At 44.6% G+C, this 72089-nt stretch overlaps 2 protein-coding genes across 2 annotated transcripts; one reads left to right on the plus strand and one right to left on the minus strand.

The window, feature by feature from the left end:
- Positions 1-1304: 1304 nt before the first annotated feature.
- On the minus strand, positions 1305-31905 carry LSG1 (large 60S subunit nuclear export GTPase 1). The gene is made up of 14 exons (XM_008534721.2): positions 31745-31905; positions 30027-30153; positions 25139-25259; positions 24871-24957; positions 24263-24349; positions 19846-19906; positions 17926-18102; positions 13522-13938; positions 10962-11063; positions 10673-10816; positions 8673-8796; positions 6058-6137; positions 4526-4699; positions 1305-1786 (listed from the first exon to the last, which is right to left on the minus strand). The coding sequence occupies exons 1-14, from the start codon at positions 31841-31843 to the stop codon at positions 1607-1609; spliced, it is 1980 nt and encodes a 659-aa protein (XP_008532943.2). The 5' UTR covers positions 31844-31905; the 3' UTR covers positions 1305-1606.
- Positions 31906-45174: 13269 nt separating this feature from the next.
- Positions 45175-48357, plus strand: FAM43A (family with sequence similarity 43 member A). The gene has a single exon (XM_070582579.1). The coding sequence runs from the start codon at positions 46147-46149 to the stop codon at positions 47416-47418; it is 1272 nt and encodes a 423-aa protein (XP_070438680.1). The 5' UTR covers positions 45175-46146; the 3' UTR covers positions 47419-48357.
- Positions 48358-72089: the final 23732 nt, after the last annotated feature.

The raw sequence follows: 72089 nt of genomic DNA on the forward strand, positions 1-72089 counted from the left end.
CTATTTTGGAAAATAGTCTGACAGCTCCTTAAAAGGTTAAATACATCACAATTCCAATGACCCAGCAATTCTACTCCTAGATATTTACCAAGAGAAATGAAAATCTATGTCTACCCAAAAACTTGTACATCAGTGTTTATAGCATTATGCATAATAGCCAAAAAAAGCAGAAACCCCAAATGTCTATTAATTGATAAAAGGATAAACAAAATGTGGTAGGTGCACTCAATGGAATATTATTTGGCAATAAAAAGGAATGAAGTACTGATAAATGCTCTAACATGGGTGAACCTTGAAGACATTGATTCCATTTATATGAAATGAATAGAATAGGCAAATCTATATATAAAATAGATTAGTGGTTGCTTACGCCTGGGGGGTGAGGGGTGAGTGGATTGGGGGCTGATGGCCAAAGGGTACTGGGTTTCTTTTTGGGGTGATAAAAATGTAAAATTGATTGTGGTGATGGTCGTACAACCCTTTGAATATACTAAAACCCACTGAATTGTATGCTTTATATTGGGGTATGGTATGAAACTATTTTAATAAAACAGTTACAAAAGTAAAAGCATGAAAGCATTATATATTAGACTCTTTTTCTAAAAAGTCTCATATTTTGGCTATTACACTATCATTAAAGCAAAACTTAGTCTAAATACACACTTTATTCTTTTGATATGAAAGTTCCTGCCATATGCCTGTGTCTGTTCTTCCGTAAAGGGAACCAAGCACGCTTTCACACGCCAGTGCTTGGTCCTCTTCTGTCAAGAGCTTTTTAGGCTGTCTCACTTCTCTCACATAAAAGGGAATGACTGGAAGCAGGATGTTACAGAGGGAGGAGCACAATTTTACATCTTCAGCTTTGCCCCCTCTAAGTCTACCTGTCTTGATCTGGAATAACCTTTCACCCGACATTTAAGTGAAGAATTAGAACACATTTCATTCCTCCCCTGTATAAATCCTTCCCTGGCTCACCCACTTCTTACTCCCTGTGGGTTAGCTCTAGAAAAACACACGCTTCCCTCTGTGGTAGTGGCTATGTTGATGGTGATTTTTCAATAGGTCATGCTCTCCTGGGGCTTTTAACAATCACGTGTACCAGACCCCCATTCCAAGATCTGATACTGCCTTCTGCCCTATCAGGGGGTGCTGGGTACGTGTGTGAGGTTGAGAATCGCTAATCTAAATAATGTACTCAAAAGAACCCATCTAAAATGCCAGTCATGTTTTAGCAAATTAAAATCATTTAAAGAACATGAAATGCCCAAATGGCAGTGTATCTACATAAACCAATAAAACATCTGTTAGTGGCAATTTAATTTTAATATCTTTTCAAAAAATCCCCAACTTACAAATTAGTACACATTTGTGTATATGTTTACACCAACAAATATCTATCATTCATTCCCTCCTCTTTTCTGGGGCTCCAAGGTGACCATGTCAGTCAGAGCTGGTGCTCCGAGGAGCCCCTCGGTTTTGATACTGACTGCTGGGAGTGGCTGGGTGCCTCAAGGGCAGGGTCCACTCTACAGCACCACAGGCAACGAGCAGCTTCTGTTCTTGTCTGGATGCACAAGGCAGATGCCATTTCTGCTGCAGCCCAAGTTCACATATCCAGGTGCTTGTAGAGTCTACGACTTTTCTCTTTTTTATTTCTGTTACCATGTTTTTTCCAGGGCTTCCCAGCCCCGCTCTCAGAGCTCACGGTAGTTGCAGTGACCAGGCCACTGCCAGGCTTGTAGCCCATCACAGCCTGGACTCCTTTGGTCAAAGCTCTCACGTTTTCCTATGAAACAAGAAGAAAACATTGTTTGAGATGTCAGCAGTCTCCTTTGGAGGAGACTGCACAGTGTTATTTATGGAGGACTCCAAGATGGCGGATTTCCACCTCCTTCACTGGTCCTCTTTCCCCATTCTCAGCGTTCTGTCTTCAGTTCAATCTCTTTCTTCTCAACTTTATTTAGTCCCATAGCTTCTAATACCATCTAGAACTAGACTCCTAATACCAGTTATTTTCTGGAAGTTCCTATCTTGATATCAAAATTCAACCTGCCTCAACCCAAATTTAGTTAGAAGCTGACTCTCCATTCTTTATTTCACCTAGTGGTATAAGAATTCACCCAGCCGCCAAGACAGCACACTCTGTCTTCAGTGTCTATCACATACAGCTAGCCACTCAGTTCTGTTGATTCCAGTCTCTACAACGTTACTCATCTATGCCCTCCTCTCCATCCCCACTGCTAACCCAGATGTTCATTAGCTTTCCCTAGACCACGGCAAGACTCCTCCACTGCTTGATGATCCAGTGTCCACATTCCTACAAGAGTTCTCTGATCATGTGTCCCACTACAAATCTCTGCAGGCTCCCTGTAGCCCAAGGAATCAAGTTCATATTTCCTCACATGGCACACAAGGCCACCTACACATGGGCTCTTTACTGACAAAACCCACGCTCCCATATCTTTATGCCCTTGTTCACACTCCTCCTTCTGCCTGGAAATCTGACCCTCACCACTCCTTCCAACTGGCACATTTTTCTTTGTCCCTTAAAGTCCAGCTTCAGTATCGCTTCCTCTCTGTAGCTTTCACTTACCCACTCTCACTCTCACTCACTCCCAAGACAACTGCTCCCCAATCTGGGTTCACAAAGTACTTGACTTCCACCTCCGTCCTAGACCTAACATGTCATGTTCTTTGTTAACTTGCCCGTGTTTCCTTTGCTAGAATGTGATCCCATTATATAATCATTTTATAATAATTGTGTCTTACTTATTTTGGTATCCCAGGTCCTAACATAGTAGTTGGCACACAGAAAGTGCTCAAAAAAGTTCTGATAAATTTGTGATTTAAGTAAAACAAAACAAAAGAAAAAAAACTAAACAAATTTTAAGTTTACTTAGCAAAAAGAATTTAATCCAATATGATCTGCAAGTGTAAAGCAGTATCTCATGATTTCTTATAACAGTGAAGTATTACTCTGGAGGCTAAAGCTTAGATTCATGCATTATTATATTGTAATTAACTCTCAGTTTTCAGCATTCTTGTACATGACCTTTAGAAATGTTTTGTAAACACTTAAAAATTCAACTTGTCCTGTATGACAGTAGCAGGCTCAAGAAAGAACCTGTGATCTTTCTGCATATGGGTAAATTTTCTGTTAAATATTGGCAGCCTTGGATATAATTCAAACTAGGAGCCACAACAATCTAAGTTCCATTCCAGCTTTGTCATTTAAAACAAGTGTCCCTGGGTAAGTCACTCAGCCTCCTTGAGTCTCCATGTCCTCGGTGGTAGAATGGGGGTAATAACATCCGCTTGGCCTGCTGCACCACAGGCTCAGTGTGAGGCACACAAATAACGCCCCAGATGAACACAGAGACAGTCATTCTCTGGATACAACTGACCACCCCCCCAGCCCCCTTTTGGCTACTGTAGTCACTTAAAAGCATTTAACAAATACATTAGGTACAATTACATGATTAAACTGTTCTGCATATAAAGTTGTTCTTTAAAATGCTGCATACAAATTGTAGCTGTGAGGTAAACAACTAAAGTCATTAAAATGTGCTGGCTCAGAGAAAAGACAACCTACTAAATGGGAGAAAATATTTGCAAATCAAAAATATGATTTTAAAAGCTTGTATCCAGAATATACTGAGAACTCTCAGAACTCAACAACAAGCATTCCTCCAAAGAAGATATACACGTGCCAGTGAGCACATGAAAAGATGCTCAACATCATTAATCATTAGAGAAACAAGTCAAAACCATGAGACACCACCTCACACACACTACTAGGATGCCTAAAATAAAAAAGACAGAAAATAAAGATTGGCAAGGATGTGGCGAAATTTAAACCCTCATACATTGCTGGTGGGAGTGTAAAATGATACAGCCAGTTTGGAAAGTTTGGCAGTACCTCAAATGTTAAACATGGAGTTCCCATATGACCCAGCAACCCCACCCTAAGTATGTACCCAAGAGAACTGAAAACATACGTCCACACAAAAATTTGCACGTGAATGTTCACAGCAACATTATTCATAATAGAGAAAAAGTGGCAACCACCCAAATGGACATCAATAGATAAATGGATAAACAAAATGTGGTATAGCCATTCAATGGAATATTATTTAGCAATAAAAAGGAATACAGTACTGATATATGGATGAAGCTTGAAGGCATTATACTAAGTTGAAGTCAGTCACAAAAAGACCACATACTGTATGTCTATTTATATGAAATGTCCAGAACAGGCAACTCTATATAAAGAGAAAGATTAGTGGTTGGGAGGGGCTGAGGGGAGAGGGGAATGGGAGGGAATGCTAATGCATACAGGGTTTCCTTTTGAAGTGATAAAAATGCTCTAAAATTAGTGCTGATGGTTGCACAACTCTGTAAATATACTATAACTATTGAACTGTATATTTTAAAAGGGTGAATTTTACAGTATGTGCCTGATATTTCAATAAAACTGTTATGCAAAATGTGGTGGGTCAGAAGTTAAAGAAACTTTAAAACTTACCTGATGGAAAAAAGTTTTGTCAACTACATTTTCAATCTGTTTTGCTTTTCTATTTCCACCTGGCTGCACTTTGACTTCACCACCATTCATTCTGTTCTCTAGGAATCGCTGGTGTTGATGCTGAAAGGTCACTGGATCTCTTCCAGGAGGAGGATGACAGTACAGAAGTTTACCCTACAAAGACAATGCGAATGACAACAGCGCCTTGTAAGTGCCATCTGTGTAAAGTCCTCAGAGGAGACATCTCCACACGGGCACACTGTGCCAGAGCTTTCTGCTTCGTGATTAAGCTGGCTGAGCCGAGTTTTCGTCAACTCTGACCACAGAGTCCTCACTAATATGTGATGGTGATCCTAGTGTTCTAGATGCCTAGCTCTTCCCAGAGCCCCAAACTAGCATGAAACCTGTCTCCTCTGTGCTCCTGCTACCTTGTCTGCATTTCTACTAGAGTATTCTTCAGAACACTTATATGATTATACTGAAGAAGAGTATTTTCCAAAACAAAAACCAGGACACAGTGGACAGTATGACTGTACTCATGGCGATACTGGGCAAGTTGCAGTTGTTCACTGGGTGCAAACTTTCCTCTTTCCAGCATAAACACTGAAAACTGGTTGTTTTTAACTCACCTTCTCATCTAGTTTTATAAATGGCAAATGAATAAATAATTTATCCATACAAATGTTCTATTAACTACTTTCTTCCTGAATTGAAGGCGAGAGAATATGGCTGCTCACTTTTACTTCTCTGTTCCAAGAGCTCTGCTGATGTGGTATTGAGAGGAGGAGGGAATAAAGCCAAACCATCACAACCAGTTATTATTCGGGCCATGTTGTGTGTATTTACGGAAAGAATTAAGCTTAATATATAAAAATTATTGTGGGCTAAGTAAATGCCAGGCACTGAGCAGAGTGGTGTGTTTGTGTGTATGTATATACACACACACACACATCTCCATATGCATACACTGTTCTCACTTATTTCCCATAACGATCTCATGAGAGAGGCACTATTCCTATTTTATTGAGGAGGAAACCCAAAACTTAGCAAGTTTTCATTTGTAATATGAGAATAAAAACCTCAGACTTATTATTTTTAATGAGATAATACTTGTAAAACACTTAGAACTATTCTAGTGGGGTTAGCTTTGCATAAATAGTAGCTATTATTATTGTTACTAGATAAGTATAAGAAAATAGGCACATACACAGCTATAGTTAAGGAAGATTGTGATATGGCTGCAACAGAAACAAGCAAAGGGCTGCAGGAGATGGAAAGACCAGAGGCATAAATTTATCACTTTCACTGATAACAGATGTTCAGAGATCTTCATCTCTCATATTATGTTGTCAGTCACGTCTATGATTTATATGGTGCTAGCTGCCTTGGATCAAGAACACAACTCCAGCTATAACACAATCTCAATGAGAAAATATTCCTTTATAACTTAACAGGTTGCCATTATCTAAGAACACACTACGGAGAAAGAAGATTTACTTATTCAAGAGCAACAAGAAGCAAGGTTCACTCACATTGACATAATCCTTCAGGATGTAGCGCGCAGATCGAGGTTGGTCTGGCTGCCCATGGGCCGTCATGAATCCTCGCATATCTGTGAGGAGAAATGAAATTTGCAACACCTAAGTTAGGAAACAGAACACCACAACAAACACAACTGAGGTGATGGAAATCTAGCTTTTTCCATCACTACATTAACTACGTAAACTATGTAACCAAATAAATCACTACACTAACTATGCATCCTTACTCTATTTCTTTAAAAAATCAATTAATGTAGAAAATATTTTGGTTAGCATTATAAAAACATTTGATAATCTAGGAAAATAGACTAGACTGTTATAGTCTGATATCCTACCGACCACCTAGGCCCATGCTGTGACAGACACATTCAATTTCTCTCTACTCCAGTTATTTCTTTCATTTCTTGACTGTAAACATTTATACAAGGAAGCTACCTGGAGAACGCTGTGTTGTCCTATTATTAGCAAAACTCAAAGCCACAGGGCAAGTTTCCTTATTTAATGATATAGCTACACTTTTTTCAGTTTCCCAAACATACAACAAAGACCCCTTTGATATTAACTCAGAAGAGTCACAGAGCAGCGACGTTAAGGATACGGGGTTTGGCAGACAGGTTGGGTTCAAAACTCAGCTCCCTCACACACTAGCTGTGTGTTGGCTTTAGTTTAGAAGAAAATAGAACCCTAGTTCACACCATACACAAAAATACATTTAGTCAGATTAAAAATCTAAAGGTTTAAAAAAATAAAAGATTACAGGAAAACAGTTCTGTCCTCTTGGGATAGGAAAGGTCTTCCCAAGTAAAACACCAAGTCCAATTGAGCCAAAAAGGAAAAAAATAGTCTATTAAAATTAACTTCTACAGGGCTCGAGAAACCATAAACAAACATTGGGAAAAACATTTATGGCACATGTAACAAAGAACTCCCACAAATCGTTAAAAAGCCAAACACACAGAAAAAGGTGATTCCCAGAAGAAATATAAACGGCCATATAATATAAATATATTATATATTATAATATATAATATTAATAATATATAATAAATATAATATAAATACACATACAGGGACAGATGCTCAATTTCACTAGTGTTTAAAGAAATGCAAATTAAAATGAGTGAGTGACGGCACTTACAATGAACCGCCAATGACGCTTCTTTACAGCCCTGCAGACGGTGATCTTAGAAACCGTACACATGTGGCCATCCATTTTTACAAACTGGCTTTTCCCTTATTCTGATTTTATCAGACAGAATTAGATGACAAAATCTTAAAACACTCTCATTCTTTCAGTTTCATCTGGAAGTCAGACCAAATGGGAAGTCTGGTAGAAGCCCGCCTTTCCCCGTTTCAGGCCAGCACAGTGGAGAGAAGTCTGCATTAGGAAATCTGGGTTCTCACCCAGGCTCTGCCACTGACCAGAACCACCCCGGGGCGGTCATTTCAGGCTCTGCTGTCAGATTAGCTGTCTTAAAAAAAGGGGGACGAGAGCTGGGTGATCTTCAAGTTCTAGGACTTTGTGACTGTACCAGTCTTACCACAAGTGCTTAGCACTTATCCTCTTTAAAGTCTCTCAACTAACTCCTAGGTCTGATTTAAGCGTGGTTCGTATCAAATCACCTTTCTCCGCCAGTAGACAGATTTTTTTCCTTCCCAAGAGCTGGTGGAAATTCCTTTAAAGGCCAGCCACACATGCAGGAAACGCTTCTAAGGCTGCTCTTCTTTACCCAGACCACCTTTAAAGTTTGTATTTAAGGTAAAGAAGTCACAATCAGCTGGAGAAATGATAGGCAAAGGTAACTCCCAGTAGAAGTGGGGTAAAACATAGAGACAGGAGAGCTGTGGACTCATTTTAATGTCAAACGAGGTTGGCAAGGGACCGATGGACGGGCAAAGAGTACGTTCTGTGTCTCCATCCTAATCAGCTCCACTCTGTCGCAATCTCTGAGGCTCTCCCTCCTGAGGCTCCCTCACAACTCTCCTACCCTGCTCTGATAAGTATACTCACTTTCCTCCCAACAACCCTTTTCTTTCCTGATAAGGAGAAGACTCCAGAAAAAGCCAAGACAGCCTCAGATGAGAACCTGTGTCTACACCTGAGTACCATCAAAGTGGTGAATGGCCCTACGGGCTTTTTCTTAGAAGTGGGTGACAGCCGCTGACAGGCCCTGCCAGGGCTCCCTGTGGGGCCTTTACAGTGACGGCATCTAGGCCTCCCTCCTTCAGGGAAGGAGCGCATGGGAAGATGTGTTTCCCAGGGATCGATTTCTGTGCTGCAGGTTAGGAGAGGGCAGACCTGGGGAAGAGGCAGAGGATACAAGCATCTCCTTCTCTAACTCTAAAAGCACTAACACACCGAAGTGAAGTAACACTCAGGGAGCAGTCAGCTCTCCCTCCCTTACGGGTGGACCCTGAAACCATCACCAGATCAACCTCCTGGAGGTCACCTCATAGGCAAGGCAACAGAGACGACAAAAACATCAACCCTCAAAGCTGACGCAACAAATGCTAAGAAAAATTCTGAATTTGTATCTTTGCAGACAAGCATTTCTCTCATTAAGTATATTATTTTTTTTCATGTTTTAAAATAAATCCCAACTCACATCCATAAGCTGTCAACAGTTCTTCTGATGTTGGAGGTCGACAGGGATCCTCATCTTCTCTAGGCTTTATGATATTAATGCCATAGGTAGCTTCTAAAACGTATCTCGGAATATTCTGGCAAACATAAGCTTGTGAAGGAATACAGTCCCCTGAACTGAGCCCGGCCCTCCCACGCTGTCTGACACACGCCTCTAAGAACATGGTACTTCAGCACTTTTGACAAAAAGCTGCTCACCTCTCCAAGAGGAGGGCAGTTACTGAAGATTGTTTTTTTTCTCTTTTAAACAAAACTTTATGCCACACCAATGATCACTTCCAAATGAATCCTTTAAAAATAACTATTAAAATATTATCTCTGAAACAGACCTTAAAGCTAACACATTTTTACCCTGAAAAGCATGATTCTAAATGAATGATAAATTTGTGAGATGATCCTAATTCAGGAATAAAGCACGAAGAGTCTTTGTTTCTAATCCTTACAACTATGCAAGCAGAGATTATTTTTTTCCTCCCTTGTCTAATTACTCAGACTTTCCTTAAGCCACGTACAACCTTCTATCTTGTACCAGTTATTCAGGCACGTGCTCCATATCCCGCCCCAGATCTAACCTTGAAAGGGCAGGATCCACATCTGATTCATGCCTGTGTCCTCCACAGAAACCAACCTAAGCTGGCTTGTAAATGCTCAATGCGTGCCTCATTACTGACTTACAGAGAAACTTAAAATACACAGAAAAGCATAAATAACATAACACCTGTGTTTCCAACTACCAAGAATTAATAACAATATTTCACCTACTAAAAATTACATTAAAAAATTCAAACATTATACCAGTGCCTCCCCCACCCAGGGGAAAGCAGTTTGTGGTGCATCCTTCAGCCCACTTTTCACACTTTCACATTCACAGGTATCTATTAATACGAAGTATCAATTTACGAGAGGAAAATCTTTACAAAAATGGTGTCATACTGTACATATAATGTTTTGAGATTTAATCAAGTTGCTGTAGGCAGATTTAGTGTATTCTTTTTAACAACTTATAGTATTCTATTTTAGCGATAATATATTTTATTTATCCTGGTAAATGAATTCTTACTCATTACTTCTTCTAGAAAGAAAATAAATTGGGGTAAACAAAAAGTTGTGGCCGTAGGGGTAGTCATCAGGGATCTTGTCAAGAACCGTGCAGCACCTGACATTTTTCCTTACTCACAAATCCACAAGGTCGTGTGCCAATTTCATGGAGCCTCCTCTCTTCTGCCAGGATCCACAAAATAGTAACAGACTAACCCGTCAGCCTGTAAGTAGGGTGAAATCTTAGACCCTGCAGGTCTTAACAGATCTATCTTGGACTACTTTTTCCATGCTAGACACTATCCTAGATACTTCACACAAAGTTAACTCATTATGCTGCTAACAGGCAGCAGAGCTCCCAATACTCACTGTGAGAGCTTAGGCCAACTGTTTAACTTCTCTGTGCCTCAGTTTCCTTAAGTTTAAAGAAACGGGAACAATAGCAGTACCCACTTCAAAGGTTGTTTTAAGAATTAAATGAGTTATTACTTGATAAATGTTTTGTAAAGCACATAGCAACCATGCAATAAATGTTAGCTATAATGATTAAATTCTCCCAATCAACTGTGAAGCAGCTATTATTACCCCCATTTTATAGAAAAGGAAAGTCTCTGGAAGGCAAGTTTACCGAAGTCACTCATACAGTCAAATTCAAACACGTTTGCAAGTGGGGGCTGAGATTCCAAGCCTGGGTTGTTCCATTTGTACCAGGCCACACCGCTGCAATCAGGACATGAGGGTCTAATTCTGAAGTCCCAACGTCATCTCATTGTATAAACTTGGGCAGATCACTAAGAAGTATTTTAGATTTTCCATTCTCAAGATATCAGACTTGATACCTTGCATCAAATGCAAGGCAATGTCCAAACGGGAAGCCCTCATATACACATAACAACCAGAGCCTGCGCAAAGCAGAAAGGATATTAGTGACACAGGTGGGACGTGATCTCTCATCTGGTCAATTGGGAGGATTCCACTGCAAGTCATCTCTGCCTTGGTAGAGACAAAGGATGGCATCACCAGGCCTGGGCAGTCACATAAGCAGAGGCCAGGTTCCACATAGAGAGTCTGCAAGACAAGTAAGAGGTTTATGCTGGGCATACAGCAGAGAAGGGAAAGAAGGGCAGCATATGAGCGGCAAAGAACTTCAGAAAATACCCAGACGGAGAAAGTGGCTGAGAAGCAAACACAGAGGTCAAGGCTGCAGAAATACCTGAAAATGCTTGGTGTGCCCAGGAGTAGCAGACACAGACACTTTCTTGTTGCCCATGATGGTGTTGATAGTTGAACTCTTACCAACATTTGGGTAGCCCACCTAGAAGAACAGTCAACAGTGTATTTCTCAAAGACTCAAAGATGTTACATAAATAGTGGCAACACTAGCATCAGTGTCTGGTTGCTTAGAAGATTACTTGAAATAGATGCTGTTTGTTACACAATTTTTCCCCCTGTGGTGTGACTGCATTTATTCTGACTTGTCTCCAGCGATGAACAGTCAAGCAAAGTACGTTTAATTTTTACAGGTTTTGTTATAACAGCAGATGCTATAGGACACCTCACCCCCTTGTTCTCAGCCCCCCCTCCCCAACACTGCTGCACCTACAGGCATTTCGCTGTTTCCACCGCATGTTCCACACTGTGGGTGAAGCCAAGCATCACACAGATGTCTTAATCATCCCAACACACAATTATTTTTAACTTTTAATGACTTATCACCAAGTTTCTGTCTTGCTAGCTAAAAACTGTAACTGGCACAAAGACCTGATGTGGGTTAATAAGCTATAATATCACTTACTCTTGGGTTCAGGGTAAGACAATATCCAGTCCTTGCCCTCTGCCTCTCCCCAACACTATCAATAAATCTGAAACTTCATGTTGCCTCAGCTCAAGCAGGATCATACACAGGAACAAAAGAAGTTCTCAAATAAGATGACAAGCAATCTTTTTGCTTAAATCACACCACCCTTGTTCCATGCTTTCTCTCAGGCATTCCTCCATGCTTCCAAATCCGATTCCCACTCTGAGATGGGGCCAAGGACCCTCCATCAACGTGACTGGAAGATTATAAACACCATCCTGCTGAACATAAAATCCCAACTTTCCACCTATTACAGAACTCACACTGGCCATACTTTCACCATTCCAGCTTTAACTCTCACCACTCTTCACACTTCAGCCACACTCAATTACCTGCCATTCCATGAACACACTTTGCCACTCCTGGAGCTTTGCTTAAACATTTACCTTTATCTGTCAGGAGTGCCTTTCCATTGTCACTTGTCAAAACCTCACATTATACTTGAAGGTGCAACCTCTCATAGAAAGATTTCAGATGACCGCTCATTAATTTCCATGTTCTCCTACTGCTTTGTGTTTATATCCTAATTACATATTATTATTTGTTTGAATGTTATTTGTTGGGGGGAGGGGACTTCTGTTGCTGTCATCTCCCCCACTCCCCAATCACGTTCCCTCATTATATACCCCTATAGCATGTGGAACTTTCCCCTCTTCACACTCGTCGCACTGGGAATTACAGGCCCTACGAGGGAGTGGACTCTGTCCGTCTTGTCTACTAAAACAATGCCAGGGCCCAGAAGCATGCCTGGCATGTGGCAGGGGATGAATAAATGTTTGCAGAGTGAATAAACGATTCTCAGGATTTCTAGAGCAAGAAATTCTGAAAGTGAGAGAGCCTGCTTAGCATTTCCATAAATGTGAGAAAGAAAGAAACCAACTCTTAGGGAAGCTGGGCTTTCTTGCACATGTGGAAAACGAATTTTTAGCAATATGGAGAAATGAAGCCTTAAAACTGAGAGAAGTTAAGTAACTTTCTCCAGGTTGACAGCAGGTAAACCAGTTCCGCTGCAGAAGTGGGATTACACAGAGGTCTGCCTGCCTCCAGGGACAACTCTTTGAACTGTGGACTAAAATCAAACGTGAGCTACTACAGATTTAAGTAGGCTTCTTATTGGGAGGAGGGAACGGAGGCTCAAAGTAATGAGGATTAACTATATCTGGCGTGTAATTTAAGAGCTGGAGGACTTTACATCTGCCATGATCTACTTTCTTCCATTCTGTTTCATTCTCTTGGATGGAAATGTTTAAAATAAACACCTTATCACTGGAAAATTTTAAAAATAAATAAATACCTTCTCTAACATCTTACATTTCTTTAGCTAAAGATGGGGCCATCTGGAGCCATGCTGTATCTCCTGGGGGTTTGGGCAGTTTTCAAAGCTGCCCTTGGAATTAGGGGAAATGGAGTTAGAGATGTGATCTCCTTTCCCCCATTTGTAGTGTTTATGCAACTAAAGCAATTGTCATAGTCTGCCTGTCCCCAAGATGTTGGGATTCTCCCTAACATGCATCTGAACATTGACAGTAATAAGCTGGCAAGGATCACAGGATGCCAAAAGCTTACAGAAAGTAAGAACGTTGGACTGGAAGTCTGAAGACAACATTAAAAGCTCTCTCATTCTAGTATCTCTTGGTAAGTCACATGACAGGCAGGGCTGAACTGGAAGGAGACTAGAGAAGGTAATTGTTATGAACACGGGTGTAACCAATATAAGCCTTGAGAAAGTTCACGCTTTTGAGCTGGCTTTGCCTGCCACACTTCGGACTCCCATGATGCCAGTGGGCAACAAGAAGACAGCAGTTCCCTATGATATCAGAAGCCTGACTGGTCTCTGGAGTTCCAGGGTAGCTACCAAAGGATGGGGAATAACGATCTTCATGTGGTAACAATTTGATGACATATTTCATCTTACCAGTCCAACAGTAAGTTGCCCATCTTTCACCTTCTTCCCAGTGTGTAGATGCTTAAAGATCTCCAATAATTCCTGCTTTGATACCAGGTGGCTAAAATTGTGTATTTGCCTCTTCTCCGGAGTCTTCCTGCCCTGAGCCTCAGAATCCACAGTACAGCTTTCTCTGCAGTCCTGGCCGCCGGCCTCTTCACCAGGGTTGCTGTCCTCTTCCGAACATGTCTGCCAATCTTCGTCCTCCTCCTCCTGACAGTCCTCATACTCACTGTCGTCTTCATCACTAGTGGCAACTTCACTAAGTGAGAGAGAATTCCCACCTAGAAGATGTTCAGTGTCATCATGTGGAGTTTCAGCCTCATCGCAACTGGAGTTTTCCAACTCAGTTGCGTTGGCTTCTTCAGCATCTCCATTTACCTGTTCCTGATGAAATAACAGAAATCACAAGAGTTCTGAAGTGTCTAACAACTGCACTTTTCACTCTAGTGAAAATACTCAAGAGCTGGTTATCTCAGATGCACAGAGGACAAGGAAAGTCATGAAGGGGACAACATAAGCCTTTCAGTGCAGGGACACAACCCAACTCTCAAGAGCAGTGTCGTGCGGGGGCGAGGGCGGTGGGCCTGCACTTTATACATTTCTGTATTACTTAAACTTTGTACAAATAACATCTATTACTTTTCTAACAGATCAATCTTTTACGAAAGCAAGGATTTAGAAAAGCCCATGTCAAGCTGAATTCTTTGGCAGTATATTATTTTGCAATGGGCTGTAGAATAAAACAAAGCATTTCTCATTAATAATAAAACATGTTAACATTCTCCTCTCTGAACAAAGCAAGAGGGGTGTAATCTGAGCTTCACTTTACATTTGCGTTTTTAAAGACAGTGGTTGCAGGTTTAGGGGAACTGCTATTCCTTTATAATCGCCTTTAAAACTCAAAGCACCATGGGTCCTGGTGCCCTGCGTATGAAATGCAGGAGCAACAAAACTCAACTCCGTATGCGGAAATTATTCACCAATTAAAGACTTGCTTTGAATAGAGAAAGGTAAGAAATCATTTACTATTCACAGGTGTGTTAATTCTTCTGCATTCCTACTGATAAAGCAGAAATAAGGCAATTTACAGTGTTACTAATTTATATCAACAAGGGTGAACTGGTTTGCATTTACAGGTGATGCAAACCTTGCTGTTAATATGAGCAGCTGTCACGGAGGAGAACACAATGAACACAGTTAAACAGGTTTCCTAAATTTTAGGAAGGTACAGATATAAACAAAATGTCGGAAAAGAGGTAGGATTTCCTAACCATGCCTGGCAAGTCAAAAAGAAATATGGCTTACAACAGAACCATAGAATTGGAAGCAACTTCTATGACAAATGAGCAATGAATGTAAAGAAGTGAGTGAGTCTTCACCGTGAGCTCTTCTGAATCATTTCAAAACACAAGAGAGACAGAAAACAAGAATGTGAACTCAACGTGGATGTAAGTTAGGAAAAGTAAGGCAGAAGAGGTTTAGGTTCAACAAAAATGATAAAGATAAAAAAAGGACTTTGTAGTAACTATATTAAAAATAAAAAGAAAACAGGGGCTGGCCTGGTGGTGTAGTGGGTAAGTTCGTGTGCTCTGCTTAGGTGGCCCGGGGTTCGCAGGTTTGGGTCCCGGGCACGGACCTACACACCACTCATCAAGTCATGTTGTGGCAGCATCCCACATACAAAGCAGAGGAAGATTGGCACGGATGTTAGCTCAGGAACAATCTTCCTCACACAAAAAAGAAAAAAAAAGAAAAAGGGAAAAGTCAATCCTTTGAGGAACAGAGTGCCATTTAACAGATGGCCAAGAGAAAACCACAGTACTCATTTCAAAAAAGGTCATATTTTTGTAAAATAAGAAGGGGCAGAACAACTATAGCAGAAGACCCAAACTTCAGAATGGCAAGAAAACAGTGAATATCAAGCCATTTTTAGACATTCCTATTTGATCCTCAAATGACAGATGTGATTACAGATATGACATCACAACAGTAGCCGGTTATTTTTTCTTGGGAAATCGCGAAGAACAGTAGAGATTTCAGAAGACTTGGGAGGAGCGAATGGTGCCTGGCTTTTAAAAAGGGAGAAGGAATATCTTCCATAAACCACACACTGTTAACCCACAGTCTGATGTGGAAACAATTCCACAAGTTACCTGGTGAGCCCTAAAAAGCAGACAGACAGCAACAGGAGCCAGCAAGGGTTTCCCGAGAACAGATCACACAAACAAACCCCATTTCCTGGTGGAATTTACTACTTTGCTAACAGTCCAGGGAATACCACAGACGTAGAAACTAACCCTTTTCCCACTTTTGATACGGTTATTGGGTTGGCGCACCAGGGCTAAGAGATATAGTGATTAATATTTATTCGAAAACTTCAGCAAGATAGCAACTTTCAGGAAAGATGTGAAACAAAAGAAATGATGGTTAGGAGGAAAAACCATGAAGCCAGACTGCCTGCGGACAGTAAGTACTTATACCTAGTGTTAAGAAGATTAAATGAATAAAGTATGTAAGGTGCTTAGGACAGTGGTGTGTAGCAGAGAATAAGTTTTCCATGGGTTAGTTTTTATTAACAACAGTAATAAAAGAATAATTACTATAATATTTATAGTAATATAATTTATAATAATATAATATAATAATTATATTATTATTGTTATATCCTTGCAAATACACCTGTATTCCTCACACTAAAATGCATGGTACAGGGTGCTTGATAAGTCCACAGGACGTTACAGAGTCCTACCCTTGGTCCTCATCTGTTCAGAAATCTTATCAGTGACTGGAAAGATACACAGAAGGGGAAACATACAAATCTGCAGATGATTCAAAGCTAGAAGGAAAAAAAAGCAAACTGCACATCCAAAATGAACTCTACCTTGGCCCCAAATCACTAACAATATTTAGTAGGAAAAGTACTATTCTAACTTGAGGTAAAAACAAAATGAAAAACTTTTTCCACATGTAAAGATGAGATAAGATTTGCTTAATAAGGCCGTTCCTTTTTAAAAAATGTTTGAGGGATTTGGTTGTTCATAGGTTCAATGAGCCAAGAGCACAATGTAGCTCCTTTGAAACGGGATGAATTAACAACAACAAAAAATTATTAGGGGTATTTTGATCACACGAAGGAAGAGTCCCTCTGTATAGGCTCTGGGCAAACTACCCCTGGAATAATGTGTTCAATTAGGTGCCACCAATTTTAAGTGTGATCCTGACACAGGCAGACAGGCACTCAGGACCTGAGTGCCCCGGAGATGGTGTCTACGATGAATAGGAGAGCAGAAAATGTATCGCGTGAAGACAGAACTAAGGGGACAAAGGAAGAGCCCTTAGTCAAACGTTAGGGAGGAAGGCTTAGTTTCCCTCAACAGAAAAACTTCCTAAATTTAGAAATAAAGATTGAGCTCCCTGGTCTCTGTCATTTAAAGTGGTCACAGGGAGATTAAAGACTGTGCCAGGGAGGTGGAGGAAGGAAGTCTCCAGAGGCAGAGCTCACTACCTCGGGAGCCCATCAAGGCGGGGGTACTGTGTTCCCAGCACCAAGTTCAGCATACTCCACAGCCAACAGATGGTTGATAGAAAAGGAAAGGAGGAAGACAGGAGAGATTAATTCTCTTCCAGTTCTAAGATCTTATTATTAATTTCTTTTCATAGTTATTATTTGTTATTAGAAAATAAACCCCAAACTGTTGGTGTAAAATTTAAAAAGATATAGACAACAACACGGAGGCTGGTGTGGTGGCGTAGTGGTTAAGTTTACACGCTCCACTTCAGTGGCCCAGGGTTCAAGGGGTTGGATCCTTGGTGTGGACTTACACACTGCTCATCAAGCCACACTGTGGTGGTGTCCCACATACAAAATAGAGGAAGACCAGCACAGATGTTAGCTCAGAGCTAATCTTCCTCACAGAAAAAAAAGAGAGAGAAAAAAGAAAATGACATGGTGTATCTTAATTTAGGATTACCTCATTTCTTTGTTTTCAAAACAATGTCAAAAGAGATTCTAATCAAGTCCTGAGAAGTTACTACATCCTTCAGTTGTACCTGCTTTTCTTAAAAGCAATTATAAAGTCATTATGAAACTTCCTATACAATTTCCTGCCTAAAATTTTTAAAAATGAAAAATTACAGCTCACATCAGTGTGTAACACAGAGCGCTGGGGACGGCAGACTGTTCCACAACCTAAGAGAGTAACCTTCTGACTCATTTTTCTATAGGTCATCCTACTATCATAGCATTTAGGGAAAAAACAAACAGACACCCTGAATTCCCACAAATCTCCAATAAGAAACAACAAACAAAGCACATTAATCAGAAACTGAAATCCTCCGTGGAAGCCAACCTGCCCAACTCCCCCAGGTTACCTTGGAGTCCCCAGTCAGTTGAACGGCTTCCGCCAAAGCTGACCAGAAAATAACCTTCACATCTTGTGTTTCAAAGTGCGTGGCCCAGGCACTCCGCTGCTCAGCAGTCAGCAAGTCTGCCTTATTGATCAGAATGACGTTCTCCTTCTCGCCATCTATTTCTTTCACATAACGTTCCTGGGCAAGACAAAGATATTTAGAAAGGCCTCTTCGAACAAGTAAAAACTAGGCAAATTATATTGAAGACCCCCAGCTCTGACTCAAAGTTTTTACTGCCCCCATTTTTAAATCACTCCTAATTTAAAGATTTTTCATCATGGTACATTCTACTGATCCTTTCAGTAAGCTTTGAAGAGAAGTTAGGTCACATAAACTTAGAAATATTCTTTTTTTTTTTAACATGGGTTTTTTTTCTTTTTTAAAGATTGGCATCTGAGCTAACATCTGTTGCCAATCTTTTTTTTTTTCTTTTTCTCCCCAAAGCCCCCCAGTACATAGTTGTACATCTTTTTAGTTGGGGGTCCTTCTAGTTGTGGCATGTGGGATGCCCCCTCAGCATGGCCTGACAAGCGGTGCCATGTCTGCACCCAGGATCTGAACTGGTGAAACCCTGGGCTGCCGAAGTGGAGCACACGAACTTAACCACTTGGCCATGGGGCCAGCCCTAGAAATACTCTTAACATAAGAAATTGAAATGGTAAATAGAAATGCTTTCCCATCCTGTTGAAGTATAGCAGGTTCTTTCTCTTTAAATAATGTAGCTCCTCTCTTTAATAACACTGAATTGTTTCTTTTAAACAAAGTTAAAGCATTGCATAACTAGTAGATTTGGCAGCTAGCAGGGACTATTTTTCAGTCAAGTGATGACAGTCAATAATCTCATCTTTTAATGTAAAATATATTATTGAAGTCTAAAAGAAAAACAAGACTCAGTAACTGAAACTAATTCCCAAGCACAGCTCTTCATTAGAAAATACAACAGAGGTATAAAAGCTGACTTTATAAGTTTCATCATTAAGATTCTTGTTATTGTCATCAGTGGATTTCAAAATAATCTGTACTGGGGGCTGGCCCTGTGGCTGAGTGATTAAGTTCACGCGCTCCGCTTCTGCAGCCCAGGGTTTTGCTAGTGTGGATCCTGGGCATGGACATGGCACGGCTCATCAAACCATGCTGAGGCGGCGTCCCACATGCCACAACCAGAAGGACCTACAACTAGAATATACAACTATGTACTGGGGGGCTTTGAGGAGAAGACAAAGAAGAAAAAAAAAAACTCAACAAGATTAGCAACAGACATTAGCTCAGGTGCCAATCTTAACAAACAAACAAACAAAAAATCTGTACTATTACGACTACGGTCCTCAAACAGAAACAGGAATACTTCACATGCGTACAGTGTTTGATTAATTCAAATCCTGTGTTATTTCATGTAATCCTCATACCTTAATTATTACTCCCTGTGGTGCTTTACAAACTTAGTTCACTTGTACAATACCACAGGAAGTAATAACTAAGGTGTGAGAAGAGAGAACTTAACGGGATGGATAAGAAATAAAGCGACTAGGAATATACTAAAGAAAGTAAATTCTATTTTGACTGACGTCTCTTAAAAAAGAAACACTGGCAAATGTCTATTAACAAAGTAGTTTCTAAACTAAAATCTAGAAAGTTCATGTAAGTGTTTGTGCCTTCCTGCAGATGGAAACAATTGTTTTAGAAGAGAAAACATCTGTCCAAACAGCGGCATTATGCAAGCTCCTGACCTTGGGAGGAGAGGGAGGCCTCGCAAACAAAGCGAGAGGACAGAAGGAATGCCTGCCTCCAGTTACCACTATGCTGTCCATACGCTACAGTGACGCTGTCCCCCCACTGCTGCTCCAAGGACTTTACGTTTGAATCTCGCCACACTTTACTTACCAAATCCTCACATCTAAACAGGAGTGGGTTTCGAGCATCTACTATCTGGACCACAATGTCACTGAAAAACAAACGTGAGATACTCCAGTCACTGTGAAGTGAAAGGAAACACTGACCATGTAATAACAGGAGCAAACACTTGCCACACATTAAGCACTTGACATATGTAACTTTTTAAGGTACAATTATTCCCAGTTTACATGAAGAAACTGAAGCTTAGAAACAGTTAAGTAACCTGTCCAAGGTCACCAGCTACCAAGTGATGAGGCCAGACTGGGAACTCTGGCAGTCAGAACCAGAGGCCATGCTCCTAATTAAAACATTTGCCTGCTATCATATGCCCTGGAGAGGCTCTGATGATGTTTCACTGCTAAAACTGCAATGGTATCTTCCAGTAAACTCTCCTGGCAAGATAAAAAGAGTATTCCAAATACTTCAATCCAAGGTGAGGTATGTTGCTCATGCAGTACCTAATCTACAGTTGTGTTAAGGCCTCAAAAGTAAACTAATAAATCACTTGCTGACAGCTGCCACTATCAAAGCCTATATCTTACTTAAACCCAGGGCTGACAAGAGAAAGTACACATCTAGCAAATAATCATCTACCAGTTCCAAGAATGCATTCAAATGGCAAAAATACAAAACAGCAAAATACCAACATAAGTTGCCACGCTGAATCAGGAATGAGTCCAACTACAAGAAGACATCACAATGAGAAAACTTTCTGCAGCTGAGAGCAAGCCCCTCAAATCTCTCACAAATGTAGTGGGGACTACAGCAGCCCAGCACTGCAGCAGTAAGTACTTCACGTCTCTGGGAGGATGAGCCCTTCCTTCAGCCTCTGTGGCTGGGAGGACACTCTAAGGGCCGGCTGTGACTGCCACCGAACGGGAATAAGGAGCAGATGCACCAGCACCTCACAGCGGTCTCCCCCATGTCCACACCTGGTTAGCCTGTTCCGAGGTAACTCAGGCAACGCTGAACACCAAGGAAGTAACAACTCTAGGTTACCACTTAGGGCAGGCTTTCACAGTCAAAGTGGATTTTCTTTCAGGATAGTTAAATTTCCAGCACAATCTTGTGATTCAAAGGAACTCATAGACTTGCTAATTTATGAGGAATTGTTTTTAAGTCTCTAATTAAGTGGGTCCCAGTATTTCTTCTTTAAGGTGATATCTACCACTTTCAAACTGTGAGGATTTAACAGTAAATGCAAGAATGATTGCAAAGAAAAGGATAAAGCCTGATAAACTAAAATTACAAGGTCCACAAACATTATGTCTACCTATCAAACATGAAGGAAGAATAATCAGCTTAGAAACCACTAAGAAAAGAAGACAAATTTTAGACAGCTTGCTTTGTGTGCTGAATTAGGATGCAGAGCAAAGTGCCAGCTATGTACCAGGAAGGGCTTACGCAACAATGGAAGTGCCTTATCTTACAGGAATACAGTGTTCTGCCCTGAGTGCCTCAGCAGTTTCCTGCATTTCAATGACATGTTATACATCAAATCTTTCCTGATAACTTGAAATTAAAGAGGCAGATGGCTTAGCCTGTTACCAAACAGGAGACATCTGCTGTACAAAAGACATCAGAAAACATGTCCTGTTAAAAGATGTGGCAGCAGTCACTTTATTGGTAATATTTCCACGTAATTCAGATCCACTTCCACATGATATAAATCAGACTCCTTGAGTTAGAAACATGTTCTCTCCTATAAAAAGAGAAATATCACATAAGAAAGATAACAGAGCTGTATTATAAATCCAGTGAAGCGAGAAGTTTCAACAAGTACAGGCTCACTCTGGGGAAACCAGTGGCTTGCTTAGGAGCACAAAAAGCATGTAAAGGGCCTCCCTGTTAAACGTGGAAGAATGAGCACATACGGTTACCTCTGCTCCTTCTCAAAACCTACAAAAACTGAAGTAAAGGCTGAAACTCATTAGGACAAAGAGGAAGAAAGAACAGCACTAAGAAATGTCAAACTAACCAAGAAGCAAACCTGTTCATGTCCCAGAACCACAAGAACGCTCAGGATCAGGAGCGTCAGATCCACTCTCAAGGCAAGAATGAGGTATGGGACTAAAACCAGTCTGACTAGGGAGCTCTGAGGTCTGCTCCCCTGTTCATTCAGCCAGACAACTACACCCCTTCAATCTCCTCTCTCAATGGCAGAAGGCCAGGGTTTATTACGGAGAAAATGAACCTGAGAGGCTTCAAAACTGGGACGTCAAACACAGGAGAAGGCGGGAAAGAAACGCTACGCTGAGAAAAAGGGGATTAAACACGAGTCTACATATCAAATGGTGAAAATGCCCAACGCCCTGGCATTGTACCACTGCTGTATAGCCTCATTCTCTTTATGAAACTGGCTGGCCCTACGGAGAATGCCGATAGATAGTAACATCTTGGATTATTCCAACAAAATAAAAATTGATCCCTGCTCAGTCACCAGATCGTGAAGTTCACCAGGTGGCAAACTTCACCTAAACAGGTAGTCCTGTCAGTTGGCCTTGTAATGCTTCGTTTTTAAATATGAACAGACAACAAACATCACTGACATCTGAGGAAGGCCTCCTACCTAAGAGTCAGAAACCAGAATAAATAGAAAAAAAGGAACACAAAGGAAAGAGAGCGTGCAGATGGGGGCATTCCCTCAAGGTCGAGGTTTTGATATTTTAGAGCTTGTTACCATTTTTCTTTGGAGTACACACCCTCACCTGCTAATGACGCACCAAAGGAGAGATCAGGTCACTCTGCTCCACAGAAGTTCCCAGAGAATCACAGTGGGTCTTCCCAAGCCCCTTCAAAGGGGTCTGCCCAGAGCAGCAAGCTTCTACTTTTTCAGGCTTAGAGACTTGCCTTGCTATCCTGACCTCCCCACATCCCAGCCCAATAGAGCTCTCTGTCCCCAAGGGAGCAGGATGGGGGAGGCAAGGAAGTGACTTCTCAAAAAACAGATATAATTCACACATCATAAAATTCACCCTTCTTGAAAGTACACAACTCAGTGGTTTTAGTATATTCACAAAGTTGTGCAATCATTACGACTACGTAATTCCAGAACATTTTCACCACGCTAAAAAGAAATGTAAGTGACTTTTACAAGTTTAATCCAAGTCACAATGCTAAATGTGCTAACACAGTCACGTGCCGCACAATAACATCTCAGTCAACAACAGACGGCGCATACAACAGTGGTCCCCTGAGATCAGTACCATACAGCCTAGGCGTGTATTAGGCTACACCATGTAGGTTTGTGTAAGTACACTCTGTGATGTTCACACAATGACGAAATCAACTAACGACTCATTTCTCAAAATGTATCCCCACGGATGACTGTATCCTTTTCTGAGAATCCCAATTAAAGTACCCTATTTCCTAACGTTCTTACTGGGTATATTTCATGGATTAAAAAAAAAAAAGAGCCTGAAGGTTCCAGTTAAAAAGCATCACTTCAAATATAAGATTTATTTATGAAATCCTTGAAAATAATTCACACTCTTTCAGGAAAACAAAAACCTTTTCACTATACCAAAGAGGTGAGACTGGAGAAAGTTGATTTATTAACTTCTAACAATTAGGACAAGGAAAAGACTGAAAATATCCCATTCTCAACTTATTAAAAACAATTCTCAGAGAATTAAAGCCCAATTTAAACAAATCACCCCTTGGGGCCAGCCCCATGGTGTAGCAGCTAAGTTCAGTACACTCTGCTTTGGCGGCCTGGATCCTCGGGTTTGGATCCCAGGCAAGGACCTACACCACTCTTAGTCATGCTGTGGTGGTGACCCACATATAAAGTGGAAGAAGACTGGCATAGGCGTTAGCTCAGGGCTAATCTTCCTCAGCATAACACAAAAGAAAATAAATCACCCCTTGATTTCCCCCAATCTTTATCCACTGCAATGACTCAGCCCACTGCCTTTCTATCTGTAACACAGCAGGAATCACATTATCTTTGTATTTTAGTAGGTACTGAGTCATGTTGAGTGCAAGGACTGCATTTCATTCATCTGTGTGCTCCTGGTGCCTGGCACTTTGGTTGGCCTCCCCCCATGTCTGCTCTTTGCAGGCAGATACCTACCCCTTTTCACACCCATATTTTCCATATTACCAGTCGGAATTCAACATAAATTTGCTGAAATAACTATAGGTGTAGAACTCATCTTACAGAAAGAGTTCATCCTTCTCACATGCTTATCAATCTAATAACAAAAAACACCTATATTTAGAAGAAGTACATTATCATACTTTCAGTTTTTATGATAATTCTCAATAGCCTTTTGCACAGCTTAATCCCTGTGTGCCTCCCCTCTATACCTCGTCCCTGGGCTGAGGAGCATATATTGACACCCAAATCTAATATAACACTAGTACAATGTCTTCATGACACCAAAAGAAAATGGTAACTTACCTTCTCTCAATCACCCTCCAGAGCTGGCGCCAAAAATCCAAATTTCTTTCAAATGGAGTCAATATCAGCTTTTGTTCCTCTTCTAGCCTGGCTTTAGAATGAAAAGTTTATATCTTTGCCAGATTATAATAGAAGGTTTCAAGTAGTATAACTGATTCTCAAATTCATTGCATTAAAAAATAAATACACAACTATTAACTGTCAAATTATTTGTATATACTTTCTGCTGAGTCAATATGAAAATCAAATTTAAATTTTATACTTAAGCTATTAAAGCCATGGAAGTTTATCTATCACACAAAATGACATTTCTCCCATACCTCTCCTTCTGGAAGAATGCTCAAGAGAGCAGCGATCAACTCCAGGGTGACTAATGGCTAGAGAAGAGTACGAAAAGGAGAGACAGCCAGCAATGGAGCAGAGTAACCAACTCACCATCTTTGTGCAAGGATGTATGTGCACCCAGCAATGCTATTTGTGCTCATAAGAAGAAATCTACATATCCTTTTTAAAAGAATCAAGCCTCCAAAATGCAAATAGCAATGCAAGCACACCAAAATGTCTAACTCAGAATTTCAAGGCCAATCTTCACATGGTCTAACACTCACCAGACAAGCTGACGTCTCCATTCTAGGAAGTTATCTTTCTCTGCCTGTTTGAGTTCTTCTGGGCTAGTGTTTTTGTTCCACTTTGGTCTAAAACAATCACAGAAGACAAAAAAAATTCCACATGAGTTACCAAAATAAAAAAGGGGACCTGGATTTAATAATGGCAGCTGAGAAAAGGAAGCAGAAAAAAAGGGAACATTAAATTAAAAATTTTACACTCAGTGGCCTTCTCGTGCCTTGTAATGTCCTACATTCTTGTTCAACTCACCTCCTTGGTATACACAAGAACTGTTTGTTTTTTTCATGGAGTTTCTTAATTCTCTGGCTCTCCTCAAAAGACAGCAGTCCAGTTCTAGCCTCAGGATGCACAAACTTAATATTAAGCTTCTCTGTTTATAGAAAAGAAAAGTGCTGTTACTCAAGTGGCAATATAGATAGTGAATGTGGGCCATTACTTGGAAAACCACAAATTTGAGCACCTAAAACGGAATTTAAGCTATCCTGATTTAGATGTCATTAGCCTTGGACAAATTATAATTTTCAAATTAAGTTTTATGCTAAAAAAAGGGAATGAAAGAAAGAAAAAACCTTTACTAAAGCTTTCAAAAGGCCAACCATTTTTTCAAGTACTGAGTTTATAAAACTCCGTGTGCTGAATGCACTTCATGGAAACAGAAACAGTAAGAGCAGGAAGAGATTGTAAAGATTCAGGATAACCAATCTCCTCATTTACATACAGAGAATAATTCTAAGACAAGAGGAGTTGGGCAGGGGGAAGCAAAGATTCAGCAAAGAGACTCCAGTTAGAATTGGTGAACTATTATATTACTATAATTTATATATTTATGATGAGTGCCCATAATGAATGTTGTATAAGAATTCATTTATTCAAAGGAATTATTATTTAAAGGAATTCAAGGAAATAAAGAAATGCTAAGTCCGTGTACAAACTACAGAGACCTCTAGGCCTCTCTATTTCACCACACACAGCCACCTCATCTCCACGGGGAGGTGACTCCACCGAGATAAGCACCTGAGAAGTCAGCTGAGCTTCTTACCGAAATGCTAAGGGAAGGTCCTATTCAAAGACAACAGGACATCTTCACCAACGTTCCTCCTGATCATTAAGCAAAGATGGAGGTCCGTTATCCTCGTCAGACCACTGATACCATCTACTACCGTGGCCTGCACAGTCCAGTAACCCAGAACAGTGAACCCAACCACCATTCTCATTCATGCCATCCTCAACCAACAGTCAAAACAGACATCTTCTAGCCCCATGTCTGACAACTTTTTCACATTAATTCCTCCTTCCAATGATTTCGCACCCAACAATCCCACTTAGCTTTGTCCAACCTCTGCAAACACCTCTAGCCCCTTGATTCCTTCCTCTTCTCCTAGTCCATCATCCAACTCGTAGCTTCATTTTTTTCCCTATTTGCTACAACAATATGATACATCCAGTCAACCACTCTCTGAATGAACATCATCAAATTCTTCACTCCACTGTACCCACTCCCAAATCTCCAACCTTAGAGAAAACCAACTATCCACTCCCATTCTCATTTCAGTAGCAATGCTATGAGTGCTGCTGCAAGTAATCACACAATAATGCAGCCACCTGGCTCTGAACTGTTGTTACTATCAACACTTGTGACACCAAATGTGTGTCTTCCCACACCAACAACCAGTTCTCCAACTCTCTGGACACCAACTGGGTGTCCTAAAATTCAATTCTATTCTGACACTAACCATCAAGAGTTAATGTCAGATACTACAGGTTTTAGGGCTCAGTCCCAGAAAACTGCCCCACTTTAGATACCAAATCTCTGAATGGGTTTTTATGGAGGCTTTAACTCAATCTCCAGCCTTCTTCCCTCCCCAGAGTTGAGCTAAAAGTTCCAATCCTTTAATTATGCCTGGGTCTGCCTAGACACCAATCCCCATCCTGAAGCTATCTAGGAGTCCTCAAGCACCAATTATCTCATTAGCATACAAAAGACTCACCACTCCAGAGACTCCAAAGGTCTTAGAAATTTTCATGTCAGGAACCCAGAAAGAAAACTAAATATATATTTCTCATTATATCAGAACATCAAACTGTCACTACAAATGTGTGGGCTCAACATTAGTTAAGTTCTTAGGACTTCCCACAGAAGGAAGAAAATCCTGCTATGTTCTTGGTTTTATTTCTCCCATTCCTTAAACTATAACTACTCTCCTTAAGCTCCCAAGGCCTCCTCCACCCACTTCCTTTCAGATGATCTTCTACCTTAATAAGAGAAAAACTGAAGCTATTAGATATGCACCCTCTCAGCTTCTCATCTACACACTTCTCAATGTGTGCGTCCACCTTCAGCTTCCTTCTTTCAGCCTCAGAGGAAGCTGTGTTCCTTCTTTTCTATAAAGCTAATCTCAACTCTGCTTTTGATCCCATTCTATTCCCATCTCCTTCCAGACTCAAACCATGTTCCATTTCCTTATTAATCTCTATTTTCTTTCATGTTTTTAAAAATTAACTTTTAATTACACAATTACACAATACATAGACTCTCCTTGTAAAAAATTCAACAATATAGCCAGCTAAACATTCTCTTTGACCAACCTCCAAACTTCTCCCCACCCCTGCAATCCCAGATCTCTCCCTTGAGGTTACTGATCAAATGCGTGGCCTTCCAAGTTTTTTCCTAATATAAACATACATATATGGATTGGTCATATTTTTTTTTTAATGCAAATGGTACCACACTATATACACTATTCTGCAACGTGATCTTTTCACTTGATAATTGGTCTTGGAGATCCTTCACATTAGTAGCCTGAAATTTACTTCATTCTTTTTAATTGCCACATGGTGTTACCGCACAAAACTGAGGTTCTCTTGCCTGATACGCATAAAGACCCGAGTGTTACAGCATCAGCTTTTAAGGAAAAAAAAAAGCTTTATTGTGAGGCCCATCTGCAAGGAGACAGGAGACATGAGCTCTCAGATCTGTCTTCCCAATCCAGAGCTTGGGGCAAAATTTATGAGATGAAAGACAGGGTGGTCTGAAGTCTAGAGATAGATGATTGGAGGTAGAGAGAAGTAACATAATTGACGAGCTGCGCAAGTGTGGTCAAGCTTAACGGCTCTTCATAGGATGTGTGTTCAAAAAATGGCAGTGTTAATATGATCTCAGGGTGGAGTTTTCAGCCCCTTGATGTCAAAAAGGTCACTTACAAGGCATCTGCACAGGCCCAGTTGATGGGTTGGTGGTCTCAACCGGCCTAAACTGGGTGAGGGGTTGTTTCTCAGTTCCTGAAAAACCACTCTTAGTTACTCTGTTAAGATGGTGTCCGTTGAACTGGTCCTAGAGGACCAGTGGTTACAATAGCATTTCATAGCACGTCTATACCACAGCTCATTCAGCCATTTGCCCACCTAGTGAACATTTAGGTTGTTTTCAAGTGTTCATTGTTAAGATACAGCATCTTCTGGGAACTTGTTAGAAATGTAACTTCTCAGGCTCAACCCACACTTACTGAATCTTCAGAGGGGCCCAGGAGTCTGTGTAACAAGTTTTCCAGGTAATTCTGATACTAAAATTTGAAAACCAGTGCTCTCGGGTAGATACTGGAAAGTGGAAATGCTGGGTTGTAGGACATATACTTTAAATTTCTAATAGATACAACTAAACCAAATGTTGTATTTTCAACTTCTCCTTCTCTACTGGCTCTCACCCCAGAACCTGTGCACATGCTAATAGTAACCTTGATCTTTCACACACACACACACCCCCCTCTCTTTCCCTGCCACAGCAAAATATCTTAAAAGAATACAACATCCCCATTAACTCAACTTCCTTACCTTCCACTCCCTTTTCCCCTTGTCTCCAACTGTGGCTCTACCACTCCTCGCTCTTCACTTACTTCACCCCTCCACAAAGTCGGGTTTATTCTGGCTCCCTCACAATCCCATTCTCATTCTTTTCCCCATTCTTCTACTATTACTATTTCAATTCTGGCCACTTCTCTTGCTGGACTTAAGTCTCCTAACTGGTCTGTCATCCTCAATCCATCAGTGATCGTTCAAAGAATGAAACCTGAAATCACCTTTTATCCTTGCTTAAACCCCTCTAGACTCCTTTAAAGCCCCTATTCTTGCCGGATCTGACCTTTACCCACCTCCCTAGATTTGCTCATCACAACCTGCCCCTGTGTACTTTAAGCACCAGGGAGGACAAACTTCTAACCATTTTCTGAACAATGTAGGCTGCTGCTGATATCTTAGCTTAAGTCCTCTGCCTGCCTGTCATCTTGACTGTCCTTCTAACATCTACTCATCTTTTGAGACTCAGCCCCCGGGTAAAGATTTCTCTGACCAGCCCAAGTCTTCCTTCAGACAAAACAAATACTAACTCCATCTTTTACGATCCCATTGTCTGCTACAGACTTCTTTCATGGCACCTAAAACAAAATTCTGCAGAAACAAAATTTGTCTTCGTCAACACTGCACTCTTAGTAGGCAGTACAATGCCTGAGAGTAGCTGGAGCTCAATAAAAGCATTTTGAACAAATAAGTGAATTTGCTAAACAACAGAATAACGTTTACGATAATAAAAGAGAGAAATAATAGTTTATAATGCTATTTCTGTGCCAGGTACTTTTCTAAGTGCTTAGAAGACACAAAAAAAACAAGGGAGAGCAGTGACTAAAACAAATTACATGCATGGAAAAATTCGGAAGAATTCACCATAATGTGTTGACAAGTCCTTTAAGATCTAATTCAAATAGCCTAAGTAAAAGCAGCAGGCCCAGGATTTTGCTTCTAACAATGGTATCAGAAAACATTTTCTGGAAATGCTGGTATTGTCCACCATAACGTTGATTGGTCTTTTTTCTATGAGAGATTGACTTTCCTGAACGTGATATAATGATGTATAATCTAAAGAGCTTATTAGAGCTGAATTTTAAAACTGTGGCACATTCTGTACCTCACATCTTGCGTTCAACTGGACCTTCCCACACTGCTTCTGGGATATCTGCCTTTGAGTTAAAGAGCTCATTTATGAGTTTAGCAGGGTCCGCAAAACACTTCCATGTAGACTTATTTGCAGCTAGTCTGCAAAGACGGAAATGTGACCAGTGTCACGTGTACTCTGCAACAAACAACTTACCAGCTACAAACTCTGTTCCTGCGAGTTCTGCAGTTGCAAGGAAGTCATCAAGGGAGCTCTGCTCAGTCACCGACTGAAGATTAAGACGACCCCAATCGTAGCCATCATTGAGTTCACTTGTATGCAACTACGCAGAAAACACAGGGTAATAATAATACAGCTGTTCCCTTCTGCTTGACATCCAAACAAACTCTAAACTCCCAAGGAACTAACTATTCTGTGTTCTTGAGGGTGCTGTCAGCCCCATTAGACTCAGTACTAATAACAGTTGACATTTAAATGAGCACTTTCTTACCTCATAATAGGCACTTTCCATTCATTATTTCGTTTAATGTTCAAAATTTTTTGAAGTAAATTTTATTGTCTGTCTACTTTACTGATGAGGAGAAAGGCTTACATAGATAAAATAACTTGCCTATATGTCATTGCAGCTAATAAGTAGTAGATGTAGACTGTGAACCCAGACTCTGTCCTGGCAGCCATTGGTGGTCAAAATATTTTGATGCGAGACTCACGGTGTGAAATCTACTTTATACAGTGACCCAAATGCTGGGATACAAATAGTGAGACAACTGTGTACCATGCAGTATAAACAAAAGAGTCCTGAAACAAAGTTATCTTATTACATGTAACAGACTGACATTTTGAATTTTATTCTGTTAGGTTAAAAAACCGCTAGTTGCAGCATACTTAGCTAAGTTCCAGACACACCCCAGCGTTTGATACACACCACCCTAACTACTTGCTCAGTACAGGTATAAAAAAATGGAAAAACTTAAGGTTAAAAGGTTAGGTGGTCTGCCCAGGGCCATAGAACCAGAAAAAAAGTCAGAGTAAAGATTAGACGCCAGTTCTCTTTAGAATTCACATTCAATCTTCCCACCACTTCCTAAAAGCTATATTAGTAACAAGCTGCTTGAAAAATCAATTAAAATTGTCATCTAATGATTACGTAATTAAAATGATCATCTAACAAAGTCTAATGTCCAGAGTAACTTCGACCTGATGAATAGCGATGAGCCCCGTATGCTGTTTACTCTGCATATTATATGAACGGAAATCAGGTGGTGCGGTAGTGGCACATGCTGAGTTAGCATCAGGGACGCCCCTGACTTCAGCACAGGTTCTTACTGAGAACTTAGTGAGTCTCAAATCCCTGGGGGCCATGAATGTCGAACATCACAAACACAAGTCAAACTACTCCATCCACGTTTCCAGGATCTGAAAACGATGACCGTCTTAGGCCCTAGGGAAACATTACGCTGGCCAGCCACACTTTGGAGATGAAGCGTTCATCTTTGAGTGAAACCATCAGGCAATAACAGGGGCGAAGCAGGGCTTTAAGTTATTTCGTATTTCTGGTAGCAACTCGCTCCTCTGGGAAGGTCAATTCTTTGAACAAATTAATACAAAAGGAGTAGTTTTTGGTCTTTGCTGCTCAGAAATTTCCCAAGCTCCCATGGCTTATATGACAAAGACCAAGACCCTTCAAGATCTCACTCCAGTCTCATCATCGCACTATCCCTCCTTTCAAGCTTCCGCCTCTGTGTCCTCTGCCTACTTATCGTCCTGGCAGAACCTTATACTCATCCTTCAAAACCCTTCTTCTGCGTCGCTTCCTCTGGAAAATTTCCAGGACCTTTGACCCTCGGCTTCCCGACATTCATATTCTCATAACTAGACAGAAAGCCTGAGAAAGATGACACGGTCTGTCTCACCCAGGAGTCAGCGTAACGCTGGTTACGGCACCGCTGAGTCTGATGGCGGATAAGCGCCCGGCCGAGGGACCCAGCCCCCGGCGCTCTCCTCCGGCCCATCAGCACACCACCGCCACACGAACCTTCTCTGCCGAGCTCGCGTTTTCCGGTCCCCAAGAGCTCGACCCCGGAAGTGACGTAGGAGCGAGCCCAAGTAGTGAAGGCCCGAGTTGAAGGGAAAACGAAATAACTTACTCCAAATTGCCCTTTATATATCCCGCACTTGCCAATATTATAGAATATAAATGTAAAAATGGTCTATAAACTTAATTTTCTATAGATATCTCTACGAATATCTCAAACTTGGATAGAGTGCTGGAATCAAACGAATGGTACCTTCCAGATTTGTGCTTCGGTCTTTGGTGTCCGGCGAGGAACTAGGAGACTCGAAAAACATGGCCTTTCACATTGGCGGTACTAACCCCGCCTCCTTGCTGTTTTCGTCACGAGGAGGCGGAGTCTCGGGTGAAGGATGTGGCTGGCGCGAGGTGGCGTTGGTTTTCCTCTCGTGTCTCAAGATGTGGCGTCGCATCTGTCCAAGCCCAGCAACTAAGTACCTTTTGGTTAACTTAGTCTTTCCGAGCTGCGAACTGGGGAGAGAAGTCCCTGCCTGGATGGAAGTTCGGAATGGAAGGATGAATAATGCTTCCATTATTCTTCCAAGGTTGCAAGGAAAGCCAACAGGATCTGAATTAAATGCTTTATTTCAAATAATTTTTTTTTAAGTTTAAAAGTTCCACTTAGAATTGTATTAAAATTTTCTAATAGTTAAAATAAAGTGAAGACAGTGAGCCGGCTCCACTCTTTGTAGCCTGAGCTTTTGTTCCTCATTTTATGTTAATTTCTCTATAATAGGAATATAAAAAGACAAATTAGAGTTGCGTGGGCGCTGGGCCTTTTACCGAAATTGCATTAACTGGGAGAACCACCTTGACCTTATCATGCTCAGAGAGGAAGAAGTTTGCCCAAGTCATAGATGGACTATGTGTGGTGTCAGGAGTCAAACCCAAGCCTTACCAACTATCCTATATGCTCCTGGGGAATGGGGAAAATGAGGGTTGTTAGCCGGTATTTCAGAACCCGGTGCTTCTCAGACTTTAATATGCATATAAATCCTCTGGGAAGCTCACTAACATGCTGATTCTGATTAATAAGGTCTGGAGGGAGGCTCTGGACTCTGTATGTCTAACAAGCTTCCAGGTGATGCTGATGCTGATGGTCTGGTTCGTGGGCCACACTTTGAGTAGCAAGAGAGATCTACTTACTTCTGGTGCAGATGAAGGCACTGAAGTGGACTGGCTAAAAGTCCAGTCACAGCAAGTTAGGGGCGTGCAGAGCTGGCACCATATCACCCACTCATCTCTGGATTCCCTGCCAAGCCCACTGTGTGCCATGCCTCACTGCTGACTCTTACTGAACTGGAGTCAACTTTGGGAAACACCCAAGGGGTTGCTGAGAAGCTGTGTAGTAGTCAGCGAGGCTTTGGGAAGGCAGTGCTCAGAGATCGGTGAAGGAATGGTTTCTCCCATTTCCCAACTTAGAAACCGTATATCTTTAAAAAACTTGAACATAATTTCCAGAAATAAGATATGGAGAAGACTCATGGGAGAGAATAAGCAGACAGTTCCTGGTATCTCTTGGAGCTGAGTGGTTAAAGATAAAACTAACTCATAAAGTAAGATTAAATGGATTTTACATTCTAATGACAAAAACAACCGTAGATGATACATAGAAACCTGCCTTCTCATTCCTGGAGCTCAATCTGGAAATTGGAACTTCACCCTCATTTCCTTTTCCGGATTTTGTCACTTCCAGAGATTTAGAGAAAGCAAACACTTTGAGTTTCTATCGTCATTCTTCTCATGGGCTCCAAAAACTGTTCACCAAATAAAGTGATAATTTAGTCAAGACTGGTGAGGAGTCAAAAAGACACTGACAGGTGGCTCAATGGTTAAGTTCACACGTTCCGCTTCTCGGCAGCCCGGGGTTCACTGGTTCGGATCCCGGGTGCAGACATGGCACCGCTTAGCAAAAGGCATGCTGTGGCAGGCATCCCACGTATAAAGTAGAGGAAGATGGGCATGGATGTTAGCTCAGGGCCAGTCTTCCTCAGCAAAAAGAGGAGGATTGGTAGTAGTTAGCTCAGGGCTAATCTTCCTACAAAAACAAAAACAAAAAAACAAAAAAAGACACTGACTTTGTAAGGTTAAAATGGCAGTAACTATTCTTAGCTGACAAATAAGTAAGGCTTAAATAATTCTAATATTTCCCACAAAATGTTCCTCAAATCTACCATTGAAAAAGAACTAACTGAACCTCAGTTTTCTCATCTGGTTAATGGGGATAATAATTCTTGTCCTGCAGAGGTAGCAAATGAGATAATGCTGCAAGGTCATTGCCTAGTGGTTTGCGGAGTACCAATTTTCACAGATCAACAAATGTTTTCCCCCAGCAACCCAAGGATGCAGATGAGAATCCAGATGTATAATTGATCCATGTTGAGGGATACTGGGCTAGTTCATTGAGAAAGGTGAGGAGGAAGGGAATTGAGGATGCTGATGACACAAGATCACGGGATCCAGATTCAGAGAAACAAAGTGAGATTGAGAGGGGAGGGATGATGGTGGTGTGAAGGGTGGAGCAAGGTGCTGGCCGCTGCCCCAGTGAGGGGGTTGCAAAGATGAATCAGCCCAGGTCCCTGCCTTCAACTGTTTCACCCACACACTTCAGGGAACAACACAATCCAGCCAAACTCCTCTCATCACTCTGTGAAGACAGTGGAAATGCTCATCCCCTAGGCTTGTGTCTGGAAGACTGGTCAGATCCTCCTGATTCCCCACACAGCAGAGCCCTTCTGTTTGAGCCAGGATTCTCTGAACAGCTGACCCCTGGAGGAGGCTGCATTGATTTTGATTCATATCCAGCTTCCAGATAGCAACACAGAGAGTGTTTCTCATTCATGATGTTGTGTAATACTTGATTTACTGTGGCTAAACAAATGTAGTTACAAGCCCTGAAACCCACACCCAGGAACAAACCTTGGAGTAGCTTTCAGCTCTCAAACTCCACCCTCTTGTGCCTCTGGGCACCACATCTTTCTGGGGAGGGAGAGGGGAGAGTGGGTGGGTTTCTGTTTTTTCTTTTCACCACTTGGCCAAAGATGTGTCAGTGGCAGAAAAATTGTTCCCAGGCAAACTTGCAGCCCCGCCCCTGCCGCTCTCCCGTTCTCTGCAATATTTTCTTCCACAAGGACGCTGAAGCAGTTTGCACAAGGCTGAGGGTTGTGGAAATAGAAGCCTGGCAGTCTCTGCAAAGTCAGTGAATCAGTAGGGAAACTCCCTTCGATTATCTGCAATTCTCAATGTATGCCTGTCGAAAACGGGTGGATTCTTACGCATGAGTGAGTTTCAACAATTCAGCCGCCTTTCATTTGTGGTTGTTATAAATGATTAATTTGAGTCACTTCAGTCAAACAGTGATTGCCTGCTTGTGCAAGTCATTGTGAGTGCAATGAAAAGTGTAAAAGATCTCTTGCTTTGGTGATACAGGCTACAGATCCTGTGGACACTATATTTGAACCTATGAATTTTTTCCCAACTCCTGTAGTTATATGTGGAATATCTCGGGGCTTCTATTCCCAACGACTTTGCAATTATCTTTTTCCTCACGACAGTCGAGTGAGAAAGGGCACTGTTATTTTTCTGAACTTTCGGAGGTAGAGATTGAAACCCAATAAAGTTAAGCAAAGTAAAACAAAGGAGGCTAGAAGTAGAATTAAAAATCACCAACTCTAAAATCTGCAGGTGGAAAGCACCAGGTTTCTCTCATTCATTCATTCATTCATTCATTTACTCATTCATCACTAGGCTCTGGGGGGTCGGCATTGGATGAACTCCCTGCCCCCATGAGCTTACATTTTAGTGGTGATCAGCCTGTCAGAGGAACTCATCCAAGTGTAAATCACTCAAGTCAGTGGTGGGGCCTTGAACTACACCACCTCTCAAGTTAGACCTTACTTTTTATCTCTGAATGTGACCCCTTCCCTTAAATCACTCTAATAAATACATTAATAAGTGTTACAGGTCAACCTGGATGGTGAGGGGATGAGGAAAAGGAGAAGGAGATGAGACTGGCCTCAAGAGAGGGGACTCCCGGGGTACGTGGTGCCATTTCTATTTATGGGAATGATTAGTATAGGGAAGGGAGAGACGATTATTCTGAGTGGACACAAAGCAAAAAAACTGGAACAAATGGGTAGAAACCACAGAGTCGAAATTTTAGGCTCAATTTGTTTGAACCTTCCTACAATCAAAGGGGTTCAAAGATGGAATGGACAGCTTTGAAAGGTAGTGAGCTCCCTGCCACCAGGCGTGTTCAAGCAAAGGCTAATAACCAAGAGTCAGGATGTACTAAAGCAGGTTCATGCTTCAAAGAGGGTGCTGGAACAGAGGACCGCTGAGGCGCTTAACAGGCTCTTTACCCTCATAGGTTCCCTTCCACTTCCTGCTGCCCTCTGCTTCACCCTAGTGTCTGAAGTAACAGGGGAACAATGGTGGTCTCAGAAAGGGTGCCTAGGCTGGTAAAGGCAGGGCAGTGCCTCCACCATGTAACTCAGGGAGAGGACGACATCCTGCGCCCTTTGTCATGTGAGGGTTGAGGGCACCATGAACCATCATCTGGCAAATTTAGTCATCATTAGTTACAAATACTGCTATTACAAATGGAAACATTAAGATCCAAGGCTTCAGGGTTAAAGCAAACCATGCAGGAGTAGTGATTTCTCCTCCCTCCACCTTCAGAGGGGATACACCGATCTGGTCCTTGCTTCTGGTGACAGTGAGGAGAAAGATTCACTTGTAAGGCTCACAGGTTCATTTCTTTTGACTCTTTCTCTTGCCTTTGCATTTCTGCATGGGTCTTGTTCAGGTGGTGAACATTCCAAACAAGCAATAAATGAAAGGAGGGGCTTCATGGCAAGCAAGGGTCATGGAGAGAGCATTTCCGGGATTTTGGCCCACAGGGTGACCTCTGGAGTTTGTAGACATCTGCCTTGTCTATTGTTCCTCTCACTACTGCGATTTCCTGTCATGGCCTCTGTTTTGCATTGAATGGTGTCTGTCAAAAAGATAGGTTCCAGTCCTAACCCCAAGTACCTGTGGATGTGACCTTATTTGGAAATAGGGTCTTTACAGATGTAATCAAGTGAAGATGAGGTCATACTAGATTAAAGTGGGCCCTAATGCAATGACATGTGTCCTTATAAGATGATACAAATTTGGGGGCCGACCTGGTGGCTTAGTGGTCGAGTTAACGTGCTCCATTTCGGCAGCCTGGGGTTCGTAGGTTCAGATCCCGGGCACAGACCTCTCACTGCTCATCAAGCCATGCTGTGGTGGCTCCCCACATAAAGTTGAGGAAGATTGGGACAGATGTTAGCTCAGCAACAATCTTCCTCAAGCAAAAAGGGGAAGATTGGCAACAGATGTTAGATCAGGGACACTCTTCCTCACGAAAAAAAAAAAGAAGATAGAAATTTGGACACACACAGGGAAGACACAGGTAAAACACCATGTGAGGACGGAGGCAGAGACTGGAGCCATATAGCTACAAGCCAAGGAATGCCTAGGATTGCCGGCAGCTGCAGAAGCTGGGAAGAGGCAAGAAAGGACATCTCCAGAACTGTGAGAGAAAAATTTCTGTTGTTCCAAGCCACCCTGTTTATGGTAATTTGTTGTGGCAGCCTTGGGAACCAATGGAGCCTCCGATGATCTTAGAACTGGAAGAGAATTTGCTCAGCTCACAAACAGGGAGGTGAGGGCCCAGAGAGGGGCAGCATCTTGCTCTGGGACCCTCAGTGAGTCTGGGCTGGAACGTGGGTGTCTGAGCTCTGGCTCTGATCGTGGCTTGTCCCTGCTCAGACGCCTCCAGTGACTCACCACAGCCTGGCAGGTGCCTCCGCCTGCCATTCAAGGCCCTCTGAAATCAGGCCCCAACCTGACTCAAACACAAACAGCATAGGCTTTGGAGATCTTGGGGAAGTTTCTTAACTCTTCCGGGCCTCAGCCTTCTCTTTCTGCAAAATGAAAAGAATATCAAGGACCCCCGGACACTCTCATGAGGATGAAACATCAGGATGATCTAAAGCGCTTAGAGCGGTGTCTGACACGGAGTAGGTGCTCAGCATCCTTGCATCTCCTCCTGTTGCCTCAGTCATTAGTTTTCAACATTAACCACCATCCGTATGAGCGGTTTCCTCCCTCTGGACTTCTCGCTCCTGTCTCTCTCTGCAGCAAGCTGCCCATCCTTCAGAGAAGCATGAAGCCCATCCCATCCTGATGAGAGCCCTGGTCTCTGTGCTGTTTGGCTAGAGGTTATTTTTCCCTCTGAGCCCCTACAGTGCTTTGTGTTAAGTTCAGCCTTCGCTATCTCAGGTCAAACTCATTTGTACCTGTGTTTCATCCCCCACAGCCTCCCAAAGTACCTCCTCGAGTCCTCTCTGAATCACTGAATACTGGATTATAATCCTCTTAAGGGCAAGACCATGTGCATCTCCCCAGCACCTAGTGGGGAGAGGCCAGCAAAGTTAATATTTGTGATTGAACAGCTGATACTTTGCCAGCTCATTTGTATAGCCCAACTAAAGATGGGCCAGGCCCGCATGCCCAGAGAGAAATTCAAAAATAAGAGACAAACTAAAATACGGGTTGCATAGTATCCTCTTTATGCTCAATTTGAAAATCTCCAAGTGTTTACCTTATGCATTTAATTTCATTGGTATTTCTTTATACATTTCCTGAGAGATAGGGCACTACAACTCACATTGTTTTTGAAGTGGAAATCCCAGAGAGGTCAAGGGTCACTGGGCAGAGCAGAGGAACCCAGTGGACCACCAGTCTCATGGACCTGAGTATGATCTCAACCACTAGGGGGACCAGAGTGTCACCGTGTAGATCCCATGACAGTCATGCTTGGCTCTTACCTCTTTGGTGACAGTGAGATCAAGTACCAAGGGGACTTTTCATTAAGGTGCCCAGTGAGCGGCAGCTCAGTTGGGTCATGAGAAGCATATTTGGTTGACGAGGGCTGCTCCTACCCAACCCACCAAATGAACGCACGAGCCCCCAAAACATAGCCTTTCAGAGAAGAGGAGAGTGTAGAACACGTGTTCTGCACATTTTTGTGTTTAAAAGCCTCTGACTTTATGTATAGCTGAAGGAAAGTGCCCTGAATTGAAACTCAAGTCACATGGGTCTTAATCTTGGCTTGGTCACTAACAAAATGTATGGCCATGTATATGTATTCTCAGGGTCTCGGTTTCCTCATCTGTAACACCAGGGGTGTTGACTACATTGTCTTAAAGGGCCCTTCCAATTCTGACAGTCGGTGCTTAGGACAGTCTGTCTGCTATGAAAATAAACACATGGTTAATGTTCATTTCACAAACGTTTATTGCATACTGACTTGGTGGCAGGCATTGGGCTAGGATCTGGGGACAGAAAGATGAATTAAATATAGTCACTGCCCTCAAGGAGTTCACAGTCTAGTGAGGGAGGCAGAGTTAAAGACAATAACATTACAAGAAGGCAAATGCAGAAGTAGAGATACATACAAGGGAGCGTAGAGAAGGAGTTAAGGAGGCCCAGGACATTTTTCCGGAGAGGATGGTACCCAAGCTGACTCTTTACAAATGAGTACGGATCAGCCAGAGGAAGTGGCAGGAGGAGGTCATTCCAGTTAGACAGAAGCACATACGCAATGGCAGGAAGACAAGAAACAGCCTCATGAGCGTGAGGAGAAGCACAGGATATTCTCCATTCCCGGAGCAGAAGTTGTGAGGCCAGGAGAGGTGATGGATGAGGCTGCAGAGGTGGGCAGGGGCCAGACCTGAAAATTCTCATGTGTTGCAGTGAGGAGCTGAGACTTTAACCTGTGGTTGGTGGGAAGTCACTGAATGGCTATAGAGGGAAGAGGTGCAAGGTCAGATCTGTGCTTGCTAACAGTGTGGAGGATGGATTTGAAGGGCACAGGTAAACAGAGACCCTGGAGCCCGGAGGAAAGAGATGGGAAGGAGCATGGATGTGGCTGAGTGGGTTAGTTGAGGTTGGCACAGTTAATGTTGCCCTAACTGTCTCAGTATTTTTGAGGAAGCACCAGGTCCTCTGCTTGGCTGTGATGGGGACCGGGCAGCTTCGGAAACTGGTGAGGATTCCGGGCACTCATTGAGGGGAGTGGCAGAAGGATTATTAGATGGCTGGCTGGATGGGAGGGGTATTGCTGCGGAAACAAATTACCATAAACTTAAATCAACAAAAATTTACAATTCTGCAGGTTAGAAGTCCAACCCAGGTCTCAAGGGGCTAAAATCAAGGTGTCAGTAGGGCCTCCTTCCTGGAAACTCTAGGGGAGAATTCATCCCTTGCCCTTTCCGGCTTCTACAGGCGGCCTGCATTCTTCGGCCTGTGGCTCCTTTCTCCATCTTCAAAACCAGCAAGAGAGGGTTTTCTCATATCACGTCACTCTGACCCTCTCTTCTGCCTTCTTCTTCCAGTTTCTAAAAAAATCGAGGTGAGATTCATATAACATAAAATTAACCATTTTAAAGTGAATGATTAAGTGGTCTTTAGCACATTCACAATGTTATGCAACTACCACCGAAATCCAAAACATTTTCATCCCCCCAAAAGGAAATTCCATTCCCTTTAAGCAGTTGCTCTCCATTCCTCCATCCCTCTAGCCCCTGGCAACCACCAGTCTGTGTTCTGTCACTATGGATTCACCTATTCTGCACAGTTCATATAATGCACTCATATGCTATGTGACCTTTGGTGTCTGTTTTTTTTCACTTAGCCTAATGTTTCCTGTTTCCATTTTTAAAGACCCTGGTGATTCTATTGAGCCCATCTGGATCATCCAGAATACTCTTCCTATTTTAAGGTCAGATGATTAGCAACCTTAATTTCATCTGCTCTCTTCCTTCCCCTTTGCCATGTAACATATTCACAGGTTCTGGGGATTAGGACATAGACATCTTGGGGGGGTCATTATTCTGCCTACCACAGCAGGGGTCAGAGCGTGTGTCGAGGCACTGCCTGAACAGCTGAGGGATTCTACTCAGCAGTCCAGCTCCAGAAGCAGAGCATACGGATGGTAGTAGTGGTTCAGGGTGGAGGCTCTGCTGGGTGGGTGCGGTGCGCAGAAATTGTGGACCCGATGCTCATCTGGAAAGTATTGGATGGGGAGCAGGGAAAAGATAAGAGGCTAGGAAGGAGTCCATAGTGGAAGAAATGAAGTGGGCTAGGGCAGGGCTCCCCAAACTTTAGTACGTGTTCAATCACAGAGGAATTTAAGCAGAGATTCTCATTTAGCAATGGGATCCGGGAGCTGGCCCAGAGAATTCTGCTACAGCCAGTGGGTGAGTCCATTCTATGAGGAATGCTGATGTAAATCCTAGAGGTCCTGAGGAGGTTAAAGAACTGATATGATAGGGGTCAGGAGTGAAGAGGGCTGGGAGAATAAGAGGCTGAGACTGTACAGTGCGATTTTTGAAGCTTGAGAGTCCTTGAACCTGCTGGGCTCATTCCCGCCTTGAGGCCTTCACATTAGCTGTGGCCTCTGCCAGCACAATGTTGTGCATGTATATAGTTATAAATGTTCTCATACCCACATTAAAGAAGCAAAAGGAAACAGGCAAAATTAATCTTAGTCATATATTCTAGGTAACTCACCAGAGTCAAAATATTATCATTCAATATATAATTACTATAAAATTACTGAGATCTTTCACATTCTTTTTGTCTTACTAAATCTTCAAAATCCATTTGTGTATTTCACACTTGCATCACATCTCAATTTAGACCAATTACATTTCAAGTGCTCCATAGCCACATGTGGTTAGTGAATACAGTATTGGCCAGCACAGGCTAGAATGTTCTCCCCTCGTATCTTTGCATGGCTGGCTCCATCTCGTTCAGATCTCTGCCCGGAGGCACCTTCCCTGTCCTCGCTGTTGAAACCAGCCACATTCCACTCCTAACACTGCTTTCTTTACTTCAGAAATGTCTCGCTATCTGATATTTTACTAGTTATTTGTTTATTATCTGCCTCCTCATAGGATGTGAATCCCATGGGAGCAAAGACCTGTCTGTATTCTTTAGCGCGATATCCCCAGCAACTACGTCACATCCACGGGAGACTCACAACAAATGTTTGTTGGATGATTTTGAAGATCCCAGATTTGTCATTTGTCATGTCAGAAGCCAGTGTTCATTCAGTGGGATGTTGGGGGAGGGGGACCGAGAGGCAGGAGCATTATGCAAGAAATAAGGTGAGGGGAGAGCTGGCTTGGAAGCCTTCTGTGAGCTAAAAGGCTGGCTCTCTGATGTTGGGTCAGAGGCTGGGTTTCTTTCCAGCTGTGACTTGGCTGTGTGTTGATTCAACCACTGGCTTATCCAGTTCGGTGAGAAACCATCCCACCAAATGGCACTTCTGCCTGGCACCAGTAGATGGGGCACTGTCATAAAAAAAAGTGCTGTCTGCAGTCCAATGCAGTTTTTAACCTCTTTCCCAACTGACTTTGCTGATGTTCTGTTCTGGAACTGCCTTGTCTCAGACCTGTGGTGTGGGTTCGTAAATGGTACTGCCAGCTTTCCTGGCCGAAGAAATGCAGCCTCAGTTTCGATGTGCTTTCCAAGGGGGTGACCAGCTTCTCTGCAAGGTGAGCAGGCCCCCGAGGCTGGCCCAATTCTAGGCCCCCGGGAGACAGCCTGGTCCTCCTCCCGGGTCTTTGAGCACAGGCTCTGAGCACGACTCACACACAGCGGGGTTTGAATTTGCCTAGACCTTTCTGTCCTCTTGAGGTTGAAAACAGGCTTATTAAGGGGCCAGCCCCATGGCATAGTGGTTAAGTTCGTGCACCTTGCTTCGGTGGCCTGGTTTAGCGGGTTCGAAGCCTGGGCTAGGACATACACTACTCGTCTTCCATGCTGCTTCGGCACCCAGATATAAAGTGGAGGAAGACTGCCACAGATGTTAGCTAAGGGCTAATCTTCCTCAGCAAAAAAATTAAAAAAACAAGCTTATTAAGAAGGTAGTCCAGGCGTGGCAGAGACCAGTCCACAGCAGCAGCTCTGTGGGCCTGTGCATCTGGGACCGACACTCTGGCTGCTGCTGAAAAGTCTGGCTGCCAGTAGAATCCTCCCTGCCACCACGCTCCACTGGTCTCCCTGCCTCCCTCCACTTGAGGCCCAAGGCGGTGCCCCTTGCAGAGGCTGAAACCAGCCTTAGTTCCCACCACTGGTCCCTCCTCCTCCTCCTCCTCCCCAAACCCTTCTGACCCTTGGCCTTCTGAGCAATTTGAAAATGTTAACTGCTAGAACATGATGTCTGCTTTTGTAGAGGTCAGACTTCGAGAGTATGGACTAGGTAAAGGTCGCTTAGCACAGGTTTGCCTGGTGTGTGTTTTTACTAGAATTTATGATTTGGAGCACATCCTGTCTACTTCATTGCCACTGCAAATATTCCAGAAATTTGAGCAGAAGAGGCATTAACCTTGGCTTAAATGGTTTATTACAGTTCTAACTGGCTCATTCCAATACCGTGGCTGGAATCCCTCCATTAACTGAGGAGTAAGGTGTTACAGCTCTGGTCTAATGACAGCCCGGGGCCAGGCAGCCACGAAAAGGCCATTCATTCTCTCAGAGACTAGGGCCCAAAAACCATGATCAAAAAGCTTTCTTCTTTTATTGTTATAATCATTAACTCCACCCTAATCAGCACATATGCACTCATTTTCATGTTCTATAATTTTGTTGTCTTCTATACCCAGAAAGCCCTTTAATTCTTTCCTGCTTAGAGAAATCCTGTTCATCCTTCGAATGTCACCACCTCCAAGGAGCCTTTGCGGATTTTCCCAGTCACAATGAACCTTTTCTTCTTCCAGCTTCTCATTGTACTTTGGGTCTTACTCAGGGCATTTAGCCCCCTCTGTCTGCTTGTTCACATCCATGTCTCGTGCATCAACTCAACAATTAAGGTGTGCCTGTTTGTCCCAGGCACTGGCGGATACACGGTGCCCTTGTAGAGCCTACGTTCCAGCAGAAGCCCAGAGGTGGGAGGAGTTTGCATCCATCCTGGGACTGGGAGCTTCTTGGAGACAGGAATTGGGCCTGATCCTAGCTCAGGGCCTGACACCAAAAAGCTCTCAGAAAAGTTAGTTAAATTGAAACTCAGCACCAATGACTTTGAGAAAATTGGGTCAAAGTTCAAAGAAAGGTTAAAAGTTACCAAAGGCAGAGCACAGGGAATTTCCAGGAGAGGCCATGGTGGTTCTGTGGACCTGGCTTGGAAGCCAGAGGCATCCACGATCCCTGGTGGACTGGGCCCGTAGAGGGGGAGCGGAGTCCACCATCCCCCTCCAGGACAAGCTTGGGAGTTTGATGCAGCACCATCTGTCCACATATCACACATTCCAGCTAGCAGTTTTTTTGCTTTGAGCAGACCATAGAGGCAAGCAGGTTGTTTCAAGGGCCGGGAAATGAGTTACTAGCCAAGGGTCAAGCTGGTTAGATGACTAAAGCTACATTGTCTGGTTGGCACATGAGAAAAGCATGATTAATATGATTGTCATTCTCAGTGGAGAGTCGCTGGGCATTAATTGACACTCAAATAAAAAATGTCATTTGAATTTTTACTAGGAATTCTCATGCAAAATGTGTCAGTGATGTAATAAAACTGAATGACTGGCCTGCCAAAGTAAACTGAGTTCTAACCACACACAAACATTTCTTAGAAACCGTATATATCTCAGCAAACTGCTCTCCTCGGAGCCCTGACAGCAGGAGGGGGCACCACTGGGGGTTCGGAGCCAGAAGCCCTTTATTTTTTCACTACACCCTATATTATTCACTCCAATCTTCTTATCACCACTCATCTCATTTTTCACGATCTGCTGCTGACCTGCGGAGCAAGGGCTCCAACGTGGTGAAAAATAAATCCATATTTTCTTTGCCCCTCTCTATTTTCTTTAATAGAATAAAATTTGGGGCAAAAATGATACTAAACAGCACCCAGTCATTCTCAGAGAACGGTCACACAATGAATGAACCGCTATTTCCCCAACCTTTCTGCATTGTAAATTAGTCGAAATCCCACCTTCCACTACCTCCCCCAGAAGTTTCGATGGAGTGAATTGCAATTCAGCCTGGGCGTGGAGTGTCAGAATTCAAGTTGCTTCCTGAGGGGTAACCCCAGGTCTTGGCGATATCTGTAGATAAAAGAGACGCTGATAAATTTGGGATGTAATTGCCAGATTGGATTGGTGTCTTCTTTCCCTCGACCAACCGCTGCAACCAGGTCCCTTTAAGAAACTAGGAACCCGCCGGGCGTCCAAACCCCAGACGGAGCCTCTTCTCTGCTCCTCCCCTGTCCCCGCGCGGCGAATGGTTCGCGCCGGCCTATATTTACCCGAGATCTCCTCAGACCGTAAGGATGTGAGCCTGGCGAGCCGGCCACCGCTCCCAGCACCAGAGGGGGCGCGCTGGAAAGGCGGGCAGCAGACCGAGGGGGATCCCGAGAGCGGAGTCGGACACCCCCCGGAGGAAAGAAATGAGGTAGCGACCGACCCTGGAGCCGACCATGCGCGCGCCCCGGCCGTGGAGCCCCGCGCCGCCACGGCAGAGCCCGAGTCCCCGGCGTCCGGCCGGAGCGAAGATGCAGTGAGCGGGACTGCTGCGCGGGGCCCGCCGCGGCCAGCCGGACCCGCCATCTGACCGCGCTTGGGGCAGGAGCTGATTCTGGGACCAGCGCAGCCGAGGGACTCTCTGTCTCCAGCACCCCTTAGGGTGGGGAGCACTGGCCCCTGGGCCCTTGAGTTTCCGCGGTTTCTGGCCCCAGCCCTGGGGATTGTGTGTGAGCGAGAGGGGGCCCTTTTCACGTTTGCCGAGGAGTTCCTGCATATTCTCGCACCATCCCGGCTGCCTTTGCTGGGGGGCTCCCTCTATTTATTTGCACGCGCGCATCTCTTTTTTTTTTGCTAGAGACATTTTCCGCTCCACTCTCGTTCAGTCTTTCTCTCATTGTGCTTGCCTAAGACTCTTTGCCCTCGTCCTTGCCCAGGCTGGGGTAAATCTGTGTGCGCTTTTTTTCTTCCCCCCACACTCGCCGCTGAATATTTTCTTCTAAGAATTCTACTCCTGCCCTCTCCAGCGGGCTTCCAGAGCGCTATACCTCCCCCACTCTCTACCACTGGGCCGCTCCCAGCGGAGTTTTATTTTTCGGCCCGAGTCCGGCCGGGGCGGGTGGATCAGCGGGGATCGCACCCGGCGCTCCGCTGCCGCCGCCCAGCTGCGCGGGGGCGCCCTCCGGAGATGCTGCCGTGGAAGAAGCACAAGTTCGAGCTGCTGGCCGAGGCGCCGCCGCGGCAGGCGTCCAAACCCAAGGGCTACGCGGTGAGCCTGCACTACTCAGCGCTCAGCTCGCTGGCGCGGGCGTGCCCCGAAGGCGCCCTCAGCCGGGTGGGCAGCATGTTCCGCTCCAAGCGCAAGAAGCTGCACATCACCAGCGAGGACCCCACTTACACCGTGCTCTACCTGGGCAATGCCACCACCATCCAGGCGCGCGGCGACGGCTGCACTGACCTAGCGGTGGGCAAGATCTGGAGCAAGAGCGAGGCGGGTCGTCAGGGCACCAAGATGAAGCTGACTGTGAGTGCGCAGGGTATCCGCATGGTGCACGCCGAGGAGCGTGCGCTGCGCCGCCCGGGCCACCTCTACCTGCTGCACCGCGTTACCTACTGCGTGGCGGACGCGCGGCTGCCCAAGGTCTTCGCCTGGGTGTACCGGCACGAGCTCAAACACAAGGCGGTAATGCTGCGCTGCCACGCGGTGCTGGTGTCTAAGCCCGAGAAGGCGCAGGCCATGGCCCTGCTGCTCTACCAGACGTCTGCCAACGCACTGGCGGAATTTAAACGGCTCAAGCGGCGGGACGACGCGCGTCACCAGCAGCAGGAGCTGGTGGGCGCGCACACCATTCCGCTAGTGCCGCTGCGCAAACTGCTCCTGCACGGACCCTGCTGCTACAAGCCGCCAGTGGAGCGCAGCCGCAGCGCGCCCAAGCTCGGCTCCATCACCGAGGACCTGCTCGGCGAACAGCAGGAGCAGGAGCTGCAGGAGGAAGAGGAAGAGGAGCACACCGAGGGCTGCCTGGAGGAGGAGGAGGATCGTGCCGGGGAGGGAGACCGGGCAGAGGAAGAGGCCGAGGCGCAGCAGGCGCTGGTGGTAGCCATGCACTTCGAATGCGGGGACTTGCTGGACACGCTGGAGAGTGGCCGCGAGGAGGCGCTGGGGGGCGGCGGGGTCTCTCTGGGCCCCGGGGCTGGGCCTCCGCCTCTGCTGCTGGGCAGCGCCTCCGACATGAAGGCCGAGCTGTCGCAGCTTATTAACGACCTGGGCGAGCTTAGCTTCGGCAACGATGTGCGCAGCCTGCAGGCCGACTTGCGGGTGACGCGCCTGCTGTCTGGCGACAGCACCGGCAGCGAGAGCTCCATCGAAGGGGGGGCCCCGGACTCCACCTCTGCCGCCGCCGGGGACCCATCCGGCCCCATCGACGGCGCCAGCCCAGAAGAGCCCCACTCGGGCTGAGGTCCCAGCAATCTCCAGCGTGCGCCCCTGGCGCCCCACTGTGACTCCTACCCATCGTGTCTCTACAACCTCCTTACCCCCCCGCCTGCCCCAGGAAAGGGGAAGTGGGACACTTGCGGCCCAGAGATCCCCTTGCCCCTCTCCCTTGACACAGTTGGCTCTGTTTGAAGCGGGCTTAGGTTGCGCGTGGAGATGTGGGGAGATGCGCGAAGAGGCAAACCCCGCAAGGAAGGAGAAAGAGGCTGTGGGCTCGGGTGGGAGGTGGGGGAAGGGCCTGCTGAAGTTAACCAAGTCCTGGAGGCGTGAGGTGCCTGCCGGCCAGTTTCCTGTTTGTGGGGCATCTGGGGCCTGAGGAGGAGGGGTTAACTTCCTCCCCAACCCCCTAACTGGCAGCGGCCTAGCCTGTCATTGACATGTCATTTACAAAAAACAAATGAATTTGCTCTCACAATATTTGAGGCTTGAATGCCACCTCCTTGCGCCTAGTCTTTGTGGTGCGAGAGCTTGGGTTGTTTACCTCAGACTCAGACCCTTGAAATTCTGCCAAATTCCTCAAATAACTGTGTTTTTGGGGCGGGGGGCGTGGAAATGAAGGAAAGTTGCATTTTGTTTACAGCTAAGACATCTAATATCTAAAAAAGGAGTTTTCCTTTAGAAACACACACACCTTCCTCCTGCTCAAAAGATCTCACTCCATGATACTGTGTAAAATACTTTTGCACTGTTGTGAAGTATTTTTGACATTTTTTTTTTGTACATAACTGTGTTCTCAGAGCTGAATGTTTATATCTTTTGCTGTGCAAAAGGGACATGTAAAATGTTGTTCAGTTGTATATACAGAAACGTGTATAAAACATTTTGTTATTTTTTAAGAGTAGCAATGTTCTGGTTCTGTTTGCACACCACTGGGGAGAGAATAAAGAGGAAAACTGAAGAGAACAGGTGAGTGTCTGGAACTGCTACTGACAATGCTTGGCTGTGGGTGTGGGAGAGGGGTGGCCATCGCTGGGACAGTGTGCTAGGACAGTCTTGGCCTTTGCAGTGCCGGGAGGCGATTAGGGGAGGGGAAGCTGCCGTATGCGTAGTCTGAGGTCCTTCTGGTCCTTCGTAATTCTGGGTGCTGTGGCTGGGCCCTCTCTTCGAGTATATCCCATGTTCACTCACTGAGTTGTGGGCGTGTGGGCTTTTTCTGGTCTCTGAGTTAATTGTTGGAGATGCAGGATGAATTCTGTTGCTTACTCTCAGACCTGTGAGGTTATTTAGGGAGGAGTAACTTTTAAGGTCTAATGAGGTCTTACCACCTCCTTCTGTGGTTCACCTTTTTCTTTATAAGCAGCTCAAGGAACTTTAAAGATGAACTAGAGACCTAAAGAAAGTGCCCCCTGGGGCTCTCTGAGCCGTGGGACCATCTCTCTTTTTCCTAGGAGGAAAATCAAGGAGAGAGGAGAGTTAAGTTTCAGTCATGGGATGAATGAGCCACGGTGCAGGTGGGGTGGGTGGAGAGGCAGGTGGAAGAAACTATTTCCTTCCCATCTGTGAGCCAGTCTGACCAGTGTGGAAATGGTGTGGAGGTCAAGGCAGAGAAAGCTGTTAGAGCTTGGTCTGTGTGTGTGTGTGTCTTAGGGTTTTCATGCTTTCTGTGTGTTTGTTTCTGTTGTAAACTCCAGACAGATGTCTCTAGTTTGGCCACAATTGATTAGCTGGATGTTGTAAAGATGCTGCCAACGCTGTGCCTTCTGCAAGTTATTTTTTCCCTTTGCCCCCATGGGCCCCTTTTCCTGCGCTGCAGAAATGGATTGCACTCCTGGCCTTCCGTGGTGTCCTGAGGCCACTTTGCTTTGTTTTCATCATAAATATGGTCTAAGCAGCTAGATCCAGAGATCCTAAGGAGTCTAGAATTCACTGGAACCCTAGAGGAAGGGAGGGTGAAAGATTTTCTTCCTCAAGAACAGGACTGGTTCAGGCAGAAGACTATCTTTAGAAAAGAAAAGAGTGCATGGGAAATAATTAAAAATATTCACAGTCACCTAAGGGCACTGGAGAAAGTCCGGGCCTTGCATCTATCATATTTTGGTTTGGTTGAGTCCCTCTCCCCGAATGCCTCAGATACACATCACTGAGTGACATTTTAAAATCCCAGGTAGAGAGAGTTGGGAAGGTCAAAGCCTACCGCACCCAGACACCCACATGGCATGCCTTCCACATGGCTCTCACCTGACGGGCAGACAGCTGTGAGGGCCATCACTAGCTTGCATGACTGGATTTCACATTTCAGATAATTTCCACACGTTCCCAAGATTCTCTGCTGTTTGAAACTGATGGGGACGTTAAATAGGGTGACGATCAAATGGCTAATACTTGGGGGTGAGGCAGGGTCTGCGTGTCTTCATTCTTATCCAATCTGTGTGTCCAGTGGGAATGCCAAGGTTGGCTTCCATCTGGGACTGATGGGGCCATGGTGATTGGTCAGAAAGCTCAGAGGAATGCCATTTAAACCAACACCATCAATAACTAAGTATAAGGCAACTATCTCTTTAAGTCTGATTTTTCCTGTTATCTGATTTAGAAATAGGGAAGGGGGGCCTTAGGGAAGGAAGGAGGAAGAAGAAAATAAGCAGACCGTGTAAAACCCGGCTCCCTCCCTCCCTCCCTCCCTCCCTCCCTCCTGGCCCCCTCTCCTCCCCTCCATTTTTTGGCTTTATCCCCACTGTACCCCAGGGCTCTGGCTGATGTAATTCTAGAAGAGATGCGAAGGTGATACGTGATTCACCTCTTCTTACATCTCAGTCTTCCAGGGATGACATCACTAGTGTAAGAAGAGATGTTTTGAATGAAAAAAAAAAAAAAAACAAAAACCAGAAACGAATTTGCTCCTGACGCTCAGAGGGACGGGAGTGGTGTGACAAAAGCCAAACTAAGTAGTTAGATGAAATACACATTCCAGAAAGCACCTGAGGTCTGGTTTACACAGCTTTTCCTTCTTGCCAGGTGAGGCTTGTGTTTCTCCTTTATGTAACCCGATGGTACTTTTGGTACTGTAAGACACTTTCCACATTCCTCCCCAGCCTGAGTAAGCCTCTGAGTCCAACAATGCAGCCTTGGCTTCCGGCAGCAAGAGGGATGGTGGCAGAGAGGGCAGCGTGAGTCCCTGGCGGAGGCATTCGTCAACTTCTCTCAGTACAAATGTCCCATGTTCGTTTGTACGATTCATTGTGCGTGTTGAGGGGGAAGGAGGGAGGAGGAGGATGGTATAAAATAAACAATAGTATTACATACCCTCTCAACTATTATGATGTCAGAGAAGGACACCCACGCTACACATACATACACACGCACACGCATGATGTACCCTGAAGGACACCGCCCTCTCCCTGCCCCACCATCAACAGAACAGTAGATTTTAAATAAATGAGAAAGGCTCTGCTGTACCAAGAAAGCACATTCCATCCCAGGGACAGGGCTGCTTTTTTAGGCTTCTGCTGGTGAAAGACGAGAGAACTGGCTGGGGGAATCCACCCCTGGCACCACACTGAGATTAAAAACCTCACAGGAGTCACCCGGGATCACGAGAAACATAAAAATTCTGTTAGGAGCAAGTTGCCCTCGTTTCCAGCAGGATTTGGTAATTTGATAAGCAGAACTCTCTTCTCTGTGTGGTACGCATCAGTAGTCCTAGCATCTGCTGGTAAGTGATGCGTGACAGAGCTAGAGATGTGCGTGGCCTGCTGCGCCTGGGAGCCATGTCTGACCATGGGAAACTGCTCAGCATGCCAGGCAGGCGGGAGGTGGCTGGGGCCAGGGCGCTCTGTACTCTCGGCCTACCAGGTTTTTCTGCATGTGGGCACATCTGACTTTACTGTTAGCTGGGGCTTCTCCTGCTGGTTCATCTATTTTCACAGGCCACAGGTGTGCCTGGGACCAAACCCTCACCTCCAGCTCCAATGTGATCCAATCTGAGCAGCCTTGACTAACCACCATTTTGGTGGTTTGAATGGCTAGGTGGTCCTGGAGCTTGGTGCTCATTCCTCCCCCTCTCTAGGGCTGTTCAGTGGCACCAGCACAGGTCCTTGTTTCTGACTTCCATGGAGAGTGGCCCTTCCGACAGCCTCCTCTTGCATCTCCTCTTAATCTCTCTCCCATCCCACCTCCTCCTGTAACCCATCATTCCCCTCTGGCTTCTCCTGTTATCCAGCTTCCCACCTGATCCTGGCTTCATTTCTCCCCCTTCCCACAAACCTAGCTCAGATCTTAAATCACCTAAAAGAAAAAAAGCCCAAAATTTAAGGGAAAAACAAACCAAGTACACAGTCATCATCAGTTAGCACCAATCCTGCAATTCCTAGGCCTGCTTTGGCTCTGTCCCTCTCTTAGAGATGTGCAAACTGATGCATAGAGGGTCAATGTCTTGCCCAAGGTTACACAGGAGGGACAAAGACCCAGGGGTCCAAATTCTTAAATCCATGCTCTTTTCACATTCCTCCAGTTTTTATGGCTTATAACCAAATTCTTGGCTTTGGCATGGGCAGAAACTGGCAGTCAGATTTTTTTTGTTTCCCCTTTTCTTTTGTACCCCTACATTTCACACATGGTAGATACTTGATGATAAATATTTGTGATGCCATTCATCAACATGCCACTCCCACCGCCAATTGTGAATGAGTATCTACTAGCTGCACAAAGCTGGAGGTAGAGAGGTCAGCTGTCTGTTTTCCTGGCAAGAATGCTCCTGGTGGGTGGGGTGGCAACCCCCAGAAGAACTTGGTCTCCTCTTGTTTCCATCCCTGAGATCTGGTCTGGCAAGACCTCGCCCTAGAAGAGCAGGTCTAGTTTGAGGGTGAGGGAGCTCTTCCCATTGCCTGATGATTATTAATCATCTGTATCCTTCTTGGTTGGTTGAGTTCTCCAAGGACAGGGATATGTCTTTAGGCATCTCTGACTCACCAAACTTAGCATAGAGCCTGGTACCTAGGGGGTACTCAGGAAATGCTGAAGAAGAAGTAAAGGGGTGACTCCATGTCAGGGTAGGAGAATAGGTCTCGTAAAGCTCAAGGTGATCACCCAGATGGAAGAGCCAAGGTTCTAAGAATATATGTCTAGAAAGGAGGGAGGATTGGGATTCAATTGACTCTTCAATGCTACATGGGGTAGATTGGACTCCCAAGATTTTTCTTGGAACTGCCTTGACCTTCTTCGGGAGGAGTGGATCTGGTTTGGAGAAAGGTGGTTTATTTGCAATTGGCTTTGACTGGAATTGGAGTCCCGTCTCTGCTCATCTCAGCTGCAAGGTTTTTGCCCAGATCCCTCTAATTTGAGCCAAATGAAGGCTTAAATAATGTGGTGTGGCATAAAGCCTGCAGGAAGAGCCTTGGACCCAGGCCTTGAAGTGACCTGTGCTCCCTCTGCATTGACTCAGTCAGGTCACTTCTCCTCTCTAGCCTCAGGATTATCATAGGTAAATGGGTGGGTGGGTTTAGATAATTGCAAGACTTTCAGCACCAATGTTCTGGATGGAAGAAGGAGCAAAGGGTAAGGTCAGGTGTGTTCTGCCCTCCTGCATCCCCTAGTGGGACAGAACAGAAGAAACCTCTGACCACGGGCTAGAAACTTCCTAGGGCTCTGTGCACAGCGCTCATCTTTGGGACCCATGGTGGCCTGGACCCTCACCAAAGTCTAATTTGGAGGTGACGTTCTCTTGGCCAAACCAGAGCAGGAGTTGCCTGTTAGGCTTCCCTTTTACCATCTCAAAACATGGAGGTCACAGTGGGTCTTAAAATGGGAACTGACACTGAATCTAAAGGTCAGGTTTGGGCCACATTAGGGACCATAAAATGACTTTCCCAATCACTCAGCACGTTGGGGCCAGAATTCAGGTCTCCTGACTCCAAGTCCTACACTCTTTTCCCTGTACCTTTTGAGTTGGGATAAGTTAGTTTGGAAGCAACCCAGGCACTATCCAAGGAACTCTGGCAGGGCTCAGGCGTCTGCTCAAAGGCCACGAGGGCACCTGGCAGCTGGGTGTTTTGTTTTCCTAATGATGGAGACCAGGACCCGCCTGCAGCAAGTCTGGGACTAAGAGGGAGCTGACAACCAGGGCATCCTTCCCCGCCTCCCTTTGCAGCAGGCTACTCCCTGCTCCAGGACCACCCCAGTCCCAGGTCCCTCTCCCAGGAGAATTTGTTCCTAGCTGTCTGTCAGGGATTCTCCCTCCTCTTTGTTCCAGGATTAGCCAACAATGGCTCAAGGGGTCACCAGCTCATGCCAAGATCTTCTACCCTCTCTAGGCCTGAGAGCCTGAGAGCCAGACAGAACCTCAGGCTCCTCCAGTCCAGTCTCTTCATTTTACAGCTGAGGGAGCTGAGGCCCGGAGAAGGCAAAGGACTTGTTCAACTGTCACAGGAATCTTATAGCATAGCCAGGATTAGAACTCAGGCTTCTGCTTTCCCCCAATCTCTTTCCAAGATGCCACACTGTTGTCTTTTAGAAACCCTCAACAGTAATGCGGGGAGCCCCGCTTCCTTGGTGACATGGACCAATTGTGTGTGTGTGAAGCACAGAGCTGTCCTCTTTCCACAAGTGATGAACTTCACACTTTTGCCTCCTCAAGCTGTTGTTCCTCAGCCTACAGTGGATATCCCAAACTCTTACCTAAATTGGACTTTTCAGGGAATTGACATTTTAATAAGGGACTTTTGAATATTAAAAGCCTTTGAGATATAAAAGACCAAATAATCAGGGTATTTCAGGCACCATGATGGGAGGAGGCTAGAGTAGGAAGGAAGGAATATTTTGGCACAGGGAGTACCACCCCTAACACTACCGATGTTCTTCTGGCAACATAAACCGTATTCCTAAAGGTTCTACTCTTGCAGCTGAACTCTTATACAGAGAAAGAGAAAGTGATGTTTTCAAGGTCACGTGAGTTCAAGGAGGGAGGGTGGGTAGGGCCACTGGGTCCTGCATCAGCACACTCTCAGTTCTGTGTTCTAGTTCAGGGCTTGCAAATGATTCCCGGGCACCATCTACAGATCTACAAAATCATCAGCAGTTCCTTATCCACAGCTGCTCTCTGTCCTCCTCCAGGACTTCCTCTGCAGATAAGCTTGTTTTAGGCTTTGCATGCCAACTTGCTTCCAGTGTCCCTAACTCCCAGGGAAAACCACTCACCATCTGATTTCCAGTAGAGGAGCTCCTCTATTTAAAAGAGCACCCTGTGATCGGGTGCACCCGTTTGTGCTGGAACTAAACCACGCTGCTTACCCACTTGTCCGAATGAGATGTGCAGACACACCAAGGTGTGTCATATCTACAGCAGTCGTTGCCAATGAAGGACGCTTTCAGAGTCCAGGGCTGGTCAGACCCATTTGGAACTTTTCACACTGATGAAGTCAAAAGAGGCTTTTAATCTTATGCTATAGCTCTGCCATTCCATTCTTTTGACCATGGTCTTAGCAAATGTCCAATATTACCTGACAAATGAGGCATTGGGGGGCTAAGGAGGGGACGGGAGCAGTATTCCTGTGGGCAAGGCTGTAAGGGATAGCTGAAAGGGAACTAGACTTGAGATCAGGATCTGGCCCCGGTTTTCCCACACATTAGCTCTTTGACCTTGGGCAAGTTTCCTTTTGAGTCGAGTTCTTTCTGTGAAATGGAGATAGTACTATCTAACCAAACTATCTCTCAGGTTGTTTTGAGGCTCAAAATCTAAATATCGGATGAGTAAGTGCTTCATAAAGTGCGGTACGGGAAAGGAGTGGTTACTGCTGGGATATTCAGAAATAACATGGTTGGGATGAGTGAGCCTCAGGGGGGCTCTCCCACAGGGCGATCCTGTCCATGGTTAGTGACATTTTCCATGAAACATGTCCAGGGCCCAAGGAGGGAAAACAGGCAAAAACGAGGAAGTGATCTATTAAGAATAGGAAACAGTAGGTGGTACTTAAATGGTAGGCTTTATGTGGAAAGATTACAGGCCAACTTTCCATCTGAAGCTCTAGATATCCACATGTTCTACGTGGCTCCATCTCCAGCCCGATCTCTTCCATCAGCTGTAGCGGGAGAGCATGGCAGCTGGCTGTGCTCTCTGGCTGGACTTTTATTTGTTCTCTGTAATAGGATTCATTTTGTCAGCATGTGATTATCAGCCCAGATCAATATTTCTAGTGTGATTAGTGTTCTATACTCAGACACACACGTGTGCACGCAGGCACACACACTGCTTCCAAAACTTGCCACAAATATTTGCAATCATGATTTCATTTACTTCTCAAATAGATGTTCCTGAAATGAACACAATCCTCTTAAACTAATTCTTTGGACTGTTTTCTAGAAATGCAGAGATTCTGAGATTTTCCTTGGAGACATTCTAAATAGATAGGGTACACACAGGAATAGCTGGGGTGCACTTGTTCTGATGGAACTCTGTGTGTGTATGTATGTGTGTGTTCCTGTGGGTATGGCTGGGACTGTGCTCGAGGGTAAATATGAGCTGTACTGTGAACTCAAGCTGTTGTGGTTGGCAGTAGTGTGAAATGATCAGTGAAAACTCACAGCGCAATGAGAGAGCTATGCTGATCCTCCCAGATTTCTGCCAAGGAAAACTTCAAATCACATCACCCTTTCCTTTCCATTGTATTCTGAGTTTTCTTTTTTGTTTGTTTTTAATCTTAAAGGGTCCTTGAAGTGATAGAAATCACCAGTTTCCTTTAGGAATGCTCTAGATTGCTGGAGACCATGATCCAAAGAGGCCCACTGCTAGGATGAACACAGATTCTGGTTTGCTCAGGGAAGTCCCCGTTTGTGCCTGATGTCCTCACAGAATTATAGTAGAGCCACCTTTTACTCTCAAAAGTGACCTAGTGTGGATGATAAATGATATAATTTCCCTACCTATTACTCGGGTAATTTTGACCTTAATCTATACATGTCTTCATTCATTCATTCCTGTTCTCTCCTTCACTGAAGAATTATTTATAATACATCTACTGTGTGCCAAGCACTGTGCTGGTTGTGGGGGTGAGGTGAGGGATGGGGGTGGGAAAGAGGAAGCAGTCCTTGCTCTCCTGGAGCTCATAATCCAGTAGAAAAGACCAAAACGTGTAGTACCTATCCAACATAAAAAGAAGTATGATCAGTTTAAGTGTCAAGTACTGAGGGAACACAGAGAAGGAGCAGCCAATCCACCCCACCTCACCCAAGGGAGGCAGGGGTGCTCACAGCGGGCTTCACAAAAGAGGTGATCATCCTCCCAAGCCATTAAAGTGGTCTCCTCAAAGGATCTGACTGAGTCATAAAAGCTTGCCTGATCTAAGTTCTAGAGGAAGCATAATTCTCTAGAGCTTTTTTATGGGGAAGGGAGATTGGGGGTGTTTTTGAAGATCTCTTACCTGCAACCTCTCTCCACCCTTGTACTTCTAAGGGCCATTTCAGAAGAATATTTGGGTATTCTTCCTCATTGGTCCATTTCTGATCCATGAACTTGGCAACCAGAAGGAACAGAATATGGTGGATATAAACAGGGTCAAGAATGCTAGCTGCTTTGACAAATCCCATACTCTTACTGGCTTAACATAATTAGAGTTTATTTCTTTTTTGAAAGATTGGCACCTAAGCTAATAATTGTTGGCAATTTCCTTTTTCTCCCCAAAGCTCCCCAGTACATAGCTGTGTATTGTAGTTGTGAGTGCCTCTGGCTGTGCTATGTGGGATGCTGCCTCAGCATGGCTTTGACGAGTGATGCCATGTCCGCACCCAGGATCCGAACTGGCTAAACCCTGGGCTGCCGAAGTGAAGAGCACAAACTTAACCATTCGGCCACGGGGCCAGCCCCAAGAGTTTATTTCTCACCTATGCAATATCCAGTATGAAAACTCTTGGTTGTCAAGCAGTCATTCAGGGACTCAGGCTCTTTCTATATTGTGGTTCCACCATCTTCTAGAGCAGGAGTTCTGGCCCAAATTGGGCCTGCAGGCTGTTTTTGTATATGAAGATTTATTGTAACGCAATCATGCTCATTCATTTTCATATTGTCTATGGCTGCTCTGCACTACAAGAGCAGAGCTGAGTAGTTGCAACAAAGACCATATAGCCCACAAGCCTAAAATACTTAGTATCTGACCTTTTACAGAAAAAGTTTGCTGACCCCACCCTGGTGTCTCAGAATTCTCTCTGGGTCATCTGCTTCTGGCCAGAGAATGTCCTCCAGTGGACAGAGAAAGAGTGTGCATGATCATTTTGGGGTTTTAATGGGCAGGCCTAGAAGTGACACACCCAAGTTTTGACCATGTTCCGTTGGCCAGAACTGAGTTCCCAGCTACATGTAACTGCAAGGGCAGCTGGGAAATGCAGTCTGGTGCTTTGCTCAGAAGGAAAGGGAAATGGGCTTGGGAAAGAGGTCTATAGTCTCTGCAACAGAGACCCTTCATCTTATGACCACGGGCCCAGGTTTATACGAGCTTAGACTTTAGGAGGATCGGGGGAAATTGTTATTTATAAGAGTTTGTGAAGGCAGTCACCGTTCAGTTTGCGCTTGGTCATAAGGCCCGCTTTGGATAGCTCAGGACCCGGAGCTCAGGTAACTTTTCAGAAACAGATGCTGCAAACTTTAGCTCAAGACTAGAAGGAACGTTTGGGGTGGACTGTCTCCTCTCTGGGGGTCTGGGAATTCCTGCAGCCTTTGGGAGCAGATCTCCTTCTCTGGAGACAGCTCTGATTCTTGAAACGTTCTTCTAAGATTTGTGTCCATGCAGCCTGTCACACTGCCCTGGGAAGGCTGCAGAGAGCGAGTCTGCTCATTCTTCCCCAACGGACGGGCCAGATGGGAAGCCCTGCTAGGAGAGTCCTGCCCTGCTTCCCTGGTCAGGCCCAGCCACTTGAGGGGACAGGCCAGTGTTCTTATTTCCCTCAGAGGCCTCAGCTTCTCCCACCAGGGAGCCCAGACACCTGGGGAGAGGGACGGTTCTGCTTTCCAGGTGAGAGGGTGACCTGAATGGACGTGTGAGTGGTCACTGCGCGCTCTGTGAAGCCCTAGGTGAATTCCATCCCCCTCCTAGAGGTCTGATAGAGGTCCCGGTGTCCCCTGTCAGAAGCGTCTCCACTCACCAGCTAAATCTGCATACTGGCCCAGAGGGTGGGAAGGATAGGGGGACTTTTACTTTATACTTTACACTGTACTATACTGGCTGGATTTTTTATTCTGTTTATTAGCATGTTACATTTATAATAAGCTAATCTAGTTAAAAAGCGCAGAACTGTATAATACACTTTGGAAATATTTTAATTCAAAATGGTATTTTTAAAAAGGCTTATGGTACCTAACAGGATTATCTGGGAAATTTACTGGTATGGCTGTTCATGGAATATAGCATTACTTTATTAGTTATTATTCTTTGATAAGGTTGGGGATAAACTGCAAACAGTTGAAATAAATGTATCATTATCAAGAAAAAAAAAAAGAAGAAAGAAAGAAAGGAAGGAAGCGGGAAAAGAAAAGCTGTGTCTCTTCTGGAGATAACCCCGCCTGGGGAGATGCACGGGATTCTAACTCAGAGGCAGGGGTTTGCACCCCATTCACCCTGTTCCTGGCTTTGTGCCCCATTCTACAAGGCTCCCTGTGTGACACTGCACAAAGAGGTGCAATGCTCTGAGGTCTGGTGCCCTCATTTGTAAACAGGGATAATGATACTACCCTATCGCATTGTGCAATTCAAAGGAAATCACGAATATAAGCCACTTTTTATGGAAAAGTGTGATATAGATTTGAGGAATTTTCACTGCAGTCCTCCTGGAAGAACCTGGAGGGCAGGCTTGGGTGGGGTCTTGGGCGGGTTGGGGAGCTGGCCTGAGACAGACTTTGGCCATATGGCGGCTGAGCCTGGTCTGTCCTTCTCTAGTTGCTTTCTGGGGGTCCTGCTTTCCCCCAAACTTCTTGAGGATGGTGACCCAGTATTCCCTGAGGCCCTGCATTACTGAAGGCCAGACCTTGGACTGGAGTAGCCCCACCAAGGGACTGTCCCCCTGGGAGGCCATGTCTGGCACGCCAACCCTCTCTCCTTCTGAGGAGGCCACCTTTCTGTGCAGGTGGTACCTTGTAACTTATAAGGGATGCTCTTGGCCATTCTCTCTCCTGATGCTCATAACCACTCAGGGAGGCAGGCAGGGTGGCATCGATAACTGAATTTTCAGATGAGAGACCTGGGATCAAAGAGTGGAATGGAGTAGAAAGGAAGGCCACTGACAAGTATTTAGCACCTACTGTATGCAAGGCAAAGTGCTGGGCACTTCAAGTGCAGGTGCCTCAGGGTGGTGGACCGAGTGAAGGGCAGACCTGGGCCTGCGGTCCAGCTCTCTAGATCCTGAGTGCTCTGTGAGCACAAATGGCTCAGAGCAGAGGGAGTATGGGCAAGGGTCCTAGGGGACAGGTGGCTAGACAGGCAGGAGAGTGATGGGAGGGGCAGGTGGGGGTGGGAGGGAGGTTGGCAGTGGCAAGTATGAGGCTGTGGGTGGGGTTGGGGCCATATCTCCCATTATGTTGCCATCATCAAAGTGCCCAAATAAAAAAAAGTTTCCAATTATAGGGAGACGTGGTTTGGGGAATCTCCCAGCAGCAAGGCCCAGATGTTAATTAAGCCTAAGATAGGTTATTATCTCTCCCCGTTGGACTGAACAAAGGGAAACTGATGCAGACAGCAGGTTGGGACTTGCCCATATGGCTGTTATGTGTTATTATTTCTGGTTTTTAAGAGGCACTCGACCCGGGGCTTTAGGGTACAGCCGAGGGGAAGGAAGCCACATCTAAGTGCTAGTCACTGAGGACATTTCCCACTCCTCCCTCACAGTTAAAGGAGGGCCTGACCAGGCACTCGGCGTCTGCCCTGTGGCTTTCTGGAGCCACCTGACTTGTGTTCCCACACTGGAGCTACCACAGAGCCAGAGAGTGCAGTGCGGGGTACAGAGCGCAGGAACCCTGCAGGCTGTTCCGTCCTAAACACGTCAGTGCCGACAGGCAGGGGAGCTAGTGAAATATTTAACAACCCTCATGGCATGTTCACCCACCCCTCTGAATGGACACTGGCGAGAGTGCTGGTCTAGCATAGGTCCTGGGGGCCCCTGTTTGGCCAGGTGTTAACTCTTTGATTGCTTGGTCTAGGACAGGTGTATGTATGTGTTTGTGTGTCTGTGTGTGTGTGGGTGGAGTGGTTCAGAGGAAGGGCCTAGGTGGCCAGGTGACACAAGAAGAAATATCACAGGGAGGTGTGGTTCAGTGGCTATTTACCAGCAGATATGGAAATAATTCAGTGTTTTACCAATCAATATGGCTGTACTAGCAGAATATCAATCATGAGAAAAGTATTTTTTATCTGTCAATTAATTTACAAATATCAAAGATTTAATCATCATAATAATATATTATTATTAATAATTATGTTTAGTCCCTTCACAAAAGCACCATTGGGCTTTGCTTTCATCCTATTTTCTAATGGCTTGTCTCTCCGAGATCAAGAGGAGGTTTCTGATTTGCTCCTCAGTGGACTGGGGGCCTTGGCTAACTCTTGCTTTTGGGGTGGTGGAGAGAAGTACCCCCACCTTTCTTTCTTACTCAGTATCTTCCACCAGCAGAGGTTTTTACATTGTAAGATAGATGGTTGCCTGTTGATAGGCCATCTGGGCATCTGTGTCTGTCCATCTTTGTAGATCAAGCAACTGTCTATTGATGAAAAGTGAGTTGCTTGGGATTCATCTGTTTATTTTAAACATCAGCTGGAATGACTGAAGCAGGAACTGCCCTCCGAATATCATGCGTATCGTGGTGGGGGGTTCCAGAGGAAGGGTCTGGGTGGCCGGGGTGACGCAACAAGGAATAGTACAGGGAGGCATGAAACAGTGGCTATTAACTAACAAATATTTACTAACAAGAGCTTCTCTGCTAATCTACAAAGCAAAATTAAAGGGGGTGTCTTTCTTTGGCTGGCAGCTTGGAATAGTGGTCAGCAATTAAGTTCAGGCAGAAGCTGTGGAGTGACATGGACTCCTCATGGTGTCCCTCCAGGGGTACCAATTCTCAAGGACACCATAAAGATTTCCTAATTAGACTTTTATTGTGCCTGGAGACATGGGGATGAAGGCTGCTGGGCAGAGCGTGGCCGTGGTCTCGAAGATCAAAGTGAGGCCTGGCTTACTTCTGAATCTTGACCTTGTTTTTGAAGGGCTGAATAACAATACCAATAACGATAATAATAGAAAAGATGGAAAGAAGACATTTTGAAATACTGTAGTGACCCAGTTCTGTTCTACCTGGGAAAGGCAAACAGGCATGAGTTACTTTAATTCTCTTCAACACATCTGTTAAAAGGCTGATGGAACATTCAGGACGAGCCTTAAAATAAACAGGCATGCCCTACTCTTTGTGTAGATCTTGGGGAATAAACAAAACAATAATGAAAACTACTGATAGAGGCCTGGCCAGCAGTGTATGTCCGGAGCTCCCCTTGTGGATATGTGATCTCCGAGTTTGTCCAGCCGTGTGAAAGGGCCCCCCTCAGGAGGACTTGTCTTTATTTTTTTTTTAATTTTAATTTTTTTTTATTGAGTTAATGATAGGTTACAATCTTGTGAAATTTCAGTTGTACATTAATGTTTGTCATTCGTGTTGTAGGTGCACCACTTCACCCTTTGTGCCCACCCCCCACCCCACCTTTCCCCTGGTATCCACTAAACTGTTCTTAGTCCATAATTTTAAATTCCTCATATGAGTGGAGTCATACACAGATTATCCTTCTCTAGCTGGCTTATTTCACTTAACATAATTCCCTCAAGGTCCATCCATGTTATTGCAAATGGAATGATTTTGTTCTGTTTTACAGCTGAGTAGTATTCCATTGTATATATGTACCACATCTTCTTTATCCATTCGTCTGTTGATGGGCACTTAGGTTGCTTCCGTGTCTTAGCTATTGTAAATAATGCTGCAATGAACATTGGGGTGCATAGGACTTTTGGGATTGCTGACTTCAAGCTCTTTGGATAAATACCCAGTAGTGGGATGGCTGGATCGTATGGTAGTTCTATTTTTAACTTTTTGAGGAATCTCCATACTGTTTTCCATAGTGGCTGCACCAGTTTGCATTCCCACCAGCAGTGTATGAGGGTTCCTTTTTCTCCACAACCTCTCCAACATTTGTTACTATTACTTTTAGATATTTTTGTCATTCTAATGGGTGTAAGGTGATATCTTAGTGTAGTTTTGATTTGCATTTCCCTGATGATCGGCGATGATGAGCATCTTTTCATGCGCCTATTGGCCATCAGTATATCTTCTTTGGAGAAATGAGGAGGACTTGTCTTTAATGTACTCTTGCTTTTCTCCTAAATTCATGTTCACCATGATGACTACAATCATGTTAAAATCTATTTAAATCACTCAGGAATGTTTATGAAAGACTTTTAGCACACTAATTAAATTTCACAAATAATAACTAATATTTGATAGTTACAGCTTATAATGGTATTTTTATATCCATTATCTTGTTTGGTCTTCAACAGCCCCCTGAGATGGGTAGATATTATTATTTCCATTTCATAGATGAGGAAATTAAGGCATGGAGGATGGGAATTGGCTTAGAATCAGTGTCAGAGATAATAGTGATCATCTGGTCACTAACTTCGTTTTTCAGGTGGAAAAACCAGGTGGAGCGAAGAGACTTGCCGAGGTCTCGTAGTAATTGGAGCAGAGCTAACATGCCAAGGGGATTTTCTTGCAATTATTTTAAGGAAACTGCCTGAAATCCAAGACACTCTCCATTTGATCCATGATTTAAGTTTGAATGTTTTTGGGGAAAGAGAGGTGGCTGCCCTCCACCCTTGGGGTCAGGCCTGGACCAGAGCCTTTACCATGTGGTCAAGTGGTTGTTTTGAGCACATAATTACTCAATTTAAGGCAATATGAAAGATATAGAACCTAAGAGATGTGGTTTTAACTATTGAGAGTAAGCCATTCAGTTCAAGGAGAGGGATAGAGAAAATAGATTGGGGTGGGGTCCTGGGAGCCTCAGCCACTACAGAAAGTTCTGGAAGGGCTCTTGTTCCTCACCTTCCTCCCTCCACACTCCCTGTCTCAGCAACTTGTACTCGTATCTGCCAGGGGCCTTCCTAGGCTTTGGAGTGAGAGAGGTCCTTGGCCCTGCCCATTCCCACTGCCTCACCCCGTTGACCTCCTAACACCACCCATCAGGCCAGGACATGGTGCCAGGCACTGAAGAATAGGAGACTCACTCTAGGGTCCTGCCCTCAAGGAGCTTGTGGCTTTGGTAGGGGAGAGAAAGGAAGAGGTATGCAGAACCAGCCATGATTCCCCATAGCACGTTCCCCTACTAAGTCCTCAATAAAACACCATGGGAATGTGGAGACAAGAGGGCCTGGAGAAAGAGGACAACGTCGATGAGCACGGAGAGAGGAGTGGGATACATGACTGAGAGCAGGCATTTAGGCTGTAGGAATATCAAGGAGGCCTAAAGAGTTCCATGGTTCGTCAGAGAAGTGCCTTGTGGTTAAGTGTGTGAGCTGTGTGTGTGTGTGTGTGTGTGTGAAGATGGAGAGGTACACAGGGATCAGGTCATAAAGAGCTTGTATATCTGACAACTTTGACCTTTCTGTTGAAAACCATGGGTTTGCTGGATTTTAAGGATGGGCAGCATGGGGCTTGTGAGACGATGGTGCAGGAGTGCTCACACTGTGGCGGTGCGGAGGAGGCCCGGGAGTGAGGGTGTCTAGAGGCAGAGAGAACAGGGAAGAGGCTCTCTCCACAGTCCAGGCAGGAGATGATGAAGGCCTGGACTGAGGGAGAGATGCTGGGGATGAGGGAGGGGGAGAGGTCCCAGGGACATTTCAAAATAATCAAGAGGTTAGTCAGAGAGTGTAAGGTGTCCAAAATGCAGGGCTGTGCTGGAACCAGCTGGCCCTGGCCCAGGAGACTGACTGTGGACATCTTTTCCCAACTCTGCACTCAGGGACGCCGTGCTGGGAGCTTTAAATCAGCTATAGCAGAAGCTTTAACACCACAGAAATCAAGAAAGGCTGCAAATCAGGTCTTCTCTCCAGAGAGCTGATTGTTAAACATCTACCAACACACCATTGGTGAGAGACCTGCAGCTTCTCCTGCTGTGCGTGGTGCAGAGGGCAGTGTCAGAGGAAGTGGCCTCGGGAGGCTTCAGAGGCAGTCGAGACAGGCCTTGGGCAAGGGATAGGTTTGTGGAAGGTGGGGGGTAAGAGAAGGCATTTTCGGTGAACCACACAGTGTGAGCAAAGGCTTGCCTTCTTCTGGGGTATCTCGGCACAGAGCAGGGGACTTGAGACACTCCATGACATTTGTGGGTTCCTGCTAGCAGAGTCTTAAATTAGACCTTTATGAGTTGACAGATCAGATGCACAAATGAAATGTCCCTTAAATACTTACTGGTGCATGATGCAGGTTTGCCATGAACTGGCCTATTTGGGCCAGGACTTCTTCTGTGCACAGAACAGTCCCTGAACCCAGTTGTAATGGCTAATTAGTGACCTTAAGAAGGACTCAGAAATGTTCCTGGATTATCATTTAGCAGGGGAGGAAACTGAGTCCCCGAGAGTGCTTCAAAGACATTCTCAAGACCACAGCTAGTTGGTGACCTTCGTCAGGATCAGAACTATGGAGCCGAACTTGCATTAGTTATCTACAACTGCAAAACAAATTCCCCCCACCACTAGTTTAAAAACTGGCTTAAAATAACAATAAACATTTATTATCTCATATTTTTTGCGAGTCGGGAATTCAGGAGTGACTTAGCCTGGTGGATTTGGCTTGGAGTCTGTATTAGTCAGGTTTTCTAGAGAAAGAGAACCAATAGGATATATCTATATCTATATATATAGATAGATATAGATATAGATATATAGATATAGATATATGATTTATTATGAGGAGTTGGCTCACATGATTATGGAGGCTCAGAAGTCCCACGATGTGCTGTCTGCAAGCTGGAGACCCAGGAAAGCTGGTGGTGTAATTCAGTCCGAGTCCGAAGGCCTGAGAACTGGGGGAACCACTGGTGGAAATGCTAGTCTGAGAGCAGAAGGGGAGATGACATGTCCCAGCTCAAGCAGCGAGGCGGGAGCAAAGGGTGAGTTCCTCCTTCCTCTGCCTTTTGCTCTGTTCAGGCCCTCAGTGGATTGCGTGATGCCCACCCACATGGGGGAGAGCAATCTACTGAGTCCGCTGACCCAAATGCTAATCTCATCCAGAAACACCCTCACCGACAGGCCTAGGAATAAAGCTTAATCTAGGTACCCCGTGGCCAGTGAAATTGACACATAAAATTAACAATCACAGGGTCTCTCATGAAGTTGCTGTCAAGATGGCAGCTGGGGCTGCAGTCATCGGGTGGGGCTGGAGGATCTGCTTCCTCAGGGCCCGCTCGCGGCTGGCACATCCGCGCGGGTGTGGGCAGGAGGCTTCGGTTCCTCACCAAGGGGGCCTCTCTGTGGGGCTGGTGGAGCATCCTCACAACACAGCTGCTGGCTTCAGGAGAGGTCAAGGCAGAAGCCGCGACGTCTTTTATGACTTAGCTTCAGAAGTCATCATCATCATTTCCCCAAGATCCTAGTGGTTACACAAGTGAGTCTTATTCCGTGTGGGAGAACATAAGACAAAAGGCAGGGATCATTGGGGACCATCTTAGATGTTGGCTGCCACAGAACCCAACACAGGAAATGGGTGAAAACCAAGAGACTTTTGAAGTCAGAGGCCGTGGTTCTGCCTTTGGTAGGAGGGATCCAGGGAAAGCCTCAACTTCCTCATCTATAAGGTGGGGCTGTAGTTCCTGCCTGCTGTGCCGTAATGGGTTGTGATGAGGACCAAGCTGCAAAGAAGAGCACAGATGTTAGTGATGGTGCTTATTGCCATGCCACCTGTGGTTAAAAAAGAAAAAGAAAGAAAGATAGAGAACCCTAAATTCCTGCTTATTGACAGCTATCCAGCAAAGCATAGGGGACCTAGGGCTCCTGGGGATGCAGCTGCAATGTAGTGGGTCCAGAGTGAGGTTTCCTGGGCTCAAAGCTCAGCTCCCCGGCTCACCAACAATGTGACCTTGGGCCAGATGCTGCATCCCTTTGTGCCTCAGTTTCCTCACCTGTTCCCATGGAAATGATGACGGAACCTCCTTCACAGTGTTGTTGTGAGAATTAAATTAGCTTGTTCTGGTGAAGCATTTAGAACAGGGCCTCCTGACATTTAGTCACTGCCTGATATAAATACTAGCTTTGGCTACAGAGTGGCCACGAAGTCTGGAAATATAGACATTATTTTATCATGCATTGTAATATAATATCAATAACTCATTTATTACATGTTTACCTGTGTTTCCAGACTTGGTGACCAACCTGTATTATGCCCTCCCATCCTGACTGTGCAGGCAGTTTACCCTGTCCTGTGGTTGTGCCTGTAATCCGGCTGGCTGATCTGGTATAGGATTCTAATCTCTCGTTAGAGAGGAGACGGCCTTCATTATACTTATTAATGTCAGCCCTGCCTCCAAGCTTCCCTAGATGTGGTTGCTGTTAACGCCGCTCTCAGTGTGTTGCTCTCCCCAGCAGGGCCTTTTATTACGTGAGGACACAGAGTGGAACAGATGCCCCGTACTATTAAGTTGGTTTTGCAAACCGCAGTAGCCCATCACAGAATGCCATAAAGATACGCCTTACCTCGAAGGGGGCAGGGTACCAGCCATCACAGATTCTGAACAACCTGTGAGTGTGCCCTGGGAAGGAGCGCTCCAGGGAGGGAAGGTCTGGTGATGCAGAGATGTACCCCATGTTGATAAGAACGAGCACACAAACTCTGAGCCTAGAAACTGGTAGCTCGGATGCTGTTTGACTTACTTTATAAAACGACTCTGCAAAATTATTACCAGTTTCTGTAAATATCCAGTTCTCTGGTTTCTTTAAAATTTTGCTTTGTTTTCTTTTTTTTTAAAGATTTGAGTCACATCTTTCTGAGAACGTCTATCACCTAGAAGGTGTTCCCAAAATGTATTCCTGGAACACTGATCCCACGGGGTGTTACTGGATGTTACACTGAAAAAGGTTTCAGTCATCAAACGAGCTTGGGAAACACTGGGTTAAACATAGTTAAACTGGTTTCCTTTTTACAGGACTTCTCAGAACCTTTAATATGCTAATATGCCTTGTGAGGGTGATAAAATCTACAGTTTTTCCCACATTTATTTGATCGTAAACCCTTTTTTGGTGGACTATGTTTCAGAAAAAGTATTCAGTGGAATATAGATAATAGGAAAACTTAAACCTAATAATTGGAAAACCTACTGTTTTATCTGCCTGGCTATTTGCTTATTTCTGATAACACCATATCCCTCTTCTGAGAACTGTTCCCAGCCCCATTCACATGGTCCCCGAGGGAGCTGGTGTTTTCTTATGTGACCTACCCCTTGACCGGAAGTGACACACCTCCTTGCCATAGGAGTGAGCACCAGACCTGGGCTGGGTCACTCAAGTCTCTTTGCTGAAATGTTTGGATTTGAGACCAATAATTCTTTCTCTAGTGACTGAAGCTATAAGACAAAATGTAAAGAGCTATTAGTCATTTTGTTTTCTACTATCCTGAGAAAGCCATTCTGCAGCTAGGTTTAATGGTACCAACCACAGCAGGAAGAACGTACGGGAGGTGGAGAGTCCTGGTGCAGAGCCAGACTCCCCGGTTCTGGTTGTTCTGGACTTCTCATTCCATTCCCACGTTTACGTAGTTCGGAGAAGCTATGTCAGTACTACTTGAAATGTACTCAGGGTGTGGTTTGGGGACCAGTGCTGTTTCCCAAACTATGTATTCCCCGGTCCATAGTGAGGTAAATTCAGAAACTGAGTGTTTAGTAACTTTTATAGTAATTGACATTGCTGGGACATCAAGTGGCATTTCATTTTTCTAGTAATTCGTATTTATTTAATTTGCCAAAGTTTTGCTCCACAGTAGATTTTAGTAATAGTAATAATAATAATGATAATAATAATAATAAAAACCTGGTCCTTCAGCACAGATTGTTTGAGAAATACCCTTTTATGAGATATTCCAACAGGGCTGATGCATATGGTTGTGTAGGCGGTGCACTGTACAACTCTAGGAAGTGCCATTCGCCTAGCTGACAACATGAATGATTCCCCACTGCCTGAGTTGTACAGTGTACAACCTGCCCAACAGTAGACGCAGCCCTTTGACCCCAATATCCTTCCTACAAATTCCTTCTTGTTTTGTTTAAATTAACTGGAGTCTTTTTGTAGCTGCTTTCAATCTAAGGAAATTTAAATAATACATCTTCTGCTGTCCCAGTGGCCTATTTCAACTGTCTACTAGATATGAGAGACCTGGTTCTGGAGTCTGATTTTCCCACAGTATGACTCATGCATTTTGCTGTCTTGTTAGTTCTCATGGAAGGAAGCAGCTTAGTACACACACCCTGGGAGGATGCCAAACATTCTTCTCCACGAAACCTGACAGTCTGTGGCGGGGCGCGCCAGCATTTAAAGGTTCTCTTTCCTTCCACATTGGAGCCCCAGCGTGAGGAGACCTCACAATCAGCTGAGCTGGTGAAGGCAGGCCAGCTGGGCATTCTGAACGTCCTGTCGGTGGGCCTGAAATAGGGTTGTCTTTCTAGAACAGTTTAGTAATATCTATCAAAAAGCTTTAAAAATGCCCTCTGCCCTTCTGAGAATTACACTTCTAAGACCCTCTCTTAAGGATCTGAAAGACCGTGAAAGATTTATCGTCAAAGATGCCCTCTGTGTTTTAATTGTGAAAATAGAAATTAGGAATAACCTGAATATCCAATATATAGGAATAATTAAGTAGATAATAGAAAACGAAGTAAAGAATGATCTGAATTCATTAAAATTATGTTTATAGTGTTTTTAACAATATGGAAAATTATATAATATTAGGTTAAAACCCAGAATACAATAGAGTATATGTGTAAGGGAAAAATGCTAAGAGAAAAGACTGGAGAGAAATAGGCTAAAATGTTAACAAGAAATGTCCCTGAGGAGGGATATTTTGGGTGAGTGACATAAAAATATTTTTCTAGGAGCTGGGCCTGTGGCGTAGTGGTTAACTTTGGCATGCTCTGCCCTCACGGCCTGGGTTTGAGGGTTCAGATCCCAGGTGTGGACCTACACCACTCATCAGCCGTGCTGTGGAGGCCACCACATACAATATAGAGGAAGACTGGCACAGATGTTAGGTCAGGGTAAATCTTCCTTAGCAAAAATAAAAAAATTTTTAAATATATATATGTATTTCTAAAATTTATGTGAAGTACATATGACTTTGAGGGAGGAAAATGAAGTTAAATAGTTAAAAAGAAAAAATAAAGCTATAACTGCTCTACGTTTTAGGTTGGGCCCCCAAACACAGCTAGTGGGGTCACTTTAGGCTTGGATCTAGACTCCAGGTCTCAGTTTAGCACTTTGATTTCCTCAGCTCCTCAAGATCCTCTGGGCCAGAGGCCCTGACTCACGCTGACCAGCACACAGCCTGGCTCCAAGTGTGCATGCACGTACGTGCTCAGTGCCTGTGTCTAGCAGTGTCTGTTTCAGTGGGGAGCATTTCCTGATCTGATCCTCCATTCCGGTGCCCCTGTCCCGGGGAAAAACCCGTGACAGCAAGGAATGGGCAAAGAGGCTGAGAGGAGAGGGAGGCATAAGGTGAAGAATCTATATTCCGCCAACCCAGCAGTCCCACCTCTAGGTGGATAGCCTGGACAAACCCACAAACATGCATGAATACTCGCCATGCCATTGTTTGCGATAGTACAAAATCGGAACAAGGGGAAAAAGTGGAAAAATTCCCTGTCCATCAAAAGGAGAATGGATACATAAATTATAGTATTTTCACACTATGAGATACTATACAGCATCAAAATAAATGAATTAGCATTAACAGAGATAAATCCCAAATCGAGTGTTAGCAAAAAACAAAGCTAGTAGTAGTTTGATTCCATCTACAACAATATCGTATTTATTTTTTATCATATTTCATATATTATTTATTTGGTTTTTATATTATATAAAATATATTATTCTAATTTATTAATATTATACTAGTTTATATTAAGTTTACAATATAATTCCATTAAGTTAAAAATATGGAAAATATCATTGATTATTTATGGACGTCCACATGTGGTAAAAGTAAAAAAGTCAAGCATGGGAAAAATAAACATAAAATTCCAGAGAGTAGCTTCCCCTGGGACTAGAGGAAGTGAAAAGAAATCAGATGGTGGAACATGGGGCTTTGAAGGTATCTGTGAGGTTTTGTCTTAAAAAAATATATCTGAAGCACATATGGAAAAGAATGTTAGGATTTGACAAAGCCTGGTGGTAGGCACAAGTTATATTATTCTCTGTATTCTTCTGCCTTTGGGGAATATTTCATAATAAAATATAAATAAAGTTACAAATAGAGAGGAGGGCACGAGCTCAGGATGCTCTGAGCCTGAGACAGGCGGAGGTGACCAAGGGAGAGAGGGGCTGGCGAGACCTGGGGATGCGAGTCTGGATGAGGTAACGCCAGGGGCGGAGAACCCTGGATGCCGCCCTGGATGGTGCACCCTCCCAGTCCCGCCCACGAACACACGTGGTGCCTCTTTGCCTTCCGGTTTTCATGTCAGATCTGGCAGTTCCTCTCGGACCTGCCGTCTGCCGGGACTTGCAGGTCTCAGAGGCGAGAGCCCGCCCCTGACTACCTTCCCACAGGTGGCCCGCCTGCCGAGTGCGCCTCCTTGGGCGGCTCCAGCCTTTGTTCTCATGGGACTTGTGTAGGCCATGCCCACCTCCTGCCAAGGGACAGGGGCATCTTGGAGGCCTGGAGATCCTGGTTATTTTATCTCCTCAGGCTCCCCAGCTCTCAGATAGTGCACAGGTCTCTGCTTTCTGGTTTTATGCACTGATTAATCCGTCTGTCTCATCTTCTTTATTCTTCATAGAAAGGAGTCCAGTCCTGGTCAGTGCCCCCATTCCAAGAAAATCCAGGCTGGCCCTCCTCACCAGTGCTCCCATCCGGCCTGGGAATCAGGACACCTGCTCAGCCAGCAAGTAGCCGGATGACTTTCGGCAAACCATGTCACCTCTCCGTACCTCCCTTTCTTGCCCTGGTAGATGGGCCATGGATGCCTGTCTCACCGGGTTGGCATGACATCATGATTGCATAATGTCTCACTTGTCAAGGTTTTAAGCACAGTGTCTGCACAAGACACAACACATTAACTTTCCTAGGGCCAAATTTAGCAATTAATGTTGGCAGGCCTTTCGGGTTCTGATGGTTTGTTTCTTCCCACCCAGCTACTTCCCCCTCTTCCTTCCTCTGCTCCTCTCTTCTCCCCAGCCCTCTTTCCCCAGGTTACCTCGAGACACACAGGCTCTTACAGAATAGCCTGAGCCCCAGCCTCCAGCTCTGGATAAGACTTTCCAACAGTGGTTCTCAAGCTTGCAGAGCCTTAGAACCCCCTAGGGAGCTAAAAAAAAAACCAAACACCAAAACAACAACAACCACCACTACTCTCAACCCCCACTCCCAAAGAATGTCATTCAGTTGGTCTTGGGTGGGGGCGGGGGCCAGGCATTGTATTTTCCTTACCTCCCACCCA

The sequence above is a fragment of the Equus przewalskii genome, chromosome 18 (assembly GCF_037783145.1).
Source record: "Equus przewalskii isolate Varuska chromosome 18, EquPr2, whole genome shotgun sequence".
NCBI classification, from domain to species: Eukaryota; Metazoa; Chordata; class Mammalia; order Perissodactyla; family Equidae; genus Equus; species Equus przewalskii.

What these genes read in the sequence shown, in the direction of transcription:
- LSG1 (XM_008534721.2), bottom strand. Translation starts at nt 31,843, where the DNA reads ATGGGCCGGAGGAGAGCGCCGGGGGCTGGGTCCCTCGGCCGGGCGCTT. An exon ending in TGGAGACGTCAGCTTGTCTG is followed by an intron (nt 24,350 to 24,870) that starts GTGAGTGTTAGA and finishes TTCTAAAGCCAG; the next exon opens with GCTAGAAGAGGAACAAAAGC. An exon ending in GGCACACCAAGCATTTTCAG is followed by an intron (nt 10,817 to 10,961) that starts GTATTTCTGCAG and finishes CTTGTCTTGCAG; the next exon opens with ACTCTCTATGTGGAACCTGG.
- FAM43A (XM_070582579.1), top strand. Translation starts at nt 46,147, where the DNA reads ATGCTGCCGTGGAAGAAGCACAAGTTCGAGCTGCTGGCCGAGGCGCCG.